Source organism: Pogoniulus pusillus, chromosome 3 (assembly GCF_015220805.1).
Source record: "Pogoniulus pusillus isolate bPogPus1 chromosome 3, bPogPus1.pri, whole genome shotgun sequence".
Classification (NCBI taxonomy): Eukaryota; Metazoa; Chordata; class Aves; order Piciformes; family Lybiidae; genus Pogoniulus; species Pogoniulus pusillus.
In genome coordinates, this window is record NC_087266.1 from 17845076 (window position 1) to 17907074 (window position 61999).

Genomic DNA, 61999 nt, shown 5'->3' on the forward strand with positions numbered 1-61999 from the left:
CAGCAACAGGAGCTTGCGACTCCCCATCGCCCCACCGTGCGCTACCGGCCGCTCCCGTCCGGAGCGGGGGGCCGAGGCGTCCTCCGAGCCTGCGCGGCCCCTTGCCCGCTCCTCGCCGGCAGCCACCGCCTGCTCCCCGCCCCGCGGGGCGGCCCGCCGGGGCCGGGGAGTGCCGGAGGGAGGCACGGGAAAGGCGCTGCTGTCCCTCCCTCCCGCCTCGGCCGGGGACGAGCCGCAGGGCGCGGGCGTGGGCCGTTCCAAGGGGGAGCCCACGGGAGGTCGCGGAGCGAGAAACTTCTGCGAAACTCTTGTCGCAGAGGGTAGCATGCCGCGCGTGAAGACGCCGCGAAGGTGCCCAGAGCCGATGGCACTGCGGCGGCCCGGACCTCCCGCGGCCTTCCGACTGCGCTTCGAAATAACGAGCGGCCCAAATCCAGCCGCCCCCGGGACCGGGAGGAGGCAGTGGGCAGTGGGCTCCAGTCGCTGGGCACCCCGGCACAGCGCTACGTTCCCGATCTCTGCGCTTTCAGAGTCGCGGGAACGACAGTAAACCTGGTGTGCCTGTGAGGAGCGAGCCTCAGACCCACTTGTCTAAGGGCTCTGTGTGTCATAGAGTGGTTCGGGTGGAAGGGACCATAAACACCGCCTAGTTCCAACTGCCTTGCCATGGGCAGCGACGCCTCCCACTAAAAGGGTTACTCAAAGTCCCATCCAGCCTAACTTTGAGCACTTCTGGGTTTGAGTACATGCAACTTCCTTGGGCAGCCTGTCTCACTACCCTCACAGTAAAGACTGTCTTACATTACCTCTCATCCCGCCATTTCATGCCTTTTTAAAAGCCCCTGTCCAGCCTTCTTCCAGGCCACAAGTTCCAGGAGGCTGCTGCAAGGTCCCCCTGGAGCCTTTTCTAAGCTAAACTACCCCAGCTCTGTCCTAAGAGGTTTTCCTTCTGTTGTCTCTGGGTGTCGTGCAGGCCAAACTGAAGAGCAGATGATGCCTGTTTCTCCACTTCTCCCAAACAACTACCTTGTGTGCTAGGATGCAGATCAGCTGAGCAGCTGCTCTGCAATTTAAAGAGAAAAACATGGTCTTTCTGTAAAGGTTATCAGTTGTTACTGCCTGTACAGCTTATGCATAGAGAGTGATTGAGCCAGCAGTGTGCCCAGGTGGCCAAGAGAGCCAGTGGCATCCTGGCCTGCATCAGGAATGGTGTGGTCAGCAGGAGCAGGGAGGTCATTCTGCCCCTGTACTCTGCACTGGTTAGACCACACCTTGAGTACTGTGTTCAGTTCTGGGCCCCCCAGTTTAGGAGGGACATTGAGATGCTTGAGTGTGTCCAGAGAAGGGCAACGAGGCTGGTGAGAGGCCTTGAGCACAGCCCTACGAGGAGAGGCTGAGGGAGCTGGGATTGTTTAGCCTGGAGAAGAGGAGGCTCAGGGGTGACCTTATTGCTGTCTACAACTACCTGAGGGGTGGTTGTGGCCAGGAGGAGGTTGCTCTCTTCTCTCAGGTGGCCAGCACCAGAACAAGAGGACACAGCCTCAAGCTGCACCAGGGGAAATTTAGGCTGGAGGTGAGGAGAAAGTTCTTCACTGAGAGAGTCATTGGACACTGGAATGGGCTGCCCGGGGAGGTGGTGGAGTCGCTGTCCCTGGAGCTGTTCAAGGCAGGACTGGATGTGGCACTTGGTGCCATGGTCTGGCCTTGAGCTCTGTGGTAAAGGGTTGGACTTGATGATCTATGAGGTCTCTTCCAAATTTGGTGATACTGTGATACTGTGATACTGTGATAGCTGTAAAAGAAAAAATAGTGCCTGATTTAAAATGCTTTCTCTTTCAAGGATTTCCCACAGTAGTTGTATGTAGAGTGAAGGAGGACAGAGCACGGGCCTGGCTGGGATGTGCAGGCATGTTGTTCTCCCTCCAGTCCTATGGAGGAGGCTGACCTCATGCCTCTCAGGAGGAGGTGTGTGGCCCAGGCATGCACTCATATTGTAGAGAGCTCTTGGGGCTTGCAGATGAGATACTGCAAATGGCTCTCAGTGCAGTAATGCTTGGTGATGCAGAAAGGGGAATTAGGACATTATTCTCTAGAAAGTGTAACGACAAAGGAATTCCATGGATTCCAAACGTGGAATACAAGTAAGTGCAGAAAGCCTCCAACAACACTCAGTTGTGCACTCACTCTTCTGCATGAGAAAATCCAGGCTCGCAGGAATCGTGATTTAGTTCTCCAACAACAGTTGTTGTATCATTTTTATCAGAGGTGTTTGCTGCTACTAGGAAATATTTCGGGGTGTTGGTAGGTGAGGGCTTACGTGGCTGTAGAATTAAATCAAGATTCCATGCGAGCCTGGATTTTCTCATGCAAAAGAGTGAGTGCACAGATGAGTGTTGTGTCTTTCTTAATAACATGAACTTCAAGTCTCTGTCTATACAGACCATGAAAAACAAGTTCCTTGAAAGTGGAATTGCCAAGTCTGGTTTCCTCCTTGCTTTTGTCTTTCGTCTCCTAAGCTCCCTTACCTCAGATAACCACAGATCTCCACCAACATACCACACAACAGGCAAGAGGAGACACGTATAATGTTAATCTGGAGTTACGTATGTGCCTCTTGGCCAGGTAGTCCTTCCCTGGCTGCTGCTCTCAGCGAGGGCAGCTTTCCTTTCTCTCTGCATCAGCTGGGAGTGCATTTGGAGAAAATGACGACTGGGAACAGTCAGTGTGCATTGACCAGGGGCCTGGCATGATACAGAGCTCCATGTAGCATTTGCAGATGGTGCCAAACAGGGCTGCCATCCTGACTGGACCTGGACAGAGTAGAGGAATGGGCTGTGAAATTCAACCCAAAGCACTGCCACGGGGAGTCAGGAAGTAGCGAGGGCAGGCTGCTCCCTGAGAAGTGGGCTTAAGTAGCACAGCACCGTGACCTTCAGCAGGGCTTCACTAGGGCCCACACTATCCATGGCTAATGGTATCTGGGGCAGCCAGGAGGCCCTTGTTGGATGGGGGCCTGGCTTCTGGGATAGGGCAGTGCTGAGGTCAAGCAGGGACATCAATCTGCAGATGAAGATCAGGCCCCATGAGAGGAACAGGGGTCAGACACATCTCTGGGATGGCTGCAGGGTCCTGGGGACATCAGCCTACAGGTGGGACTGAACTCAGTGGGGCCCATAGCTGGCCAGGCAAAGCCATAGGGAGATGGCAACTAATGTTGTCCATCATTGCTAGGGCAGGAACTGATGGCTCCAGTTAGGGCTGAAGTGGTGTCCTGGGCCATGGACAGGGTGGGAGGAGTCCTGGGGTGGAGTGGTGGGGTGGGTGTCAGGGCATTTTGTTGCTCCTGTGGCCCTGTCCCTGGGAAAGAGCCACCCTTGCACTGGCACAGGCTGAGGGCAGCTGTTGGGAGCAGCTCTAAGGGAATGGCCCTGGGTGTGCTAGTGGGCAGTAAGGAAATGTGGGCCATCAGAAAGTCCTGGCAGTAATAATGGCCAGTGGCAGCCTGGGTTGTATGAACAGTAACAGTGACAGAGGTAGGGAGGAGTCATTCTCCCTCTGCTCACTACTTGTTAGATCACATCTAGATACTACATTCAGCATTATCTCTCCAAGAGAAGGCACATAAATGGGATGAAATCCATTGCAGGTCAAGGAGGTGGTGGGGCTGGAACACTGGCCCGGTGATGAGCAGCTAGGGCAGACAGACTTGTTCAGCCTGAAGCAGAAATGGCTCAGGGCAGGGATGGACCTTACAGAAGCCCTTAGTATCACTGAGGAGATAGTACAGGGCAGAAGGATGAGAGACAATTGGCATAAGCCAAAAGACAGATCAGAGACAATCTGCTGTGAGTAGGAGGTTGGAGAAGAGACCTCCTGAGGTCCCTCCCAGTCTCAGCTACCCTGTGATGAAACCATGAGATTGGACTGCGTCACTGAAACGCACATAGTGGCTGTAGTAATTAAGGCTGAAAGACAGTGGCTGCTGTCACACATTGTCACACTGCATGTGGCAGACAGGCGTTAATTCCAGCGGAAGTGATTTTCACATGGAGCTTGTCACCTCATAGAACTACTCATCAAATACTACCCTTGCCCCCTAACTGGCTCCCCGAGGCAAGTTCTAGGCGTAGTGCTCACTAAGGGGTTAATATGTTTACTGTAAAGACACTCTTGATGGAAAACTCGTCGTGTACTAGAGGCTCATCAGCTGCTGCCAGGAAGCAGCACTATGCACATTGCTAGAGTGGCACCAAGCAGGCCTGAGCCACACCAGGTGCCCCATTTTAAATGTATGGTACCATTTGCCATCAGCACACTGGCAACAACACTAAGATGCTGGATTTTATTATTGTTTTAAATTAAACTGTCTGTGGCATTTGTACTAAGTGAAAAATAAACACAGTAAAAATACTTTTTTTTTCCATTGGAATGCAGAATTTATTTGAAAGAAATTATTTTAAATATTAAAATCCTATAAATTAGGAACATTTCTAGAATATGCTTTTGCCAAAGAAAAAGCTTGGAAGAGAGAAGTGTCTAAATCTGGCTCTGCTGAACTGAAGGGAGCTGACTGTTATTCAAAGGGTATTTCTCCCTAGGTTTCCAGACAATTGACAGTTTTGCACACTACCATTCTTCAGTGCAAATGTTTGTGTGCCATCTGCCACAAGTGGTTTATGACCCAGAGCAGTTTTTACTTGCTTACATTAAACGAAGCCACCTGATTTCCTGTATATACATAACATAGCAAATGGAAAGGAATGATGTCAGCGAGGTGAGAACTTAAACCATCTTCTGCTGAACAGGGAGAGAAGATTTACAAATAAAAATGTTCTAAATCATCCACTTCTAGTTAAGAAAAAAGTCTATGACCAGGTACTTCCCTTGTAAATGTCTTATTCTTCTCTACCCCTCTGTAGGCTGGTATTCCAAGTTTTTGGATTAACGTATTTTGCAGGCATGTAGAGCAGCAGAAATTCCTCGCTGGTACTCAGCTGGGTTTACTGTCTGACTCTACAGCATCTTGTACAAATAAAGTAGAGCTCTTTGCAGAAAAAAAACATTTCTCCTTGAATACCATATTTTACAAGATAGCAATTACATGTTAGTCATTTCCTTCCAGCATCGCATATGTCAGCATACACTTGCATCCTTCCAAAGCAGGCACTTCTGAGTATAAATACATAGTTTATATTAAGTCTTTCTATGTACAACCAAAGACAAATTACCCCTAGTATAAAGTAATAATACTTTATATATATATATATATATATATCTCAATATATATCTCAATATATATATCAGTACAGATTTGAACTACAGACCCACTTCTTTAACGAAGTTTACAGTATAAAAAAATAAGGATGCCAGTTACCCACTGAAATATTTTCACCTTTTAGTCTCTTGTTTACACAAGCATTGCTTGTGTAAAATGCAGTATTTTAATATACTGATACACCATCCTTACAGTTACAAAAATATAATCATGTCTTACAGAAATTTTCTTGGAAAAGTGTATTAAAAAATATGGATCATCGCTTCAGACCACATGGGAAATTAAAGTATTAAAAATTACCATTTTTTCTGGCTCAGTGAGCCACTTCTGATTTTGCATAAGAAGATCAAAGCTTACTTAGAAATCGAATGGCCAGGGACAAGTTTTGGCTACTGAGTAACAATCTTACATCAGTAGCATGGAGCTACTGGAAAATGCTTAGAGATGTTCAGTTTGAAGGATAAAAAGTAATATGGTGACAGTGAGAATAGTTGAAAAATGTCAAAAAGGGATGGTCATTTAGCAAAAGGCATTTCTTACTGGTTTTGTTTACTTTGTACATGAAACCCTGCCAGCCTGTGCGGCACAGAATCGACCCAGCCAAGTGCTCTCTTGGAGAGCCCAGCAGCTACAGGGGCTTCACCCTGAGACTGGCTGAGCACAGAGGCAGCATCAGACATAACAAGTGGTATTGGTCGTGGCTGCCTCCTCACTGTCAGGACAGCTTAGGATTCAACCTATGAGGTTTATATAGAAAATAAATACAGTAGTTTTACATTGTGCATGGTTTAAAGTATCAGATTATTAATCTGAATTAACCTGCTCCCAAGTCAAGGGCAAAACTCTGGCCGTTCATCCCAGCTGTAACCAAAGCTGTGGTTATGAACCTCCCACATCTGAAAAGCACATTTCCATGCTCGGCTCAGTTTCTTAACATCCTCGGGAATTTCAGTGAGGTTTCCAGTGCTATGACCTTTGCTAAGGTGTCTCCTATGCTCCAGCAGCACTTCTGCAACTCACACTGCTCACTGGAATGTTAAGGAGAAAAATCCTGGTGTGGAATCCACCTCAACCTGACAGCAGAATGAACATCACTGGAGATACTGCTGCTACACATGCCAGGAATGCAGAGAAAGAACATTAATATACTATGTGCTGTAGAAATGGAACAGGTTTTGTTTTGTGGGGATGTTTATTGGGTATGTGGGTAGGACTGATTTGCTAAGTCAGGAGAATCAACAATTTATCAGCAAAGTAACCTCTCGGTTTTCTGTTCAGCCTTTTAAGACAAAGTTGTGCTATGAATTATCCTTCTCAGCACTGTGTAGCTGGCAGGAGCCTAAGCCACTGCTTGCTGACTCAGAGGAAAGCCATCTCTGGAGTTACATTGCCCAGAGCTCCACAGCTGTTTACTTTCTATTATTTTGGGAAGAGAATTTTTAACATTGTTTTTCCCTGGGAGAAATAACAATGATGAGGCCACATATTTAATACCAAAGTCAAATGCTTAGCTAACATAACTAATTTCTTTAAAGTGAAGTTCCACGAATTTATAGCAGCACAAGAACTGTCTCAAAGTATTTTTTTAATGGCTTTGGCTGCCCAGAAATGACTGAGTGCTATCTGAGTACCATGTGCTCTTCATAGCTCAGATTCTTTATCTATCTCATCCAGGTAGTACTCATCATCAGTAGTGGTATCACTGTCTGAGTCTGAATAAGCTTCTGGGAATTCCTGATAGGTATCAGTCAGGTCTCTGGGGGACGAAGCAGCTGATGACATTTTGCTCCCAGTGGAACTTGAGCTCAAAAGCTCAGCCCTGTTTATAGATGGGGGCTCTCCATCTCCGAGAGCACCAGGGTTATTAAGAAGATAAGGTCTCCATAAGCGCCCTTCTGTGAGTGACCTCTTGATATTTTCCAGGAAAGCCAACTGCTGCTCTTTGCCAAATATACCAAATTCAACAGAAGGATACAAATTTCTGGTGCTGTAACACTTTTCATCATCTGACGCCCAGTTTTCATTTTCATCACACGACAACAGCTCCGAGTAAGATTTATATCTCTTCCCGTGTGTACCATGTTTGGGTAGAATATTGCTTCCTGAGGCAAAAGTCTCACTGGAATCCAGAGGACACACACCCTCAGAAAGGTGACGCTCACGCTGACTTTTGGCATGACTCCTGCGCAGCTGACAGCTGTGCAGGTTAGCATTTTTTAAGCTAGTAGATTGAGTGGTATTTTGACACCGATCAAGCACTGTCAGGGAAGTCAGGTTTTGCTCTGGACACACATCTGCCTGCAAGCAGTTAGTTATATACATGTTTGAGTTTTTGTCTGTTAAAAGTGGCAAGGGAGGACTGCAGGCGCGACTGCTAGCTCTTCTTTTCTCATCATCCAGTGCATCTGATGTAGTAGCTCTGGAAAAGATGGGCTGGGTTTTGCTTTCTAACCTGACATCAAGTGTTTCAGAATTATTATTTCTTGTTGTTGCTACTTTATCTGGAAATAGAGTTGTAAGACTTGGCCTATTTTCCACTTTCACTGTAGTCTTTTTGGGACCTGTGGCTTCTTTTGGGGTGTATAAGCTTGTAAGAGACCTCCAATTGGTATTATTAACAAGCAAAGAAGGATCATTCTGATTTTGAGTCTTATTCTCAGCTGTTCTTGGTCTTGGCATACACTTATCAGGGTCCAGACTGTGGTTCTGATTTTCCTTGTCCAACTGGAGGAATGGCTGTTGGGAATCTGTTGCAATCAATGAGTCGAGGGACGTGTCAACCTCTAAAGAAGTGGCACTTCCATCATTCTGTGAAAAAATGTTACTTATGTGTGGTTTTGGGGGTAAATTTTTACTGGAAAATTTTCTACTTGTTTTGTAAACAGCTGCCAGTTTATTTTTAATTGAAGCTCTGTTCTTCCTTTTCTCTATGTCCTTCACTTTGTCTCTTGTGCAGTCTGAGATAAGCTTATTCTCATCTTCTGCACTCTGTGTTACTCTCTGATCTGGTGTAATCCTGAGGGTTTTATCTTTATAGTTAATGTTCAAGTTGCCTTCACTGAGCCTCTCTGATTCCTGCAAACCACTATAATCTTTACTCATTTGAGTACTCTGCAAGTTTTGCTCTCTTGTGTTTTTTGAATTCTTTAATTCACCTGTACCTGTGCTAATCACTTTGCCTAGCTGAAGTAATGGATCAGCGCAGGAAGCTGTGCTTACCTCAGATACTTTGTTCTGAGCCTCTGAAAGCATTTTACTACAACAATTTAAGTAATTTGCATTTTTTCTTGAACTGTCAACCCTTAATTGCAGTCTACTACATTTATTATTATACAGAGGGGTGGTTTGGTGTAGGAAATTTACCCCCTCTTCAACTGCAGTACTATCCCTGCATGTGTCTCCCACAGGAGGAGGTGGCATGTCAGCATGCTCTGTGTTCCCGTTCCTTTCAAGGGAACTCTTCTCTCCTGGATGGAGGAGTGAACTGTTCAGGTGTTTATTGGTGTTTACTTTAGGAGGCTGACAACAGTTTTCTGAGTTTCCCTTCCATATAGTATTTTTATTTGTTGAATATGAAGGATTCTCTAAACATCTGCTTGTCTTGGGAGACGTTGGTAAAGTGGACATTAGCAGTGGGGCTGTTTGTAAAATTTCCTTCTTTTCTTTCAAACACATTTCTGTATTTTGGCTTGAAGCTTGGCTGATGCTTGAAGCATCAGAAATGGCCTTGCCTGACTTAGCCACTACCGTAGTGGGTTGTGGACCACCAAAAGGAGTTTCTTTTGTCACCATAGCAGAAAGCACATTTTCTGCTAATGAAAAATCTGCTGAACTATCTTTCTTACTATGTGCCATACTTACTGACTTTGAAGTACCTATCTTCTCAGAGCTAGGAGGTAAGTGAGAATTCTCTTTGTCACTATCAATAGCAATTTCTGAGTTCTGAGGTGTGGCCAGAGCTGAAGGTACTTCGTCGCAAAAATATGAAGGCACCTCTTTTTCCAAAGTACTGGGGAAGAAAACATTTCCTAAACTCACATGGCCTTCATTTTTCTTGTTTTGTATTCTTGGTGATTCAGCAGGTAAATCTGCATCCTCTGGATTATCTCTAAAGAGGTTGCAAAATGTTCTTGAATGCCTCCGTGGTAATGTGTAATAAATTGAAACTAGTTCATGATACTTGACATTATCTTCATCAACACAAACTGTAAATGTGCTTGTAGTTTTGTACTTCTGCAAAAAACTCCCCCTCTCCTTACAGTCTGAAAACACAGAGTATTCTTGTCTGCTTAGATGTTTGCATCTATCTGTCAGTTCAACCGATGTACTACTACTTACTGAATCATTAGGACTCTTGTTAAAAGGACTGGAGTAATCTTTTCCTTTGTTACTTGCAGCAGTATTTAATGATGTTGATGTTAAAATGGAAGGTTTTGAGTCTAAATAAGACACATCTCTTTGATGAGAGCAAAAGGCATCAGCTCTATGTGGCATTTCAGACCTTAAACAATCATGTGTTGCTCTCATTTCTCTAGGTAAGGAGATGGGCGTATCTGACATAATACTGCCAGAAATGCTAGCAGATTTTCTAGGCAATGTGTAGTAAATAACAAGTGAGTCAGGAGAAGTGAGTTTGTTTCTGCTGGGAGAGCCAGTAATGCTGCAGCTACTCATATGTCTCAGTGAGCCGTCTTCCTTGTGAAGCCTTTCAATGCAAGGCGAACTTCGCCTTATTTTTCCACTTTCTTTTTCAAGGCAAAAATAATTTAAACTATGTTCAGAGGACTTGGGGTCTCCATTAAACCTGTGCATAAAAGTATTTCCAGAATTTCCATTTTGAGGAGAGCTAGTAGTGAATTGTCCATTGCAGTCCTTACTAACTAAAGTGCTTGTATTTTGCAGCGTTTCCTGTGAAGTCTCTCTGTTAACACCTATTTTGCTCACTTGAGCTGTTTTTCCATCTTCTGCTGGAGGTTTGGTGGCTCTGTAATTTACTGAAGACGTAGTTAGCGTTCCTAAACCCTTAGAATTGTCTTTATGAGAAAGTGCTTGTGGAGAGCTTTGTGGGGAGCTCAATGAACGTTCAGGACAGGACAACATGCCTTGACAGTTTGCCAAATTTTCAGTGGGTGGAGCTGGAGCAACATTGAACAGTGAGGACTTTCTCTTTGGAGCAGCCTGGTTAATAGCATCTGCACTCTGATCTTCCTGTTTGATGCTGCCTCTTTTTGCTGCATAAGGCAGATTATGTTCCCATCCTTTCTGACTTGGAAGAAAAGGTTCTTTTCTGCTGTCACCAGCTGGCAACATACAGGGAGGCTGACTGAACACACTGTGAGGTGAGAAATTGTTTTCCTTCATTTGTACATTTCTTCTATCACCATTCGGAGTATACATTTTTGCAGTGTCTCCTCTGCTAGTGACTTGGGTTTGTCTCTTTGACCTCACTGTATTAAAGAGACAAGCATCGCTTTGCAACATGGCAGAAGCAGGGCCGTTAGAGGGAAGGCTGTGGGTGTTGTAGTTTGTACCTGCTTGTTGAGAAGCTGACTGTACCAGCATTTCTTCATCTGGCAGTTCCATACCGTCAACCTTTTCTAGCTGTGTAAAGTCTGCCTTTGCACTTCTTTGGGAAGCAATGACTGAATTCCTCTTTAATCCTAAAGGTTTTGTTTGGTCCTTCAAGTTAGAAAAGATTGACTCATCACTTCTGGTACTAGATGGAGAAGCTGGAGAGTTACAGCTCTGCCAAGGCTGACAGCTGTCTGTGAATTCTGAAAAGGTTCTATTTGCACTTCTTGTCATCCTTTTAATATTTGTATTCTCTGGAGAATACACATTAAAATCGTTTCGCAAGCACTGTGAACCAAACTTGGCAGTCTTTGTATGTGCCCACTGTTGGTCATTTAAATTAGCCATAATCACTTCAAAGCTGTCATCGGGGGAAATAAATGCTTCATCACTGTAGTACTGTGGAATATCAGTCCAAGAAGGATAGCTGTCTTTTCTTCCATAAGATTTTTTTTGGTTTGCATGCAACTTGCTGTGAGAAGTATCTCTATAGGAGGATCTAGAGAGATTATTTTCTGATTTGTATATTGGATAATTTTCCCAGTTATCAAAGGGAAGTGGAGAAGTAGCTTTGTCAGGGCAACTAACTCTGCTAATGCAACTGCTGCTTGAAATAGATCTTCTGTAGTGGTGTTTTGAGTGATAACATGCATATTTCTTGGTTTCTTGCAAAGAGCTAGGATATCTACCATGGTCAGCATCATGAAACTCCATCAGTGATTGAGTTCTAAACATTTTTTCTTGAGCTGCTGTTTGTCCAGGAGGGTCTGGTGTGTTGTTCCATACAATAGAAGACAGAGGAATTCTCTTTGGGTTCTGTCGACCAAATCGCGGTACAAAACTGTTGTTGCTCTCCCTTGCCAATGGATATTGCAAACGAGATGCTGACAGCTGGTCAGAAGATCCCAGTGATGGACGTCTCCGAAGGGAAGATACAGAGTAACTTCTGCCAGCTGTATCTCTGTTCATACAGCTCTTGTGCCTAAATCCACTATTCTGTGTTACAGAAGGAGGATATAAGCTACCTTCTGAAGACCGTCCGAAAGAAACAGAAGACAGCCTGTTGCTTAGCAGGTAAGGATTTCCTTTGACTGGATCAGCGTATCCACAATCTTCCAGGAAGGCTGTCTGGTGCCAGTTTATGTATGCACTGCGTAATCTCCTTGGTCTGATGAAAATCTTGTGTTCATCTTTGGCTCTTATTGTTCTCAGTCCATCTGCAAACAATGTGTTAGGCTTGTCGCTCCAGTCATTTCTTGGTTGTATCCTACTAGCAGTCTGCCTTTTGGAAGCAGGGAATGCACTAATACCTTGGCCATTTGATGCACTGCTAGTAGAAACTGTCCTGTCCAATGGGTCTTGGGCTTGCTCCTGGGCTAGCTGGTCATCCAGATCATTTAGAACTGCACACACAAAAAAACCCAAAACACAAGAAAACGTGGGCTTATTTAGTTTAAAAATCTGTTGACTATCATTTATGCTAAAAAGTTTCTTGGACTATATTACCAACCAGGACTGGTTTTGAAAGGAGTCAGCTTCACAGCTTTCAAAACCCTTCCCAAACCACACATGCTTCTTCTTCCACAGGACTTTTCAGCAGTCACTACAAGGACAAAAATGCATTGCTCCATGATTGGCCTTTAAAGTGCTCTTCATGTAAATGCCAGTCCTTATACTATTTAGAAGAAAATGAAACAATTCAAGTCTGAATTCTTACTCATGCACTCTATATGTCTCTATAATTTTCCAATCTAGTTTGGAAGCAAAAAAAAAAATCCCTGAATCACTAAGGAAACCCTTCTACATGTTCACAAAGCACAGTTATGATGTAACTGTGATCAAAACACAGAATCCTGCAAACCATCAAACAAGCATATTCAGTAGTCTGGTATGTCCACTGTTTGTTTCGCTCAGAAAAGAATTCTCCACTAAACTGGAGCTTATTACTTTAAAATGAGCACTGAAAGTGGCATTTTCTGGATAAAGAAAGGGTAGTGAAATAGTTACTTGTGATTCATTGTAGCAACAAGGCTGTATTTATATATACAGACAGCCTCATGAACTGCAGTGAAACACTATACCAGTCAGCTAACCAAGATAATGAGACATAAGACCAAGTGACAGCAGCGTATTTAAAGTATTTTTATTGGCAAAACCAATTATGCCTTTGCCAGTTGTATTTTGAAAATAGCACACCTGAGACATAAACACAAGTGGATATAGCTCTTCTGTTACAGCATTTCCTAACCCATTTAAATAAAAAAACCTGAGAGATCAATCAGTACACATCTGTGCTAATAGTACAGAAACGTTACGAAATAGAAGGTGATACACTGGTACTAAATTTATTCATTACTCTTAAGTTTCTCTTCAGCATAGAGAGAGTCAGTTTGAGCAATAAAAAAGGCAAGTTGTTTTTGAGTCTTCTTTTTGGAGGACATCAGCCAAGCTATAAATAGTTTTTGTCTGTCTGTGGGCAAGTGTGCACACACAGACACACAAATAATGTGACAAGCATGTGAGTTTCAGAAGAACCATTGTCCACCATGCAGAGCTCTCCCAGCACTGTCATTTTGCCCATTGCTTCCCAATCATGCTTTCAATCTTGTGTTCTCTTGTAATTTTGGGTGGTAGAAAGTAATATTCATGGATTTTTTTTTTGCATAGATCTGAGAAAATTTATGGAAGAATACATCTGTATACTTAAAGGCTGGGTCTAGTCATGCCTTTCTTCCCAGCAGTGAGGAAAACAAACAAACGAACAACATGAAAAATACATCAATTTTTGACTGGTGCTATAAGGGCTCCCAGAAAGCTAACTGAATGTAATAATGCCACTTGCTTCTATGGTCTGAGGCTTTACATTCATAAAATCAGGCTCAGTAACTCATTATCAAAAATATGCATGCAAGAAACTGGGACAAAATTCTTCTCATTTAATTGCATGTCTGCATCTAAAGGATTCTTGTCAGAATCAGCAGAGACAAATGTCTGCTTCTGAACCAGATCAGTATGAAATGTACTGTTCAGAGTGACCACTGAATCTTGAGGTCAAAGTCAGAAGAGACATTCTGCTGGCAGATAAAGCCAGCAGATGAAGCCAGCAAAAAGTAGCCATTATACTAATACTAATGATCTGTATTTTCACAGCCTGTGCTGTAAAAATCAGTCACCACAGTTACTTCTGGTAACAATAACATCATAACAAAGTACAGACACACACTTACCACTGAAAAACTCCTTCTCTAGTTGTTCATTCCATTCCTCTGTACTTTTTTCCATCATTTCATTTTGGTTTGCATCAAAAGAATGACCACTTGTTCCAGCTGACATTGGGGAATTACACATTTCAATCTGTTGAAAATTGTAAAGCAATGTGATTTTAGTTCTACATGTGGGTTCAAGTCATGTTTCATGTGTCATGTTTCATGTGTCACATCACAAATGGTGTCACAAGGTGAGTAAACTCTTTGTGGGTCCATTAAGTATCATATTATTAAAATATGCAACTGAGGATTGTAAAGCTGCATGCATTTCAGAGACTTTTACATATGTAATAAGGAGATTTCCTCATCTTCTCCTCATATGGTATCATGTTTTGGATACAAGAGTTATCATACAATCATAGAATTGAATCCAACCACTGACCTAATACCACCATGACCATTAAACCACATCCTGAAATGCCACCTCCACATGTTTCTTGAACACCTCCAGGGACAGGGACTCCACCACCGCCCTGGGCAACATACTCCAATGTTTTTTTCCTAATATTCAAGCTAAACATCCCCTAACACAATTTGAGGCCATTTCCTCTTGTCCTATCACTTGATAATAGAGAGAGGAGACTGACCACCACCTCAATACAGGTGGCCTTCTTGTCCACCTGAGCACATTGCTGGCTGATGTTCAGAGAGCTGTCAACCAACAGGCCCAAGTACTTTTCCACCAGGTGACTTTCCAGCCACTCTGTGCCAAGTGTGCAGCATTACATAGGGTTGTCGTGACCCAAGTGCAGGACCTGACACTTGGCTTTGTTAAAACATACAACTGACCTCAGCCCATTGATCCAGCCTGTCCAAATCTCTTTGCAGACCATTTCTACCCTCAAGCTAATCAACACTCTCACCCAATCTAGTGTCATCTGCAAACTTACTGAGGATGCACTTGATTCCCTCATCCAGATCATTGATAAAGATATTGAAGAGAACTGGCCCAAATACTAAGACCTGGGGAACACCACTAGTGACTGACCACCAACTTCATTTAACTCCATTCACCACCACTCTTTTAAGCCTGACCATTAAGCCAGTTCTTAACCCAGTGAATTGTCCACCCATCCAAGCCATGAGCAGACAGTGTTTCCAGGAGGATGTTGTGGAAAACCTTGTCAAAGGCTTTACTCAAGTCCAGATAAACCACATCCATAGCCTTTTCTCCATTCATTAAGTGGGTCATCCTGTAGTAGAAGGAGATCAGGAGGACCTGCCTTTCATGAACCCATGCTAACTAGGCCTGATCATCTGATTGCCCTGCACATGCCCTAATGGCACTCAAGATAACCTGCTCCATGACCTTTCCTAGCACTGTGGTCAGACTGAGAGGGTCTTGACCATCCAGCCTGAATGATCCTGTGATTCTGTCAGTAGTTTCCTGGGCCCTCCTTCCAGCCCCCCTTTGCCAGCATCACATTTACTAATCTCCAGTCAGCTATGACCATATCACTTAGCCAGTGCTGGTGGTAAGTGATGGAAAGCAGCTTGGTGAGCATTTCCACTATCTCTCTCAGTACTCTCAAATGTATGTCATCCTGCCCCATGGTCTTATGCATAAGTGGTGCAACAGGTCACCAACTAACTCCTCTTGGACTATGGGGGTTTCATTCTGCTCCCCATCATTATCTTCCAGCTCAGGAGGCTGGGTATCTAGCAAACAACTGATCTTAACTCTAAAGACAGATGCAAAGAAGGTCTTAAGTACTTCAGCCTTTTCACCATCCTTGGCCACTATGTTGCCCCCTAAATCCAACAAAGGACAGAAATTCTCCTTAGTCCTCCTTTTGTTGCTAATGTACTTGTAGAAGGATTTCCTGTTCTCTTTAACAGACAAAGCCAAATTAATTTCCAGTTGGGCTTTGGCCAATGTATAGTCGCATTAGAATCTTGTAGCCCTCATGAGTGGCCTGCACTTCTTCCAATTCTCCTCCCTAAGCAGCAGCCAAATGTCTATTTAGCCAGGCCAGCCTTATTCCTTGCCAACTTGCCTTTCAGCACATGGGGATGCCTGTTTCTGTGCCTTTAAGAGTTCTCTCTTGAACAGTGTCTAGCCTTTCTGGACTCCTTGGCCCCTCAGGACAGCCTTCCAAGGGACTCAGTTCTTCTTAATCACTTCTTTCTTGACCAGCACATTCTAAAATCTACACACTGACCTCCCAACAGAGAATGAATCATTTAACACCACAGTCAGTTTTCATGTTGCAGCACTTTAGGGAGCTGTGATAAATTACCTTAGCTGTGGGGAAAATGTCATCCTATTTCCTGAGTTTAGTTTACTTATTAAGCTGTAGAGGTTCCTGTTCTATCCACATTTCTCACAGCTCACAGTCTCAGATGGGAAAACTGCAGATGACTTCTGAACTGCTGATTCACTTTAGCTGAGACTCCTCCTCCTCCTTTTTTTTTAAGTAAAACCTCTTCCTACTTTTTAGTTCTTAGTATTTCTAATATTGTATTTGTCTAGCTATAATAATCTATTTATGTGATAGGCAGGATTCTCTGATAAGATCTTTGTTCAGCAATATATTAATATAGGTTATACCTTTGTTTTTGAAATATGAGAGAAGGGAGGTGGCCAAATTACCTCCTCTACACCTTTGATTATATACTGTATACCTCCTTAGTCCCCTTTGTGGTTATACCACAGAGGTGAAGTGAAGGAAAGACATGTTAATAATACAAGGCAATAAAGTAATTAAAATAGCAAACATAATCATTGGAAATCTGTTTATTTCCACAGCATGCACTTAAGTGACATCAGAAATAAACCTGGTGTTTCATCCTTAAATTGAGCTTGTGCTTAGAAAATAGAATATTCAGCCAAATAATAATTTCCTACTGTCGAAATTCACATTTACACAGTAATTCCATGCATAGAAATGTGGCTTGAGAGTCTCTAGCTTAAGGCCTGCCCAAGTCAACTACTCTTTTTCACCCCTGTACAAATATAACTAAACAAAGTAAATATACTAGATTATTTATGTCAGTTTTGACCTACTTGCAGGTTGCTGCCAGTTACCAAAATATGTCAGTTTTGGCCTTGGAAGTCAACCACACAATTATTCCCTCCTTAAGAAAGAACTAAAATCTGATCAGAGTTGCACTTAGGGATTACCTAGGAAATATTTGGCCTTGTACAGATAACAGGACAAGGTCATTCAATGTGCTCACAACACAGACTTTATATTCAGTGTTTAAAACCAGAATTCTATTTAAACAAGTGCTGTATCAACAGCCTAAACAAAGGAGACTAATCTTTGAAAAATCTTTGGTTTAAACACTGCTGACAATGAAGTTGTACTTACTGTTGCCATTTCTTCTGCTTTCGAAGATGGGCTAGCAGAGCTGTCATATCTGTAGACAGAAGGATTGAAATGTTGGCTTTGAAAGGGAATGTGACGTAATTTTACCAGGTGGCAAATGTGCAGCAGTTTCTCTTTACTGAAAACCAATTGAAAAAAGACTGCTCTATTAAGGATCCATCCTCCCTTCAAAGTACCCTGCTAACAAAGAAATGCTGGGGAAGTGTACCATTCAGTTTGGCCTTGTCAGCTTGCAAATGTAGCTGCGCAGCTAAGAATTAACTCAACTTACTGATATCTCAGTGTCTGCAACAGCCATAAGAGAACTGCTTTGATTCAGCATTAGGATTAGGTGATACTATGTCCTTTTCCAAACTACAATCACTTAGTTGGCACTACGAGTAGCTCCTGTAAGTGGTTTGCAACGACACTGATTTTCTCTTCTACATTAACCTTTTCAGATACAAGAATTGAGCTCTGCCCCTGAGAAAAAGATACATATGGCAGATAGTTTCAGTGTGAACTTTGGAACTTGTTGCCATTCACCTGAAACAGCCTGTATTTATTTACGATTTTTTAACACATGGTAGAAGGCTCATCTGCCTTCCTAAGCCACACAGGACTGCATAGGCTCGGCAGAGAACTGGCTAGAGCATCTGTGAGTAATACAGTGGTTAGAACAAGCTGAGAAACCCTGAACATGAAAGGTATTCTGTTCTACGAGGTGACTTGCAGACACACAAATGCAAAATTAAACAAAAACCAACCCAAACAAACACCCAAAGAACAAGAACAAGGCTTGACTTCACTCAGCCTATTTAAGTCTGCAGATTCTTATTTTACAGCTAAGCAAACCCAGTCCCTTTAAAAGCCCTGAAGCTCAGCTTTTACTTACTGCCAATTCTTCCTTGTCTCAGAAATTGTTTTTTCCCAGGAAGTTAATTCTTGAGAGAAAGTGAAGTAGGGAAAGACAGTTCTGCTCAGTCCTGTTTGTCTCACAGTCTTTTTAAATGACCTTGTTCTTAGGCTTTTAGAACCTACTTGCGCTCAGGTAGACTACTTTATTGTGCTTCAACAGCAAGTATAAACCGGCTTGCTGGCAAGTTCTTTGTGGCCTAGCCTTTCCTCCTGAAGTGCTTTGTCATTTGTTTGCAATGTGCTTGCAGGCAGGGAAGAACATTTGAAAGGTGCAATTTGTTTTTGCTCCTCTAATTGTGAACTATAAAACCAGGATTCCTCTCTGACATGGGGTCCCACTGAAATCAAAGGGAAAAAAGCCTGCTGAGCTCAGTGGGCTTAGGAGCCAGCCAGTCAAACTGAATCTGAAATTCCTGACTTCCTTGTAGCACTTAATAAGAACAGCCATTAACTCAGTGGGATACTGCTCGTGAACCAGGACTCTGATGTACGTAGCTCCTCCTTTAAACTAAAATAATATTGAATGTGTTTTAATGCTTCTTCAACAAATTAAGATTGAAACTCTTGTTTCAGAGTTTTTTACAATTATTTTATTCAAACCAACCCAGTGAAATTCTGTGGCTTAGAGAGTTACCTTAACTATATGCATAACAAAAAAGGTAAAAGCTTTATTAATAGCTCTCTTTTTTCCCCCAGCTTTACTGTGCAAAGCCATTCTACAGTTCTCCCTGCTTGATGCTGCTATGCTTGATGTTGGATTCATTGCTCCTTGCAAAGAAACTACATGAAGTAGACATGTTAGTTGGAAATGTCTTCTGATAGTCTAGGCAAAAATTAAATATTCATTTGCACCTCTGGCACTATTGTAATTCCTCCATGTCTTTGTTGTCACTCTTCTTTCAGAAATAACTGGTCATTGCATCCTGCTTTATTTTCGTCCCTGCCAAGAGACAGTGTTATTTTAATCCTTTCCCTATGCCAATCTCTCCACTTCTCAAACTACCTTGTGATTTTTTCTGAACTCTTCTAAATTTTTCAGCATTTCAGAATCAAAATTTTGCTTACTTTAAGAAAAATATTGCCTAATCCTAGAAAAAAAAAGTTATTTTCTTTTTCTGTTATGGATATTGAGCAATGTTTACATTATTTTGCACACACACACACATATACTTGCAAGCATTATATATTAGTCATAAACAGAAGTTAAATTATTGCTCAAGTTCAGAAATATTTGCCATCAGAAAAATGCTGCTCTCTATGGAAAGCAAGAAGTTATATTTTATACTTTTCAACTTAAGTACATATGTATCTTTTCTGTGACAACCAAATGCAAGATTAGTAGCAAAGGATGACTCATTTACTGCTATCAATACTGGTAACAATAACACAAATCCATGAGCTAAAATCTACTGCAAATTAGTATTTTCATGGAGGCACCTGTCTTCCCTAGGACATCTCTTGAGTTGTCTAGTATCAGAGTGTAGTCTGTTTTCTTCTATATACTATTCTCATCAGTGCCATGTAAGAAGCCAGCTAAGCAACAAAGTCTTAACTCAAACATGCTGAAAACACAGTTAAACAGCATTTCTTTTCCAGTATGAATCACACTAACACATAAGAGAAGAATACAGATGAAAGTGGACACTTCTGAACCAAAAATGATCAAACATTTCAGAGTACACTTACAAACCTTCTATCAGCATCTTCTGTATCTCCATATAAGCACGGTCTTTTCTGCAGCATCCATAATTCGTTCTCACAGCAAAACACCACTGCAGCTAGAAAAGGTCTGTCCGGTACAGGAAGGACCCTCTACACAGCCATTAATACTTAGGCAATTTAAAAGCTTCTGCCAGTTAGGCTTACTTATGGGATTTACAGTGCTGTCTCCTACTGCATTTCCCTAGCTCTCCAAAATAACTCTACCTGATGAGAGGCAGACCATTTCAGTGCTTTGTCTATGCATAAAGCAAACCACATGCCACGGCAACACCTAGAAGAGGGTGGGGGAAATTTTCGACAGAGAGGCGTGTCTAGAAAATGTAGCAATCAGCTCAGTTACACGTCAGGATTGACTTGTTTATTTTTCAAGCTGCACTCGGTAAGAAATCAGTGGTGTCTGAGCCTGAGATAAAACAGATTTTTAGTGGAAAACTCTAATGTGTTCGTATTAGAAAAGATGACACAATGAGTAGGCACTGGTTTGCTGTTGTTTAGGTTTTTTTCTCCCTTCACGTTTTTTTTCCTTAAGAAATTATTTTAATGCTTAGATTAGGTTCTAGAGTAAAATTTAGACCCTTCTTGCCAGCCTTGCACTGGCACCTTACCATCCACCTGGATGAAGCTCCCTTGGAACGTTTCTCAGGTACACAGTGCCCCTTTATTCTGCAGGGCGGGCTGTGGTCTGTTGTCAGTGTGTCCCAGCACAGGGGGCATTACCAGGTCACAGGAGAGAGAAGGGAGTGGGAGGAGGGAGCAGATGACGTGTATGGAGCAGTGTTAAATCTGTGCCTTTTTCTTCCCCTATGCTGCATTGCTCTGTAGAATTGGAACCAGTAAACATCTACAAAGCTAACCTCACTGGCCTGCATTCAAACCTCTTCCTAAATCTGCTTTGATGCAAACACTCCGCAATGGCAAGCTGCTATGCTACAAAACCTAAGCATCAGGCTAACCATAATTTCTTTATAGGTTTTCAATCTCTGTCATTGTTTTTTATAGCTGCTCCTTTTTTAGCGTCTTGCCACCTAAGAGCCCCAGACACGGACCAGAGTAGCAGCCTGATATTCACAGAGTTGAAAGGAGCTCTTCGTGCCAAAGACCTTGCAGCTTCATATTTAGATTTCACAGCTCTGCACAATGCACCTTTATCAACGATTTCCAGTCCCATGAACTACCCTAAGATGCACACAAAAATAATACTATTTTGCTCAGAAGCTCGAAATACAGGACAAAAGTTAGGAGAGACAGCTCAAATAACCCAAGAGTAACGACCCCCGACCCCCCTCCTCCCTGCTTCCCTCCGAACATCAGCTTTAACCCTATGGATGGCAAGGGAGAAGGATTCTCTTCAAACAGTAACTCCAGCACTGCACATGAGACCATGTTTGCTTCATACACAGTTGAAACGAAAGCTTTGAGGAAGCACAGAAGACAAAAGCACTGGAGAGCAGTCCACTCCGCCCGGCTACAGCTAAAGCTACCGGCCAGCCTCTAAGCTGCCTCTGGGCTAGAAATGGTGGGAACTGATGCAGCAGAGCTGCCTGGGGCCGCTACTCTCTGCCGTGGCCTGGAAAGCTACTCTTTCCTGTTGTATCACCGCCATAGGGCACTAGATGCCCGTGTGTTTTGCACCTTGTCCTCTTGCGAGGGAATTTAATAGGACACTGACACTGCTATGTCTAGAGGCCTTCAGACACTAAAAGCCTTTATGCAAAACCTGAACAAAATAGATGTAGCTTAGAGTCTTTACCTATTACTTGCCACTTAGTCCTTTTTCTGACACAAACCAGACAATATTTCATTACATGAGCAAGTAAAATCTCAGTCTCCCCAATGAGATGAAAGACAAGAGACTGGAAAAATAATTTTAGCAAAGTTTTCTAAGCAAAATGTAGAACAATTCATACACTTTTTTTACAAAGCTGGCAATAATGAGTGTTCTGATTATAGCTCACCGTGGTTGCTTCTGGGTCTGGTTTTTCCTTGATTTTCTAAAGGAGAAATGCCAAGCAAAGGGTGATCTGAATCCCAGAAAGGAAGCTGAGCTGTTCTTTTGTGCTTCAGGATTTGTGCGAGATGACATTTTTAGTTCTTTATGCTCTAAAAATATTACAGAAAGTGTTATTTGTTTCAGGTTCTTACTAAATACAGTATGAAAATACACATAAAATGCTGTCTTCACAAACAATTTCTTTCGCTTACCTTGTATGCCAGGAAAATCTGGTTTTTATTTACAGTTTTGGACAGACTATGTAACATGATGCTTTGTAACTAGAGGACTAAGGGAAAGATAAACACATCTAAAGTTGCAAAAAGTATTACTGGCTTTGGGTGATTCACGTGAAATAAATCAGGCTCATTTTGAGAAAGTATCAGAACTCAACCATTTCAAAGACAGAACCATTTCAAAATATAGGCAAATTGAGCATTTGAAAATGGAAGCACCCACAATCATTATTGCCTTCTTTCCACTTTTATAAGAAATAGAAATAGGACAGCCCTGAATATACAGTAATTTAAGGCTGTAAGGTGTCATCTGTATCATACATTTTTTTAATGATGGGATTTCCATGGCCACTGGAGTACATTTTTCCTGCTACAAACTGCATATCAGAATTGTATTTTAAATGCAAGATATCAGGAATGATTTATCTGGGAAGATGATTTGATTCCTTCAAACAAAATATAAACCCGGACTACCTGTAAAAGCAGCTGGCAATTAGTACGAAGGAGTGTATTGCTCACAGATTAGGGAATGAAACTGCATCACGTCCTATTAAAGCATACCACAGGAAACTGGAGGATATAAGGAAACAAGATTTCACTCAGGAATAAGGTAGGGCATCTTTTTTCTCCCATTTGAAACAGCATATGCGTGAAACAGTGTAACAGCCTGAAAATGGCTCATCCAGTGACTGTTGGAGAAAGCACTACCAGAGATGAGAGCAAAGTGTCACTGATAATAATAGCAAGGGGCAAAATTTTGGACCTATTCCAAAATGAAGTGAATGATTCCTGTCCTGTGATGTAAATCCTGTGTGCAACACACCACTTTCACTTCAGTGGAAATCCCTGTGTATTACAAAATGTTGCATCCTTTACCTCTTCCAGAACCTAACCTCTTGGTGGCATTGTTTGACTTGATAATGAAGATGCTGTGGGGAGAGTTCTATGAGCACTCTGCCATAGCCAGGATGGTCTAGGGATGTAGACAGAGCAAGGCTTGTAGGTAGGAAAAGTACCTTTTGTTAAACAAACTTATACAGTTGGAAATATCAGATTAAGCCTTGGAGGCACACAACCCCTTCTTCAGATCTGAAATAGAAACAACAGCTTTCAAATGGAAACACCAGAGAAAAATGACACAGTTTAGTTAGCTAATGCACCAACTGGACCACCTCTGAAAAACAGAAAGGGAGAATAATAGTGGACTAAGGGGGGATGCTGAGGAAGAAAAGTCAGGAAAGATAAAGGTCTGTTCTGTGTTTCAGGAAAAACAATCACTTTTTTTGAATTCATGGCTCTGCTTCCACTTGCTACAAAGCACAAATAAGAAGATCTCAATGAAAAGCACACAGAAATGTGAATGGAATAAAAGCATATACCGAACATGAAAACTACCTGAATGGAAGATGAAAGACAGCATAGAATGCTTTGCTTGGTATAGCAACACCAAGGTCCTTGTGCATGCTCATTTTGTATGGCCAACTGAACTTGTGAAATGAGATCTCCAGAAGTTGCTTCCTGGTCAGCCCAACTTTTCAGGCTTTGTCACCTGCCCTAATAATCAGCACTGTCAGGCCTTTAGTCCAGCGGTACCAGGGAGAGTTTTCTATGAAACAGTCAACCCTCACCCAAATCTAGATTACCTACTTATTGCAAATGTCATTTAGGTGTAAGTTTCTTTAAGAAAACAAGGTAAAACTTAAACAAAGTAAACATTACTGCTTTTATTGGGAAACCACTGCTGTGTTTACCATAATTACACCACCTTCACCTTATCACAGAATCATAGAATTGTTTTGGTTGAAAAAGACCTCTAAGATCATCTTGATTAAGAAAAAATAATTGACAGTGTGGACAATTAATCACTGGAACAACTTCCCCAGGGATGTAGTAGAGTACTAACACTGGAGGTTTTGAAGGTGTGACTGGGCTGTTGTCTAGGCTCCCTTTGCCACAAAAGGGTTGGACCAGATGGTCTCCCATATCCTTCTAACCTGGGCTATCCTATGATTTTAGCTATGTGATAAGAATATCAGGGGCTTTGTGTTGTGACTCCCAGCTGTGCTTTTAAAAGAATCTGCATAAAGAAACACAGTGTTTTGAAAATGCATTTTTTGTAAAACTTTGATATGGGAAGAAACTCTATGTCATTTCAGAAACTCCTTAACTACTGCAGTCTGAAATGCTCCAAGACATTGCTTTGGTGATGATTATAATATAGAAAAGGAAATGGAAAAATACAACTCACTGGTGGTTTTGCTCTTTTTTAGCTGATGCTCTAATGGTGGTTTTAGCATTCTATTGACATCTGTGTAGTTCTGAAATTTCTTTCTTAGTATTTCTTCAAACCATTCTCCAGTCACTCCTGGCAGTCCTGCTTCAGACTTCTTCCTCTTCCGAAGTTTGCTAGAAAGTAGAAACCCAAAATGTTTTTAAAGCCATATCAGGCACACCATCAGTAACTTTCCCTATTGCTCATTTAAGCATTTATGGTATACTTCCAGACATAACAACTTTTTAAAAGATAACAGTGCAACATGACACATTCCCAGCAATCTCATCAAAGTTTTAGTGACAGTAGAATTCTCCATTGTTACAATGAGATTATGCGACCAAGTTAAGTGGACAACTCATATGCTTGCATTATTCTCTGCCCTAAAGAAGCACCTCCTTTCTTCATTCAAAAAATAAGGTAATAATTCATAAGCATTATAAAACTAATTGAAAGTTAGAGTAAGTTCAGCCAACAATTGGAGTGAGTAATACTCTTGATTTATTCACTTATTTAAGCGGAAGCAATAATAAGATTATTCACATATTCAAAATGGAATTCGCTGAGGCCCTGACAGTGAAGTGTCCACCACATATTTTCTTTCTGAAGGAGCATAATAAGTTGTAAATTCAGCTAACATGTACTCCTGCAACACGTTCGACAAGTTTATCGCATTTTTCTCCTTAATGCATAGTTATTCTACCTATTTACTATGTATAGAAGCAACTAATAATGAACATAATTGTTCTGCCACACAGAGATGAAGCCTGAACAAGCTGCACACATGTGGCTGCAACTGAAGAAGCTTCTAGCAGCAAGTCCAGGTTTTAGACCAAGGAGTCACAGGAATTAATTGCTTATTTATCCAGACATAACAAAAAACCCAATGTACAGGTGAAAAGGAGTTGGAATAGTGCAACAGAGATGCAAGTGATTTATTTCCAACTTCAGTTATAAGAATGCCTGAAACACAAATCCATGCCCCAGCTGATTCTGAAGGCTACAGGACAAAGACTTTGTGCACAGCCTGGAAATGTAACACCAATGTTTTAGTAAGGCTTTCAAGTCAACCTTCTGCTTTCACAGGTGGTAAACCCCATGTGTAGATATACAGATGCTCACAGACAACATGGATTTTTACACTTACTGGTTTAAATAAGATCTCATATTCTCTGAGACACTACCTCCCAGAACCAGACTTTAAACTACATATCTAATCTGGACGTTCTTTCACATGGAATTAATACGTGGTATACTGCTCACAGTAGCATGTAATGTTCATCTGGTGGCATCTGAAGAATAGGAGGGTAAGAGCAGGCATTTTGGGTAAGTATTTCCTTACATAAGATTGCACAGGCACATGCACAATACTGGCCCTTTGAAATACACTTACTACAGAGGCAGAAATGTTAATCATCACAGATCTTGCAGCACCCCAAGAGTGACTAAACACCGTAAACGCCATCTGCAGCCCTGAAAACATCCTGGCAGCAATGTGAAACGGGAGGAGGCAAGGAACAAAGTGCTCTCAAGCGCCAACTTCATGATCTCACTCCTGTGGCCTCGGCAAAGGCGATCCGAGACAGCAGGAGTGAGAGCGCACCAAGCCAGGCATGAGCTATTTTGGGAGTGGCTGCAGCCCCAGCGGTTGCCTGGAGAACAAGCCCACGGCAGGGTTCCCGGAAGCCGGCAGGACACAGCACTGCTCACACGCCCCCCGCGTCCCTTCCGCGCCCCCTTCTCTCGCCGGCCGCCGCACCCTGCGGGCCAGCTTGGCCCTCCCGCGCCACCTAGCGGCGGCCGCTGCGCTCGGTCCGGGCGGCTCTGCCGCAGACCCTCCCCGGGGCAGCGCACAGCCCCCGTGCAGGAACTGCCGTTTGCTTGACCTCTGTGGCTTCCAGAGAGAAAGGAAAACACACAAACACACCACGCTTAATCTAAGCGCGACAGAGTCAGGCGTTGCACGGACATGCCTTCCACTGAAAAACGTGTTACATGTCTTACACAAACACCGCCATCAGTGTTTAAACCCTGTGAAGTCCTTATTGGTACACGCCTGGCACGATCTGCAGGCACTATCTGTGAAGGAACTGCTTTTGAACTGTGCTGGCATCCCCAGCTCCTGCCATAAACCCTTTGAATGGCCTGTGCATATTTACATTTACACACACATGTGGGCCCATAGATTGAATCCTATATATAGTTATGTGACTACCAAATAATATTAATGTGATACATGATATGTAATTGCAATATCATATGACTATTAAATATATATTTGTGATGACTCCCAGCCAAACCACATCATTTCCCTCTATACCTGCTCTGTCAGGTCTACATGCCCCTTCATGATACTAATAAATGACAGCTGTGCACTGGAAGGAAAGCCCATCTCAAGAAACAATTACAGCAGAAGATGGTATCTGCAGTCAGTATTGCAATGAATTTGCCTTTAAGGCAGTGCTATTGTTACTTGGATTGCAAATTATATATTGAGACACTGCTGCCTAGGAGTGTTCAGAACACCTAATGCCTTCTAAACTGAATGTACTAATCTTGCTTCCCTATCTGCTCCATCCATCCTTCATTTCTCTGCAGCTGCTTTGGACACTCAAAGAATCATAGAATCAGTCAGGGTTGAAAGGGACCACAAGGACCATCTAGTTCCAACCCCCCTGCCAGGGGCAGGGACACCCTACCCTAGAGCAGGCTGGCCACAGCGCCCTCCAGCCTGGCCTTAAACACCACCAGGGATGGGGCCTCAACCACCTCCCTGGGCAACCCATTCCAGGCTCTCACCACTCTCGTGCTGATCAACTTCCTCCTCACATCCAGTCTGAATTTACCCACTTCCAGCTTTGCTCCATTCACTCTCGTCCTGTCACTACCTGATAGCCTAAAAAGTCCCTCTCCAGCTTTTTTGTAGGCCCCCTTCAGATACTGGAAGGCCACAATAAGGTCACCTTGGAGCCTCCTCTTCTCCAGACTGAACAGCCCCAACTCTTTCAGTCTGTCCTCACAGGAGAGCTGCTCCAGCCCTCTGGTCATCCCAGTGGCCCTTGTCTGGACACACTCCAGCATGTCCGCATGCCTCTTGTAATAGGGGCTGCAGACCTGGATGCAGTACTCCAGGTGGGGTTTCACCAGAGTGGAGTAGAGGAGGAGAATCACCTCCCTTGACCTGTTGGCCTCACTTCTGATGCAGCCCAGGATCTGGTTGGCTCTCCATGCTGCAAGTGCACGCTGCTAGCTTATGTTGAGCTTCTTGTCCATCAGCACCCCCAAGTCCCTCTCCTCAGGGTTGCTCTCCAGCCAGTCACTGCCCAGCCTGTATTTGTGCTTGAGATTGCCTCGACCCAGATGCAGGACCTTGCACTTGGTCTTGTTGAACCTCATGAGGTTGGCTTGTGCCCATTTCTCCATCTCACTCAGATCCACTTCTTTTTGAGATGGCACAATGTTATTGTGACTGAGAGAAGTACCTGCAGACTGTTGCAGGATTAAGGGCATTCCCAGGAGAACTTACAGGAAACTGCTCCACAAACCAGTGAAGGCAGCAATCCTAAATGACCTCAGAGAGTATACACCTCACTACTTTACCCATCTATTATCCTACACAGCATCTAAACTAATGAATCACTTGGGAGCAATTCCTTTGCATTGTTATACAAAACATCTCTTCCTTATTGGCACAAGGGTGTCCCAGTATTTCTTACACAGACATCTCCAGGGAAAAGTTAACCTAAATGTTTGTAGGTACTAGACTTTCATGTGGGTTGTCATAAATACTGTGAAAAGAGCTGTAGCCTCCCCCTGCCACTACCTGTTAGGATAATAAGGAGCTTTAATTGCTACTGTAAGAGGAAAGGTATTTTCTCTACCATCTTCATCCTGAATATAAAGCAGAAGGGAGATGTGCAAGGTAGTAGAAATTAGGTTGCCAAATAGGGCATCTGGGGACATGTCTGCTGTTTGCAGCTGACAGAGAACTCAATTCCACTTTTGCCCTAGTAGAAATTATGATTCCTATCGATTTCTGCAGAAGCAGGATTTGGATCTGAAGGTCTCTTACCACACACCTCACAAGAGAAGAGATAAACAGCAACCACCGAGCATGAGGAATTGCAGAGCAGTGTTTGCATATTGTATCCAAGTTAATGATGTCTGAGAAGACAAGGCTGAAAGAATTGCAGATAAAAACAGTGCCAAAAGCATTAGACAAAAAATAGAGCAGGGCAGATAATTTGCAAAACCAAGCTTATATCTTTGCTTTGTTTATATTCCTTATTTTGTCAGTGAGAAAAGGCTAGAGTTGCAGAAGTAGTGCCCAAAGAACCAATTCTTCCCTAAAAGTTTTCCTTCAACCTCAACCCCTTCCCACAGCTTTACACATTATGCCATACTTGTGTACTGTGCATTCTATCATTTCTGTGGTCAGTTAATTTTCTAAAAGACTCTGGCTGTTACCTCAGCCACAGGCAGCTTTAAAATTAATATGCAATTTTTTTTCTTATAGTTCCTTTTATATTATAATTTTAAGAAATACTTTCAAGTTGTCACCTTAATTGGGGAAAAAAAAAGGAGAAAAGTATTACTGTCAATGACAAAAATTACAACAGCTGAAGTACTTTGAAAAAAAAATATGATTCACCACTTCATATAAACATATAGTAGCAATAGCAACAACATTCTGGTTTCCAAGGTGCCACAGAAGCAGGTTAATCCTGCCAGAAAGAAAAATAACAACACATGGAGCCAAGATAGTTTTTCCTAACACATCGGATATACAATAGGTCTATTTTCTAAGGCGGTCTTTATGCTTAGTAGATGGGTGTACTTTTACTCACATTAAAGTAATCTTTTGTTTGTTTTTCTTTCTTATGGTTTCCTGTTCGGTTAATATCAATAAATCAAGTCAGCTTCATTACTGCACGTATGCAGACCATTCTGCAGAAGCAAGTGAATCAGGGAGGAAAACTGACTTCCCATGTTTTCATTGCACATGCTATAACGCAATGTAAAAAAGATCTAGTTGAAAATGCAAGTGGTGGTTTTTTTTTGCTTTTGCACTAGTAGAATTAAGTTTTTCTTTGAAAAATCAGTGCCTCTTCTCTTCTGATAGACAAAACGTTGTGTTGTAATTCTTGAATCTAACCTGCTAAGGTCATTGCTAATCAGCCACTCAGATTTAGTTCTGTTTTCTCCCAGGACACTTGTCTTCTACCTAAGTCTTCATTCTTCTTAATTATGATTACTGAGAAGGGCAACAAAGCTGGTGAGGGGCCTGGAGCACAAATCCTATGAGGAGAGGTTGAGGGAGCTGGGCCTGTTTAGCCTGGAGAAGAGGAGGCTCAGGGGTGATCTTATTACTGTCTACAACTACCTGAAGGGGCATTGTAGCCAGGTGGGGGGTGGCCTCTTCTCCCAGGCAACCAGCAATAGAACAAGGGGACACAGTCTCAAGTTGTGCCAGGGTAGGTATAGGCTGGATATTAGGAAGAAGTTCTTCACAGAGAGAGTGATTGGCATTGGAATGGGCTGCCCAGGGAGGTGGTGGAGGCACCGTCCCTGGGGGTCTTCAAGAAAAGCCTGGATGAGGCACTTAGTGCCATGGTCTAGTTGATTGGTTAGGGCTGGGTGCTAGGTTGGACTGGATGATCTTGGAGGTCTCTTCCAACCTGGTTGATTCTATGATTCTATGATTCTATGATTTTGAAATGTCTATGAAATTGTCTGAAGACCTATTTGTCTGAGTATATGGCCAATACAACTAAAGATGTGTATGGGCAGAGAAGATGTTCCACAACAAGAAAGGCCAAAGACTCTGTTGGTTCAGTGAGGCATATAATAGGTCCATGCAACGGAAAGACTTTCACTGTTGTGAACAGGCATCAGGTCAGGTTGCTGGAGAGTCACCTAGTGGTGACAGCCCTAGATAGAAAGAAGGATGGAAAGGAAGCACCAAGTTCACTTGAAGGACAGGGTAAACAGCTAACAGTCCTGCACTGAACTGTGTGGGATACGTTTTCAATCATACTTTGATGGGCATATCAAATTGCCATCTTACAATTATCCCTAAATATTTAGACTCCAGAAATGTGCAAAACCAGTTGATGGAAATGGCAAGAAAGCAAAAAGGGAATTAATCTTCTAGACTGTATATACAATAGACAGAACTACTTTAAACACAAAGATACCACTTCTGCACACGATTCTGATACCCACTCTGTAATACTCTTTCAAGCAGTAAGTCAGGCTAATGAAGCAGAGAGTGGCAAACAGTAATTGTCATTTTGTCCCTGTAACACTTTTGTGACAATAGACATCAGATTGTGAGTTGTGATACATGAGTTAAAGACAGAACATCTTTCCTGCCTTTACCCAAGTTCCACCTTGGCTATTCACGGGGAACACTGTTCTATTTCCACCTCTCATCTTTTTAATTAAAAAGCAGAAAAACCCATGAAATCTCAGATTATTGTGCTATCTTTACTGAGCAGATATATTATTTTAAATTAAAGCTGGTCACCTGCTTTGAGATAGTCTAATGCAGTGGTGATGTGCATGTGGATTACACACAATCCACAGAGAGAATATCAGCATACAGGAAGCATCAGTCTCCCACTGTGCACTGAATACTTCTTTCTGCCCTGTAACCCACAACATCTTTTTGTGTCTCTAATAATTTGTTCATCTAATAACTCCATGTACAGTGTCTAAAATCTACCTCTGTTTTCCACCAAAGCATTAATTTCTGATATTAAACTGTATTAAATGAATATACTGCAGACAACTTATTCTAGCTGCTGTTTTCCTTCGCTGAGTCCCAACACTCCATTTCCCCTTGATGCTTTTGTCTGTTCCCCTGGGCAAGAGCAAAGACTGATACTTGCCTTTGAAATAGAAAGCTAGTGTATGTTATAAGAGCAAGAACCAGATTCATTCTCCCACTGACCACATAGCTCCTCTTTCATCTGGCAGTTCAGGAATCAGTAGTTCTCAGTTAAAGCTCAGAAATCAGGAGCTCAATTACTATCTTCATAAAGTTTCTAAAGCAAAGAGCACTGTGCTGAGTGTTATTAATCACTCATCTCAAGCTGTAACAATGCCTCAAAATACATGAAACTATTTCTTTGTCACCTAGCTTGGGTTTACAGTGAAAACATTATTTCATCACCGATGGAACAAATAGAAAAGACTGCAAGTATACATCTTTAAATTGAGTTTATAAATACTTAGAATCTGAAAGCTCTGAGTCCTTTGGGTCACTGATCACCAAGAGTGAATGAGACGAAATACTGATAGTAATGTGACAACTGTTGGTGACTCTCCAGCTTGGAATGACTCAAGGAATCTTAGTGCTGTCTACGACTACCTGAAAGGCGGTTGTGGCCTAGTGGAGGTTGGTCTCTTTTCTCAGGCAACCAGTGATAGAAGGAGGGGATATAGACTGAAGCTGCATCAGGGGAGGTTTAGGCTGGATGTTAGGAAGAAGTTCTTTGCAAAAAGAGCGACTGGCCATTGGAGTGGCCTGCCCAGGGAGGTGGTGAAGTCCCTGTCCATGGAAGTGTTTAAAAAGACTGGATGTGGCACTTGGTGCCATGATTTAGTCTATTGGATAATATTGGGTGATATGTTGGATTTGATGATCTCCAAGGTGTTTTCCAACCTGGTTGATTGTGTGATTCTGCAACTCTGTGACTCTGCCATTTCTTCTACAGTGAGAGCAAAACAGGAGGAAGCTCCACTCTGAAAAAGTTTTTCAGATTATTTACAGCCTCTATGCGTGGGCTGCAAATAGGTCAAAAACCCCCAACATTACTTTTACTGTGTGTTCAGTACTCACAAGCAACCTACCCATATCATATGGTAGTAACAAAACAAATCCATGATGCAATGGCAAGGAAGACTACCTATCATTTTTAAAGTGTGTTACATAGCAATTAATATCTCTAATGAGATGACTTCATTAATAGGAATTTCCATTAGCATTAATACATGCCAATAGATGAAACAATTAAAGTTCTCCATGCAAGGATTCTGATTCTTTTGCAGGGATAGATATAGCCTCAATGTGAAAACATCACATGACAGGAATAAGTTTTGGGCTCTTGAATGTCTGTCCCAGCAATCTTACACAAAAATACAGATGTATGCTGTGTTTGCCATATGATGGGTGGAAGACTGTGGATCAGGTCTTCTTAGGTGTCTCAGTAGCTCGGAAGGTAATGATTAACAGCAGATATATTTACTCTTCCAGGGTAGAGCTGCTAGTTGATTGTGTGACCTTTTATAAATGCTAATAGCACGCAAAGAGACGGTGCAAGTAATTTATGGCATGGCCATGCATTATAAATACATGTATTATAAATTTAACTGCCTTACAAAGATATAAAATGCAAAACCTTTCCAAGGCAACAATATAAAGGGAAAAAACAAGAAAACAGACACAGGCCTGATGAAGAGCCATGACTGAGGGAAAATCATAACAAATGAAGACCAAGTCTGATCTCTGCAAGCAGATTTGTGTATGAAAGCCCATGCATCTGCACAGAGCTGAGAGCTCAGCTGGAGATAGAGGCTTCAAACTAGCTTAGGTGTTTGTAAAAAAGTAAGCTTGAAGCCTAAGTCTCTCAAAATACACCTCTGCAGTCTCAGGTAACTGTGCAGAGTCTCACACAGAGTGGAAGCAAGATTCTGTTTGACAAAAGTGGGATAGAAGGTCAGAATACACTCGCACACTATTTACATGTTACTACAGTGCTACAGAAGCCTCATTTACATGGCTTTAGATTAGGGAAAGCAGTTATCACAGTGAATATATGCTCTAAAAGCTGGATACTTTTAATCTGGAAATATAATGCTGATGCTTGCCAGAAACTCTGTTATTCCTCATGATATTGTACAAGTGTCTTTATGCAAAACCTTTTTAGAGCAACAATCTGAGGAGAAACCCAAGAAAACAGAGGCCTGTAGAAATATAATATTTCTATTTCCAGAGCCACTGGAAATATAAATATTATAGTACTTTTAAAGATAGTATTTATATGTTCATAATATATATATATATATAATACACACACACACACACACACATATAAATATATACTTAAGAACATGCAGGTCTATCTGTAATGCAGGAAGAAATGGACTGCAGAGCACCCCATGCATGCTTGGCTTCACTTCAGCTCTGTGAATTCAAGCCCCTGGATCTAGAAACCCAAGATAGGGCAAACAGAAGTATTGCAGTTCCTTGATTACATTAATCACAAATCAACTTGTGTGTAATCTATGTGCAGTAAGTTGTACATAGACTCTACATTTTGTCATTTACTCTTGGCTTTTATTCTGTGGTTTTGATGTGTTTGGTCACATTAGTACGGTGGCAGCACATATACCTATTTATTTCTGAGATACAACTGATAAAAAGAGTATAGTTCCTCATAGGAGTTTTAAAACAGACACTGAAATACAGCATATTACATTTAACAATGCCAATCAAATAATCTAGCTGCAAAGAAGAATTAGAAATACTTTCGATATGAACATTTAGATGTGCAAATCCTCATGGAAGCTCCCAGTTTTTCTCTACTTGCTTTAATACACTTCTCACTTGAAATCTCAAAGTTGTAAAACTTTGCAGACTGTCAACTCCAAAGAATCAAGTAATTTTTCAATTTAAAACAAGTACATGAAAGGCCAAAATGAAGCCAGTCCTTAGTCTATATAGTCCCATATTAAAGTCATGGAACACAGAAGAAAATGGGATCTCTGTGCCCAATGCTCCAAACTGTATTAGGCCAAACTCCACTTGATTTGAAAATGAGATTCAAAAAGATTTTAAAGGATTATTAAATTCAGCATACATAAACCACAAACCCTAAATCTCAAAGGAGACAAACACATGTAACATTTTTCAAATGCTGTCAGAACAGTATGACATAGAAACCAAAGAACAGCTGAAGTCTTGACATACAGCCCAACAAGCTTTGCTTCCAGCCATTAACCAGGTCTCCAAGAGCCACATCTACAGCAAGTGCTGGGGCTGCATGTTGAGGTGCACCCAAGAATCTGAAGTACCTCAGGGACCAAACCAAACAGAACTCCAGTGCCTTGGGCTTTGCCGTGGAAAGCACATGCTACACTTTGAGAGGATTACCAGGCACATAACCTGAACACACCAACCACTGGATCACAGCTGTGCCAGTATCTGGGGAGATACCAGCCACTCTGAACACGAACCAGACATGCTCTTTTGCCACACCTTTTTGAATTCCTGGCATAGCAATTCTAGTATTTCTGAAATATGTGTGAGGACTTGAAGGTGTTGGTACATAGTGTGTAGAACTCTCAGCACCTGGAAGCACTTCTGGGTCTTTCCAAGGCTGCTCACTGTAGAACGATCATTCTTTCCCTTACAGCAGTGACAGGCATTGTGTGTTACACTTCACTGGCATTATCTTCCAGAGACCCAGTGACTCTACTGCACTTCCTACTAGCATTACAAACTACTTTTAATATATATATGTAAGAAACTTGAGATGAAGTAAAACTGGTCGTACTTTGTTGATATTTTCAGTGTTTCAGGCAGTTCTCCATGTGTCTCCATGACTCTCAGCTTGCTCAGCATGGAATGCTGCAATGTCGTAGCACCAGTTATTGTTTTAACTTCTGCACCTGAGTTGTGGAGGAGACAGAGGCAGCTGAGAACACAGAGGTATTACTATTGGAGCCATCAAACCTGGGAAAGGTACAGACTTCCTACAGGATACATGAGTCCTTAACTGGGTCACAGGTCCATAGGGAAACTAACAAAATCAGACTGTTCTGCATTAGCTGGTCCAGAATAACTCCCTGTATTGTCTGCCCACTCAGTAGTTACTGCACTACTGTGTCTGACCTATTTACTCTTGAAGCCTGATCAATTTATCCATATAGATGAAGATCAGTTCTACTTTCACCAGTAATCTTTGACTTGGAAAATGTCTAGCCATGGGCTTAACAGCAAGCCTTGGCTTAAATATCATTACTTTCAACAAGTATATATATGTATTTTGTTGACAGCCCTACTGGCATTGGAAAGTGGGCTTGATAACAATGATAATGATCACTTTCATTTTTACAGTACTTTGACACTTAAAAAGGAAAACATTTGTTTGAACTGTGTTTGAATAATCCTTGATGAAGATGCCCTGAACACGTCCTGTGCGTTTGGCTACCCAGGCCCATCTTAGAGCAGAGCTGGTACCTTGGAGAAAGCTGCCATGAAGTCAACCGGAGGCCTCACAAGGGCCCTCCCTCTTTCCCCTGGGAGCTGCTTTTAAATAGAGGCTCTACTACTTCTTGGGCCTTGCCTTAGGTAGAGCCCCAGATATATCCCAGCTGTGCCCGTGCATGGCCACTGATCCAGGTCCTGACCCCTAGGCTGATGCCCCAACCTGGCCTCAGCCCAGCCACCCCAGCCCTGGCTTGACTGGCCACTATGGGGCCATGGCTGACCACAGTCACTGTCACCAGGCCTGACCCCGACGTGACTTTATGGCTTGACCTTGACACTGTGTCATCCCCATGGCCTTGCCCTGTGACTGCCAGGCTGTGGTGCACCTCATTATCCTCCCTGGGCCTGATCCTGGCCCTGACTCATCCTCAAGCCTGGCCTGGGCCCTACCGTGCCACAACAGTAACCAAGCTGGAGCTGCCCCTGTCTGTCTCACTGAGTGGTGAGATACTGGGGCAGGCCCTGGTGGTGAAGCCCTGCCAGCCCTGTGGGAAGTCCCTGCAGCCTCAACGACACCAAGAAAGAAGAAGCACATTCAGTGCACTCTCAGATAGGCTCTTCCAAACAAAACACACCTCAAAAGGCACTTCTGGGCCTCATGCTATCACCACACACACTGCTCTCGGACACACAGAAGTGCAAGGCTTTAGTGGGAAAGACTGACATTTCATCAACAGAGAAATTAGCTTACTCTGAACAGGGAAGACCAACAAGATGGCAGCAATACTGGTTCAGACCCTGCCTGTAGATGTAAAACTGGAGTTCTACTGTAAATTTCAGCTTAGTTAGTCCAAACGCACAGGGATTAAAACTGAAGCAGAAAATGGCACATGCTGTGCCTTTGGCTGTTAACATCCTTGCTCTAAGCCCTACCACAAGATAGGATTATTAAAAAACAGGGACAAGGAAAAAACATGGTATGCAACTCTGATGGTTTGGGTGTTCCCTGCCCCCCCACACTTTAGAAATCACCCAGACTAGGCTCAGCTGGCTCTGGGAATATGAATGAAGCTATTTATTTACAGCTGGCACAATATACAAGCAGATATTTACAGTATCTACAGTTATATACAGAAATATACAAGGTAAAAGGTAATACAGAAACACAACTCCCCTCCCAGAAACCTGAGTCCCCAGGAGGGGCTCTCAACCACCCCTGCACCTTCCCCCTGCCCCTTTCAACCTTACTCCAGTCCCAAGGAAGAATGGAGGTTCAGCCAAGAGGTTAAGAAGCAAAGGTGAGTGGAAGGTGTGTTAGAGAGATGTAGCTCAGTCAGCAGCCCAAGGCAGAGTGTGTGAGAAAATGGCCAGAGTGTTATCTAATGTTTTTGTTTCTTCTTCAGCAAGACTCTGAGGGGAGTAGACATCACCATTGTTTTCCTTTCACAGCCTATGATATAGTTCTTCTCACCAAAACATTCTAGCTAGCGTCAAACTAGCACAACAACTTAACTAATTGCCTTTGGTTACAGTACCCCTACTCAATCAAGAGGAGAACAAAAGTGGGATTACATAGGACAGTAATTGTTTACCAAACCAATTACAGGTTTTAAAAGCATAGTCTTTTCCTGCTGTTTTTGCTTCTATTTACAATTCTTTAGCATATTAGTGCTTCCAGGCTTCAAGAACCTGTTTTTGTAAGTGTTTACAAATCTCTAAACATGCCAGTGGTACAGTATCAATAGCAAGTAATGATAGTACCTCCTCCACAAACAAGACACAACAGCACACTTGTGCCCTGAAATATCCCGGGCGGAGTATCTCTTATGAAAGAATGTCTTTATTAATGCCTTGTCCAGGGAGGGAGCTCCACCAGATGATGATACACCCAAGTGGTGTTGTTCTCACTCATTTAGCTTATGGATACTTTTGGGGTGGATTCTCGAAACTCTTTGTAATTATAAAGAGTTGGACCCCTAATCTAGATCTCTAATACCCAAGAAGTTAGTTACTGAGGTGCTGTGAGAGGATCAATGGGACTACTTCTGAGAATAAGCCAAAATAAAGGCTGCAATGTTAGACCCCTCAAACTGTAAGGCAAATAACTGAGTATGTCTGCATCTCTGCAACAAATGCCTTCCAAGGTTACGAATGTGGGAAAAGGGAAAGAAGTGCATTCACAGAATCATAGAACCAGGTTGGAAGAGACCTCAAGACCATCCAGTCCAACCTATCACCCAGCCCTGTCCAATAAACTAGACCATGGCACTAAGTGCCTCATCCAGTCTTTTTTTTTAACACCTCCAGAGATGGCAGCTCCAGCACCTCCCTGGGCTGCCCATTCCAATGGCAAATCACTCTCTCTGTGAAGATCTTCCTCCTAACATTCAGCCTACTTATTCCTACCTTCTATTGCAAGATCTGTGAGAGCAAATGTCAGTCAAGAGAATACAATAAGGAATTGCTTGCAACAAATGAACTCAGAAGCTGATCTGCTGTAAGGAAGAGCAGTTGTGTTCCTGAAACAAGTAACTAGTTTCAAATTATTTGTTGTAGAGACTGCCTAGAACAAAGTGAAGAGGGGATTAATTTTTATGTAGTTAATGGGTCATCAAGAGAGAAGCAATGGATGCTGCTGATTGTACTTCCTGATTAATTTCTTTTGCTTTTCTTTTTAAAATTGAGGATAAATGAAAACAAATCTCTTGCTTTGTTGCCATCTATTCTCATTGTCATAGATCTATACCAATAAATACACAAAATAAAAATACAATCTGGCAATAAGCAAAACAAATTACAATGAATGACTGCTATTTTCATCCAAAAGCTCCATTTCCCTTTCCACTTTCATTTAATTCCTAGCTAGACAGTGGGTGATGCCTAACATACATTCTAAAAATGATCATTATATTTTTTTTCCATTCTTCCTAATGAAAAAAAGGAAAATTTCCTTGCACATCAAAGGCATAGTTACTTCTCAAAAGAGGATCTAGGAGGTAAACTGCTGTTCTGGGAGACGGGTTAATTTCCCTGCTCAGTTGCTCTCTCTCTCAGTTATTTTCAGTGTCTAGTTTGAAAGCAAAGCTAACAATATTTCTTTTTTTCTCAAGGATTAAAATGGCACAAGACTACTGTATGTAGTCATAGTAGGAGCATTATATAAAGCAGAGAAAACTCCTAAAGTTAATAATTAAAGAATTTAGAGCTCTTCTGCCCTTTTAAATAGAGTCTCTTATTTATCCATTACTTTTTGGCTGTATCTCCCAACTATTGATTGTTTGGACAGCCTGCAAATGCATCAGCTACCTGTTCCCATGCCACAACCCCCTATCTGATACCTCTTTTAAGTAGCTGGCTCCATGTCTCCTCCTGGCTCCTCTCGTCTCAGCTGCTTTCTCTTGGATCACTTTCATCAGTGGATGTGCATCTCTGCACCCAGGGCTCAGTGGAAGATACCAGATTCCCAGAGCTGACTGGAAAGACACCTGCTTGGGCAGTGTCCGCCTCTACACACTCTGCAGAGGGAGGAGCTACCTCAGAAATAAAAGGCAGCAGCTCCACCTCTGTATCCTGTAGCTTCATGACCTATCACTGCTGAGCCTTCCTACAGAGACCGCTAGCTCCACTGCTACCGGACAGGCTCCAATGTGATGTCCAAAAAGAGATGGGAAGCAGTCAGCCTCCCTTCTCACCCTGCCCATCAGCTTCTGGGAGAAGGGACAGAAAACAGAGGTATGTATGGGTTTGTTAAGCCTTTGGGACTTGGGGCTTTGCATGCAAGTATCAGCTGTCAATTCTACTTTTCATTACTGTCCCCAGCAGCTGCAGAACAAAGATTGAGATGAGATGGGTGTACCCCAAAGCCTTGAAATCAAGAAGTTGAATATGACCTGGAATGTTTTTAAGTTGTAATTTTCAGGCCTGTTTCATTATGTACGGCAAATTGACCTGTGGTATTAATAACTGTGCCTAAAGCACACATTCATTGTGTCCTCATGGGAACCGAATTGCTACAAAGCCATCTGAACATGGTAATGCCTTCTGAACATGTTGGATTTCTCCTATCTCTGCCTGCACGTGTAACTGTAATTGAAACATTTGGGAGATGCTTCTTCCACTAGCATCTTGCTAGAAGGTCTTTTGAGGTCCCTTTCAGCCCCTAATTTTCTGTGATCCTGTGATCTTGCAAACTCATCAGTTTCAGTAATTAGGCTTACACTGTGTGGGGTGACAAAGCAGAAGAAGTGTTTCAGAAGGGAGAAAAAATAATTCAGATTCTTATGAAGGCTGGATTTACCATAAAGAAAAGCAAGGTTAAAGGGCCTGCACAGGAAATTCAGTTCCTGGGAATAAAGTGGCAGGATGCATGCCATCATGTACCTGTGGATGTGGTCAACAAGATAACAACCATGTCTCCACCATCTAGCAAGAAAAGACACAGTCTTTCCTAGGCCTCATGGGTCTCTGGAGAATGCATGCTCCAGGTTATAGTCAGCTGGACAGTCCTCTCTATTGAGTAACCCAAAAGAAGAATCATTATGAGTGGCACAGTGAACAACAACAAGCCTTTGAACAGATCAAGCAAGAAGTAGCTCATGCAATAGCATTTGCATGTACCCAAAGAGGACCATCGGTGCAAAATATTCTCTACAGTGCAGCTGGGCAGCATGGTCTCACTTGGAGTCTCTGGCAGAAGACATCCACTGAAACCTGAGGTCAGCCATTGGGATTTTGGTGTAGAGGAGGAGATCTTAGCAGCCTATGAAGGAGTTCAAGCTGCTTCAGAAGTAGTGGGTACAGAAGCACCTCTCCTCTTAGCCTGTGCCACACTGGATGTTCAGAGGGAACATCCTCTCTACACATCGTGCGACCAGCACTACATGGAGTAAGTGGGTAGTGCTGATTACACAGCGAGCTTGACTGGGGAAACCCAAACACCCAGGGGTTCTGGAAGAGGTTATGGACTTGCCAGAAGGCGGAGATTTCAGAGCATTGCATGAGGAAATGGTTCATGCCTAGGAGGCACCACTATACAACAAGTTACCTGAAGATAAAAGGCAATATATTTTGTTTACTGATGGATCCTGTCATGTGGTAGGAAATCATTGGAGGTGGAAAGCTGCTGGATGGAGTCCTACATGACAAGCTACTGAAGGAGAAAGGTGAATTGAGTCAATATATGGAAGTGAAAGCCATCCAGCTGGTTCTAAAGACTGCTGAAAGAGAAAAGTGACCACTACTTTATACAGATTCCTGTTAAAGTAATGCCTTGTGGAGGTGGCGACAGCAGTGGAAGATCAATTGACAACACAGGGATTAAGCCCATTTGGGCTGCTTCACTGAGGTAGGACATTGCTGCTTGAGAACACAACTCTGATGCTCATGTATCTAAAAGCCATGCTAATGAAGAACACAGAAACAATGAACAAGTAGACAAGGCTGCAGGAACTTATGCAGTTTAAGTGGATCTGGACTGGAGGCATAAAGGTGAGCTGTTTGTATCTCAGTGGGCCCATGAAACATCAGGATATCTAGGGAGAGACACCATGTACAGATGGGTTCGTGACCAAGGGGTGAACTTGACCATGGAAGCCATCGCACAGGTCACACATGCCTGTGAAATGTGTGCTGCAATCCAGTGACCCACCAGAGTTAAGTCTCCCTGGAACAGAAGGTGGAGGCTGGGTTTTTGCTATGGGGAGACCAGGCAGATTGACTATATTGGACCACTGCCATGAACACACCAGGGCAAACGCTGCATCTTCACCACGGTAGAGGCAACTAAAGGTTGGTTGGAGACATACCCTGTAAACCATACCACTGCCTGGAATAACATCTTAGGTCTTGAAAGGCAAATCCTGTGGCAACTTCAAGTTGGACTTAAGTCTTAACATTGCAATTATTATTACAGAACAATGTATATGTATTGATGTACAGACCCTACATCCCACTCTTTCTCCCCTGCTAATGTTTATGATACTTGAGGTTTTCTCCTAGTTGGTGTTATGAATGAGACTCAATTTGATGAACAAAGAATACTGAACCTGGCTGTTATCTAAGTTGAAAACTAATATGTAGTTTTTCCCTTTAAATTGTTAAATATGTGATCACTAAATTTCTAAACTATTTTAATTATACAGTGAAACAGTGAACAGTCCTGTGAATTATACGAAAACTGACTGTTGCTGCTTCTCTGAACCTGTTTTGTGGGAGGAGCAGTCAGGTACATCTGGTTTGCTGATGTCCACAGGTACTGCTGAGAGGAGCCACGAGAGGGCACTAGAAAGGAGAAAAGAGGCAAAAAAAAAAGCAGTCCTGGGAATCAGCAGCCCAAGGCAGAGTCTCCACTCCCTGCAAGAACAAATAAAGGTCCAACAGGTCACATCGTTAAATTTCTGCATAAAAGAGAAAGCAATACTGAGAAGTTTTTCAAGCCAGGCTCAGAGATCTGAAGCTTGCCAATGGAACCAAGAAAGGAATGATGGTACCCCCAGAGGATGTGCTACGGCATCATAAAGAGCAGGGAGGGACAGCAGAAAGTGGGGCCCACGATTACACAAATGTGCACAATTGACCACACAAGTCACACACTGCCACTCCACACAAAGGCTACAGACAGAAAGAGAAATGGAGATGGAAAAGGGTTGTATAAATCAAGTATCATTTTCCCAGAGAATGCCCCCAATATGCATTTATTTTCAGCAAGGCATAGGCTGTCTGGGTGAAAAGGATCCAAGGGTTCCGAATTTCCAGTGCATTAAGCAATAAAAATAAAGAAATATCTATATCTATCTATATATATATACATCTGGAAACAATTATAGTTACATATCTGAGAGCTCTCAATGCATCTGAGCAGAAATTCGAGGTCAGTATGTCATATTGCACTGCAATACATTTGTGTTTAAGTGAAAATCAACTCCCATGAACCATGCTTAGCATTTGTTGGACACAATAAGCCATGTAGGATGTCAAGATTCATCTTTTGATCTTATTTCTGATTTTGTCTTTCAAAATTAACTAATGTAAACCTTTTATTTTTAATGTAACAAATTCAGTTCATAAAAAGAAAAAAGCTTGTTCCTGCCTTTAAAAAAAAAAAAATCCAGTGCTGTATCTGGGAATGGATTTAGAATTTTCACTGTTTTATTCCAGTCTTGTATCTGGGGATGGATTTAGAATTTTCACAATTTTATTCCAGTCTTGTATCTGGGGATGGATTTAGAATTTTCACTATTTTATTCCAGTCTTGTATCTGGGGATAGATTTAGAATTTTCACTGTTAGGTTTGTTTTTTTTTAAGAGCTCTGCAGACAGCTATGTGCTGGCTCATGACACCAAAGTGCATACTAAAGATCAGTACAGTCATTAGAACCTGTCCTGTACTTTGCCAGCAAACTTTTCATTCCTTCTGTCAATACAGCCCAGATTGTCTATCCAGGAACATCTATATTGTAAATAAAGTTTGTCACTTTACAAACTTGTCCAGTGAGCCCACTGGTTATTGTTGATTTACTCTCTGGCCCTGCCCAATTCTAACAAGTTCTTTCCAAAACCATGCTCAAGAGCAGTTTGAAGGACAACTCAGTTCAGTGACTTCACGCAAAAAACCAGTACTGATTAAACTTCTCCTTCTATTCCACAATGTGTTTTATATGCCTCATTTGGTTCATGGCATAAATCAAATAGTTTTAAAATCACACTTTGCAAGCATCCTAGGAGTAGGCTGCCACAGTGCTCAGGCATTACTTGAAAGCTTTTGAACTGAAAAAATATGTGTACAAAGTTAATTATCAAAATAATAGTAATAAGAAAGATGGAGCATCAAGGGAGCAGGAGTATAGGACTAAAAAAAGCAAATGCAGTTTTCTTTAGAGCCTCTGAAGCTCTCTGGGGTCATATAGGAATTGTAGGTTTTGGCCCTCGAGGGTGACCACTGTTATTACTTAGATTATAGTAGCACACAGTAGCACTACACCTCTTGGAACCCGTCTGCTCCTAATGGAGTCCCCTGGCCTGATGTCTAAATAAGACTAGGTAGACAAGTGGAGTGAGAAAGAAAGTACTTTTATTAGGCCCAGGATAGATTAAGAAGCTTGCCCAAGGACACATACAAAGCCTTTGACAGATCCAATGTTTAACCTAAATGTCAGTATGGTGCCTTGATCATAAACACTTTACCTATCTTCTACTCAGCTGCTGAATGCCTTTTCAGCTAAGATTTAAAATAGACTCCATCTCGGTAAAACATCTCTAGAAATGTCCTCTTACACTATGTTAATTTCAACAGCTTCTGCATAGAGAGAAATCACTTTCCATTGACAACAGTCCTAAGTACACAGACAGAGAAACAAATACAAATTTGGGGTCAGGTAAAAGGCTGGAGATAAAGAGCAGGCTATTTTTTTTCCAAAAGCTTCTCCTACACATTGGAAGCCTCACTGCATTCACTTCAGCTTTAGTCTCATCCAGGGTTTTAAACTTAGAACCATTGAGCCATATCCAGAAAAAATATTTCTCCTTTTTTTTTCAGATTATAGTGGGACACATGAAATAGAAATTAATCAAAGAAAGAAAGGTAACACCAAAGTGTCCGAGAAAGAAATCGCAAAACTTAACTCAGTCCAGCCTCACATGCTGCAGAAAAGCTAAGAAAAGTTTTGGATGGAAGTCAGTGTTGACACATAATGTTTAACCATGCCCCTCATAAAATCCACTTGATTGAAACTAAAAATACACAGTACAAAAATCCACTTGACAGAAATGTTACTCATTAACATTTCTTCTATGCCTTACAGGAAAGCATTACTTGTGAAGAGCGCTCACATATGAATCTGAGAGAACAGTACCTTCCGCTTACAGACTGCCCACAAGGTACCTCAAGTCTTATCTGAAATAAGAAATTATAACCTTGATAATAAATAGCTCATTTTTCCAGCATAATTTTTATTAATTCCTTGACTTTTGCCTTCACCATAGAATCATAGAATCAACCAGGTTGGAAGAGACCTCCAAGATCATCCAGTCCAACCTATCACCCAGCCCTATCCAGTCAACTAGACCATGGCATTAAGTGCCTCATCCAGTCTTTCCTTGAAGACCTGCAGGGATGGTGCCTCCACCACCTCCCTCGGCAGCCCATTCCAATGGGAATCATCAATACATATGGCTTTGGTGATTGCACAGAAGCGAAACCGGTGCTAGAAACAAGGTCAGGGTATTTCTCTTTCTTCATTGTGGCTCATTTAAGATGTAGTTACTCGTGAACCTGAATGCGGAGGGGAATCGGTTAAACCACTTGAAAGAGTCTTGTGAGCAACCTTTCACTTCAGCCTGGCTTCGTTTCCAAAAGATGCCAGGATTGACTCCGGGAGCTGCCCAAGAGCCAGCCGCCGACCCGCTACGTTTTCCTGCAAAGTCCCGCAAAACTTCCCCATCCTCACTTGTCTCCCCGGGTATCACTTTTCAGCCCGGAGTCCCTGCCAGCGACACGGTGAAAGGCAGAAGCAGCTTCCTCCTCGAAGAAGGGCGAGAGCCACGGGGAGCAGCAGCCGTGACTCAGAGCCCTCCCTGCCACAATGCGCCGTTCTCCAAAGGTCCCGAAGCCGCAGATGCCCGAGACGGGCGGCTTCGTGGACCCCGCCGTGCCCCCACAGGACGCAACTCTCCCGCCCGCCACCTCTTCTCCCGCTCATCACCGTAAGCTTTGCGCTGACTCGGCGCAAGTCCCGCTGCCCGGTCCCGCGCCTTCCACCCACACCTTAACCGTCCAGTACCTGATTCTGTCCTTCTCAGCCCGCCGGAGCTCCGAGTCCCTTTGCAGCACCTGAAAAATCGCCCTGGCTTCCTCCTCGTTTAAAAAACTGAGATCTGGCCCCGGGGGCGCTGCGGTCATGGCTTTGCTTATTTTCGGACAGACGGGCGGAGGCAGGCGGTCAGCGCTGACCTCCTCGGAGCTTGGAGCGACACCAGCATGGCCAAGCTCCGGGAAGACCGCGCACGCCGGCACCCACGGGACGCGCTTCGCCTAGCTGCCGCCGTTCTCTACGGCCCCGGTACGCGCCGGCCGACACCCTGCGGAGGGAGTGGGGCGGGGCGAGGGAGGTGTCGGGGGTGGCCGCCCCGCTGCCGTGGCCGTTGCCAAAGCAGTAACTCACGCTGTGCCTGCGCCTCGTAAGGGGCGGGCCAGTGCCTGAGTCAGGCGTTCGCGCCGAGCGTTTGTCGTGGCGTTTACCTTGGGGTTTCCAGGCGGAGCTCAGGGCTCTGCAGAACGGTGCGGACCCCCCAGTGGAAGGTACGGGTTTCCTGGCGGGACGGTGCGAGCCCCTCCGAGGCGGTCATGGCACAGATCCAACCGAACAGCCCTGCCGTGCATCTGCCCGGCTGGCGCCGCCTCGGGCGTCTCGGCGGCTTACTCGCGTCCGTGCGGCGGGGGCCCTGCCGGAGCGCTCCCCGCGGCACCAGCGCTCCACCTGAGCGCCGCTCGGCCCTTCAGCCTCCGCTGTCCGCGGGGCCAGCAGCGTCCGGCCGCTGCAGGACACACCTGTGTAGTTTTGCGGAGTGGATGCGAAGTGGTAACTTCTGAAACGGGAAGAACGATTCCGTGTTTCAGATTTACTGTCCTTTTATGTTTTCTCGAAGAAATAATAGAGAACCTTGACCTGAGCGTTATAATCACCTTTCAGAAGTAATTCCATCCTGTTTTCATTCGGATCGTTCTAAGGCAACTTGAGGTGCCAGCGGGAGCAGCACAAACAGGTGTGTCTCTCTAGCATTTGTCTGTCTAGTATGTTGGCATGGTTGAGTACATGGTAAAATGCCCTCTGAAAGTTTTCTGTTGAAGAAGGACTTCACTCTGCACCAAACTGCAGATGTGAGCACAGCTGTACCAGAGAAAGAAAGTGAGATGCAATTTTAATATGGGAAAGTGAGTGCGGTAACACCATTATGGCCATGTGCAGCAGGAACCAGGATGAGCTGACCCAGCCTCCTTCCCACCCTGCAGCAGGCTGATGTGGGGCCACATAAGAGTGATTCTCCACTAGGAAGCACCATAGATTCATGGGTTGGAAGGGACCCTCAGAGGTCATCTTGTCCAACAGCCCTGCAGTCAGCAGGGACACCTCCAACTAGAGCAGGCTGCCCAGGGTCACAGTGCTAAAACTAGTGCTGGCTCGGCAAGGATCCCTCCCTCTCACTCACAAAATGCTCCAATTTCCCCAGAGGAAATGGGAGAAGAGGCCAGGCAGCACCACGTTCCCCACTGATGGTGCTGGATGCTGCTGGAGACCAATAGGCTCTCACCAAGCACCATGGTCCAGTCCCACCTCCAGGCCCCAGCTCTCACTGTAATGTGGTGCAAGGGGAAATCACAGCGTGAGTAGGTTGCAGAAGCCCCTGCGTTTCTGTGTAGCTTTTGACATTGCTAATCTGGCCTAAAGAGAAGGAATGTACCTGATTCTTGGTGCCCAAATAACAACAATAAGGCAATGAGACAAGTGGTATATCATACCAGCATTACAAAATTTGTGCTGCTTCATGACTAGAAACAACTGCTCTCTGTGGAGGCTTTTACCAGAAGTTTATTCTGTGAAAAATAACTGTTTCTCCATATGTCTCTTCATTACTCCATTTTAAAGTTTTTTGATGTCTTTTTCATATATGGATCATGATGGCAAGGGAACAGCTTGTATTTAAAGTTGCTAGCACCTTATGTGCTTCACTTTTGTTGTGTAAACCTAAGACAGGATGTGCACTCTGATTTTTTTTCCATGTTTCTTAGCTAACAGCTGTTCCAGGAAGATACAAGGGTTTTTTTTTGGTAAGTAAGTAGCATTTCTTCTGTTTAGCAACCTGAAACACAGTGCCAAAATAGCATATGTGAGGCTGTAGACATGAGATGTCTATTAGTAATGTTAATTGCGAGTGCCACTAAAGAGGATGCTGACACAGAGACCTTAATTACAGGGCAAATTCTTCAAAAACTTTATTTCACAAATACTGTTGCATTAATGGGTGGTGTTAATTCCATTTACTCTCAGTGGAGGATTTCAAACTGTAGGACTCCAGAAAGCCAGAAGGGCTGTTTCTAAAAGTTGATTTGTAGCTAGAGAGTCAAGGGGAATGTGCAGGAGGGGTGGTTGAATCCTTTAGTAATTGGCCTCGAGGCTCCTATCATCCTTGAGGCCTAGAAGAACTGTAAAGTCTTGTCTGTTCCTGTTCAACTAATTACTGTGTAAATTGTCACACAGATCAGTGAAGGCTAGTTTAATTAACTCCCTGTGTTAAGTGAAAGAGGCTTCATGGCAAGGGAAAGAATAAATATGAAGTGCCTTTCATTTCAAATGTATTATATCTGCTTATTGTGTTTGAAATAAATATTTTTAACACTAACCCAGGTCAAAAATAGTTTGATCATACTACTCACAAAAACAAAAGCAGTGGCTCTCCCTCTTACAAGCTTATCATCTATATCTCAATTTACTCTAATAGTTGTTAGTGATTTATGTGTTTTAAGTTAACAGCTAGAACTCCAGATGAGTCTTAGGGGGATGTGATGGATTGCAGTGCATGGTTCCCACTGCCACAGGTAGACATTTCCACTGAGCAGCGAGTATCCTCCAGGGTCTGTCACCCAGCTGCATCTGCCACTTCAAAAGAGCTCTGGACTTTCATTTAGGCATTTTAACTGTGAAGTAGGGCACTTTGAAGATTGACTGGATGTTCATCATCCGAATGTTGCTTGTGTTATTAGACCCGTTTGTGTGCTACACATCTGTGCATCTTGTGAGGCAAGGAGGGAGCCAAGACAGACCAGGCTGAGCAAGTTGCAGAGTGTAGGCCATTTTTGTCCACCCTGAAACTGCCACAGGCACTAGGCCTGCTCCCAAAAGGAAAGCCAATATTCAAGGTTTACCACATTCACAAGTCACATCTTGCAGCCTGTGTGGCTGCATACTGCTCCTTTTCACATTTACTCAAGCACTTCCTCCCTCTGAGTCTCTTATTCATCTGCTTTTCTTTTCCTCCCAACCCCTTGAGCATGGGCTGCTCCCTTTCCCTACTTTTAGACTCTGCCCTACAAATATGGGAGATTTCCTCACCTTACAAGTACTGTTTAGTGCTTCTGCCTCTCATCCTAATGCCTTCCTACCCTACACGATGTTTATATGAGCTCTTTTATTTTCTTTTTCTAGTACAGTGTTATTTCTGCTGAAACGGACTTGTGGATCCCTTAGAATGGCAAAAGGACATTGTGACAAAGTATGACCTGGGTTTTGTCCACGGGAAGAAAGGTAAGGGTGATATTGCAAAAGCATATTAGCACTGCATGGCAGCAAGAAGTCATCATGAGAGAGATCTCTGAAATAGGGGCTTGCACTTTGTGCTGCTGCTTTTGATGTATTTGGACTCTGTGCCACCCCTTTGTTTAGTTTTGTTGGTTTGTTGTTTTTTTTTGTTTGTTTATGGCTGTCTGTCCTTCTTACTCTCTTGCTTTTAGGAGTCAATCATAGAATTATTTTTGGTTGGAAAAGACTTTTGAGATACATTGAGTCCAATTATTATCTAACTACCAAATCTAGGGCCAAGTGATGTCCTTTAGCACCACATCTGGAGACTTTCAAGGCCTGTCTGGATGTGTTCCTCTGTCATCCGTGTTAGATAGTATTGTCCTGCTCTGGCAGGGGAGTTAGACTCGATGATCTCCTTGGGTGTCTTCCAACCCCTAACATCCTGCGATCCTGTGATTTCCACCTACCCAGAGACCCTTCACCTCCAGCATTCAATAATCCTTTTGTTGAAGAAGTTTCTTCTAATACCCAATCTAAACATCCCCTGGTGCAACTTGAGGCAATTTCCTCTTGTCCTGTCATGTGGAACTAGGAAGAAGTGACAGCCAGCCACCCCACTACAACCTCCTTTCAGGTAATTGCAGAGAGCAACAAGGTCACCCCTCAGCCTCCTTTTCCCAGACTAAATGTCCGTTCCCTCGGCCACTACTCATAAAACTTCTTTTCCAGACTCTTCACCAGCTTTTTTACCCTTCTTTGGACCCACTCCAGTAACGTAATGTCTTTCTTGTAATGAGGGGTCCCAAATGGAACACAGTACTCAATGTGTGGCCTCACCAGTGCTGAGTAGAGGACAATCACTTCCCAAGTCCTGCTTGCCAAACTATTTCTGATACAGGCCAGGATGCTGATGTCCTTCTTGCCCACCTGATCACACTGCTGGATCATAATTCAGATGGCTGTCGCTCCTGATTTCATTTTGAATGCTCATTGAGACTGCACTTTCTCTGGGCTGGAGAGAAGATTTCAAGCAGGATCCCTCACAGGGAGAAAGAGGTTGGGTTTTTAAGAGGTTGCTGCAAAGAGGTGTTTTCTGGAGAGGTATGTGAAGAACATCTCTGGAGCATAAGAGCACTGCTTGGAATGAGAGGAGGAACATGTTTTGTTGAAATGATGCAGGGTTTCTGCTTTATTGTAGGTCTGATGTCTTGACTGTCAGAGCCATAGGCTGGCTAATAGTGCGTACAACATCTGGTCTCTTGGCAGAAACTATGTAACCTTCTCTTCCTCCTTAACTAATATGCACATAAACATAATCACCAGAGGCCAATGCCTGCGACATGGCAGAATTATGCATTCAATATATTAAGGTTATATGTGAGTGTGTGCAGCTTATTAAAAGAGGCTTGAATAAAGGTAAAAAGGACTAAGCATGACTAACAGTAGGAAAGAGATGTTATTAGAAGCAAGAAGGCAACCTTTAAAACACTGAAGTCATATCCAAATGAGGAAATGAAAAAAATGAAAGCATAAATCCTATAATAAAATTAAGCAGACTAGAAAAAAAAAAAAAAAGAAAAAGAGCTAGAGGACTCTAAGCCAGCACTAAACACATACGTGTCAAGAAGGTAAAAAAAGCACTGCAGAGGGCAGATGACCTTTGCAGAGAAGAAAATTGTGATCCCTGTGGAGGAAACTAGGAAAACTCATATGCCAGAGTACTTCACCAAAAAAAGATCTGACTGAAACTGAAATGACTGCAAAAAAGTTTATCTGACAAATTTGCAACATGAACACTAACAAATCATCAGTAACAGATGTTAATTCATCCAGTGGTTCTAAGAAGACTTGCCACAGTCTATAACAGCTCACTATAGTCCTAGATACCTGAGGATTGGAATGTGGCAAATAGAAACCAGCTATAAAGTTGTTTTCAGAGAGAATCAAGGCAACTATAGGATTATGCATCAGACTTCTGGGCAAATTTGTGGAAAATGCAAATAAGGGCAGGATGAGTGAATTGATACAAGTTACCCTGATACCAGAATTGATCCAAGTTACCCTGGAAGAGTCAGTGTGGCTTCTAAAAAGGGAAGTCCTACTTTACAACCCTCTTTTTGAAGGGTATCAGCTATTATTTGGACAAAGACAGCCAAGTTGACCAAACCTGCTTGGAGTTTTGAAGACTTCTGACAGTACCATCATCAACAGTTTCCAAGGAAACTTAGTAATCATCAATTTAAGTAAAAGGTTCTTTTATTGGTAAACAACAGGTTACAAGTTAGGAGGATAAAAAGGTTAGGAGGGCTCATTACTTACAGCAGAGGAAGGTCACTGCTGGAGTTTTCTAGAGCTCTGTGTGGTAATTTGTGGTGTTCATTAGACTCTTTAGTGATCTGGAAAAGAAGTAGGCAGTGAAGTGAGAAAGTTTGCTGGTGTGGTATGAAAGTTTGTGATGTGAAGAATAATAAGGGCAAACCTGGCTGAGGCACCGTGAGGCTGTGCTGCCATTCAGTGAAACCTGGACAGACAGGACAGCTGGGCAGAAAGGAATCTAATGAAGTTCAACAATGACAAGTGCAGGATCCTGCACCTAGGGAGAAATATGCCCCCAAACCAGTATAGGTTAGGGACTGGCCTGCTGGAACACAGCTCCACAGAGAAGGACCTGGAGAGTTAACAAGTCAACCAGGACCCAGCAATATGCCTCTGTGGCCAAGAAGATATCCTGGGATGCATTAAGAAGAGTCTGGCCTGCAGGTCAAGGGAGACTCTCTTCCCCCTCTGTGCTGCCCCAGTGAGGCTACATTTGGAGTATTGTGTCAAACTGTGGGCTCCCCAGTTCAGGAGAGCCAAGGAACTGTGGGAGAGAGTCCAGCAGACAGCTGTGAAGATGACTAGGGGACTGGAGCATCTCTTTATGACAGAACACTGGAACAGGCTACTCAGAAAGGTTGTGGAGTCTCTTTCTTTGGAGATATTAAAAACTCACATGGACATGATCTATGCAACCCTCTCTACAGGAACTTAGTTTAGCAGGGAGGTTGAACTTTATGATCTCCAAAAGTCTCTTCCAACTCTTGTCATTCTGTGACTCTGTGACAAAGGCAGACTGTGAGGGACCACAAAAGGCCTTTGTAAGACAGAGTGGCTGAGAAATGTGTGTTTGAAAAAAGTTATAGCTTCACATATAAGTTATCTTTTGCATAAAAGAAATGAATTCTGAGCTGACTATTACCATTTGGATATAGTATGTACAACTTGTGAAAACATCAGAAAACTAACCCAAATATTAGAATTTATTAGGAAAGAAAAGTAAATCCATAGTTTGATTACAGCTTTTATATGAATATATGAAGAGTCTAGAGAAAATGACCTGTGAGGAATGGCTGAAGGAATTGATCTTCTTTAGTCTGGAGAAGAGAAGGCTGATGGAAGACCTCATTGCTCTCTACAACAGCCTGAAAGGAGGTTGTAGTGAGGGGGGAGCTTGTCTCTTCTCCCAAGTAGCAATAGAACAAGAGGAAACAGCTTCAAGTAATGCCAGGGGCATTTTAGATCGAATGTTCAAAAGAATTTCTTCATTGAAAGTGATCAAGCATTGGAACAGACTGTCCAGGAAACTGGTGGAGTTGTTGTCACTGGAGGTGTTCAAAAAACATATAGACATGGCACTTCAGGACATGGTTTAGTGGGCATGCTGGTGTTGGGCTGATAGTTGGACTTGATGACCTTCAATTTTCAACCTTGATGATTCTATGATTCTGCAATAGAAATTCTGTATGGAATATGGATTATATTACTTATTCATACACAATAGGAAAACATCAATGTATTTATATATTCTGAATATATATTTTCTAGGCAGATTATGTAATTCTTTATGTTCTATATTTCTCTTTGGTGTAGAAACAGTGGAAAAGAACTGACTTTGCAGTTTCTTCCAATAGAAGTGCCATCAAACAGAATCATAGAGCTTGAGAGGTTGGAAAGGACCTCCAGATGTCATCGAGTCCAACCTCCCTGCCAAGGCAGGATCACCTAGGGACCTAATAGAAGCTGATTTCAATACAAAGGAGATGACCTTGTGCAACTCCTTGCAGAAGGATTGTATGGATGCAAAAGGTTTCAAGGGGCGACTATGTAAGTAGATAAAAGAGAAATTAATTCAAGATTATTTAATAAAGAAACCATTTTGGAAAAAGCCTGAGCTGAGATTAGATACATTTTGAGAGAGCTTCAAATACACCTAGTTTGTTCTGTTTTAACTTAGGCATTTTCTTATGACCATGTGTGGCAAGAGGATGCTGAACTAGATGGACATGTGGTCTGAATGAGTATGAGCATTTGCATGTCCTGGCAAACATGCTTGGAGAGCATGTGTATGAAACCTGGGGCAATGGGCTCATAGGAGGATGCCATCATTTCTGGATATGAGTTGGACTTGCTGTGGAGCCTTAGCTGGGCATTCTTTGAAAAAAAGAGATCTGTCTCTGGGGTCTCAGCTGCCATACAGCTAGATCCATAACTGCAGTCATGAACATGTTTTTTATGTGGCTGCAGAGGGCTTCTTATCTTAGAGAAGACATTCCTTCTTTTATGCCTTCTGTTCAGCTGTTCTGATAATGTGATCATGACAAGCTGCCATTAGGTCTTGTTAGAATGGCCATCCTCAAACGATTTCCAGGTATTTACAGGTAGTACTGATACCAGATGTTCTTCAGTGTCACAGTCTTGAAAATATCATAGCTCATCAACTACAGCTAACAGAAGTGTGTGAGAGTTGAAGGAGAGTGGTGTCAAGATACGAGTGCATACAGAGCGATATGTGAGGCTGCTCTGTGGGCAAGGCATGCAACTTCAGGTCCAAACTAACAAGGCAGTACAGACACAACTTTGTGTATTTCCCTCTACATATGTGTACTTCCCTTTTCACAAAAACTAGCCCAAATCTGACTTGTGCATAACAAAGCCACATGGTGCTTCTGTAGCAGTGTAGGGTGATGTATTCGTTCTTTCTTTAAAGAAAAAATCCTAAAACAATTTAAGAGGAGCCATCATGACTTTAGTACAGACACCTGGATGCTTTCAGTGATGAGATAATTGCTTTGAGGTGATAGGCAAACAATGGACATTGGTTATTTTGACTTCAGCAAGGCCATCTTTGTATTCTTGTTATTAAACTGAAGAGAGACAGGACAAATGAACTACAAGGTTGATGAGAAAGTTATTGTATCATCAGGCTCAAAGTGTTTTGGTGAGTATCTGAAGGTCTAACTGGCAGGAACTTCTTGAAGTTCAAAAAGGCAAGTGAAGGGAAACAAAAGGCCAAATGAAAAGAAATGGCAAATAAAGATCATCTAAAGCTCTATCTGAGCATGAAAAATACTATGCCACCATACAAGTGGAGGGCAGGCAGGCTAGAAGGTTGTCTTTCAGGAAAACATCTGGGGTCACAGTGAACAAGTGGGAAGTGAGCCAGTAATGTCCCCCTGCAGCAACAAAAGCAAAGTGCATATTGGGCTGCATGGGTAAGAGTGTGGTGAGCAGGCCAGGGAAAGTGGGTATTCCTTGTGAACTGAAGAGGCTGCATGTGGAATATTATGCCTATTATCATACTGGAGCAAGCCCAATGGAGAGCCACAAGCCTGACTAGGAGGCTGTGCATGAGTAGAGACTGAGACAAAAGTTTTTTTTCAATCTGAGAAAAAGCTTAAGGGGATCTCATTCTTTTATACACTTTTGTAGTGGGTGATTACAGAGAGATCTTCCTGGAGGTCCAGCATGAAATGACAAGGAACAATGGATATAAATTGCATCAAAACATTCCTATTTAACATTATAAAAAAAAAAGATCATAAAGTCATGGAGTGTTGGAAGGTGCCCTTAAAGATCAGCTAGATCAACCCTACTCCTCTGGGCAAGGACATCTGTCACTAGATCATATTGCTTAGGCTCAAAGCCTGACTGGGCATTTGAAAGTTGATTCAATACTGTAACAGGTTGTTTAGGGAGGTTGCAGGCACAAAAAACTTGACTAGGGAAGGCACTGGACATCTAACATTGAAGTTAGCCCTGCTTGGAGCAAGGGATTCAATCTACTGATCTCCTAAAGTCAACAGAGTATGCTTCTGTAATTCCAAGTGGTTTATAGCATGTATGTCACATCAAAGTCTTCAAAACAGAGACTTGCAGAGATACACAATGCTTTGTATACTGATTGCAAGATGTAAATGTAACTCATTGTAAGGAAGTTTGTTCCATGACATACACCAGCTCACCTTCTACTACAGAATAATAACCAGTGATAGAAACTATTATCAACAGGGATTGGTGTCCTTAGAATCTCCTAATTTCCAATGCTAGATGAAGAAGAAAGGTACTAAGTCTAAAAAACCCTCAATTTTAATTTGACAAAATCAAAAGAAATAAAACAATAAAGTCTTACAATCTAAAATAAAGGTGCATACCAGAAAAATGTAATTATATATTTAGTTGAATTGTTAGAGCTAAAAGCATATCATGCTTTGTTTAAATCCCAAAGCAAGTGCAGTTATTAATACCCCAGAGAAAACTCTGGGTTTATTTTATTTTTTCCTCTGTTTTGGAGGAAAAGGCTCACCAATTGTGAATATAGTGAGTAAATTAATATAAATTGCTGAGTGAAAATGCCATTGCAGCAAAGAAGCAGGTTGTCTAGAACTTAGTTATATATCTACGTATCTGTATCTTTTCTAGCGCTTAATTCTAAGAGTGCTTTTATTGCAGGAGGAGCACTGGGATAAGGCAAGAGCCTTACTGTACTTTTTTTGCATAAATACTCCTAACAGTGGAAGTTGGAGGAGTATCCCATCCACATCCTTCTTTTAAATATCAGTGGCTATTGTGGATCAGCTATGAATATGGCATGTCAGAAGAACAAACGTGAAGAGTAATATAGACTAAAATAGACTAAAAGAGTAATATTGACTAAAATAGACTAAAAGAGTAATATAGACTAAAATAGACTAAAAACTATTTTATCCTTTTGTTTAGAGCAGGCAATGTCAGGAATGGAATACCAGGTAAAAGACACATTTGTGCTTCAGTTCATCACAGTAGCTAGTCCTCTTCTACATAACATTGACAAAGAGTCTAAAGAGCTTCAGCTGCCAGAGAAAGTATTCATTTTACTAATTGTAAACACTGGCCAGGTAGACAGCTCTAATTACCTTTATTTTCAATGAAGAATACCAAATGCTTACAGTACACAATTTATCTCATTCTAATGTAGACATCTAAAAGAGGTCAGATGAATCATGCCTTAAAAGAGGCTCTTTCTCTCCATGCAATATAAAGGGAGTCTGGCATGACTAGCTCCAAATTGTACACTCTGTACGTCTAAAGTTAGGTGAGAGGAATCCCATCCCACCTGTTTGTACACTTAATAAAAGAACAATGCCAATACAGTGTAAAAATGAACAAACTGTCCCCAGGCCTTAAAAGGTGTTGTTTTGTTGTTTTTTTAATCTTGAGTAATTCATCTTTTAATCTAGAGTTTGATTCAACTCCCATTGAAGTCAACAGCTGTATGTTTTAAGAGGAATTTAACGAGGCTTGTCAATTATATTTGTTTTCTCTCTCATCAAGGATACTTTAACTAAATTCAGTGATGCATAGATAGCCAATGCTTCATGAGAAAGGATATTCTATAAATACAGGTTATAATTTAAAAGGGAATTTTCATAAATTAGATTTTTCCCTTCCATCTTTTAAATTAAACATATAAGCAGTGTAGATAAATCCTTAGTGATAAATGTCTTTAATAATTATAGTTCAAATAACACCACAAGGTGCAGGTGTTTTTTTTTTCTTTCCACAAGATGATTAGCCTTTTAATTAATATATGTAATATATTAAACAAGGTCCAGCAGGATGTTATTGCTCTGTTTAAGCGACGACTCTGACATTTGCTCTGCACTTCTCAGTTTTCACAGAGCTAGACCCCAGGTAAGAACAGGCATGTAGTGTTATTTATAACACAGACTGCAATGGAGTTGTCCTTGGAAAGTTTGGTCAAAATTTTAAAGGTCTAGTGCAGGTGGTGAAAAAGAATGGCTAAGTGAAGGTTTACTCTGTAGCCTGGGTGTAAGCCAGTCCCCATTTCAGTGTGGGGAATTGAGAGAACAGTGAGAAAGCACTTCAATGGGTGTGACTGTGATATGTAACCAGGAGCCTGTGCTGGCACTAATGGAGAAAATGATTTCTGTTTTCTTTCCTCCTTGCTGAATTTGTGCTAAATATCTAACTGGCTTCATAGTTCATTGATTTGCATGTACACTTGGTATAGATGTCTTGGAGGAGGAGAAAGAAGGAATTCTGTAGAAATTAATGTCTAGGTGAGATTAACAAACTTCAGAGTTAGGGAAAACACTAACCTTCTCTTCTCTCATTCAGTTTATATTTCTACCTGAAAATCTGCTTGAGCATAATGGAAGTTTTGGATTCCCAAGCCAGGAGCTGTGTGAGCAGTGTGATAGAGAAAGCTGTCGTTCCTGTGCACACTGCTGAGAACTCTGCGTTACAGATTTTCCAGCCAACCCTTGTTTGACAGCCCTGGAGCAAAGGCAAAAGAGGTCAGCTCTTTTAAACATATTAAAAACTGAAGTAGCAATTCTGCATATTAATAACAGGTTAAATTAAAAGAACTAGCACAGTATGGGAGTGGTTGATGGCAAAGGACTCTCTCCAGTGTGCTTGGTAGTAAAAGAAGAGGATTTAACTAGGTGGGGAAATAAAAGCAGCTTTGGGAGGTAGAAACCAACAATGATGTAAAATCAATTGCTTTTATTCTCCCTACTCCATTCTTGTGGAATGAGATTTTCACTAAAGGAGCAGTTCTGTAGATGAGCCTTGCTGTGCCATTCTTGGCTTTCATCCACTCAACTTCCTAGCTACCTTTGATTGCAGCACCAAATCCAGCCACTTGTGAATAGTTGGTTTGTGTAAGCATGTAAGGGAGAACTGTGTGCTCTTTAGTTGGAAGTACTGCAGATGACAGCAGGTAATACTAGTAGGGTAACATTAGTACCTCTCCTCCTGGGTAAGTCTGTGCTGGAGTTGTTCTAATTGTGCCAACCTGTGTTTAAGAAAATTTGGTGCAGTCTAACTGAAACTCTGAGTCCCGAAGGGATGCAGAATTAAGAAGTCTTTCCTGTCCCAATCGAATTAATTACATGATTAGTTTTCCTGCAAATTATCACTTTGTTAATGAACCTTGCAGACTTTGTATTTCATACTGAAAGAAACATGGAGTTTGCATGGATTAAAAGCATGCTATGTGACCCACTGATTTATTACTTTTTTACAAAAGAGGAACAATGAAAACCAGGAATTATCAATAATCCACAGGGAAGGCATTAGAAATGGCATATATACATCGATATAACTACAGCATTTTTTCTGCCAACTTTTGGTAGAGTGGCATGTTCATTTTCCTGTAATGCCTTCTATACATTTTGTCTCATGCATATCTATTTCATCAGACAAAACAATTGCACACAGATTTTATAGCACTATAAAGATAGGATGGGTTTCACTGTATTAAGTACTTCCACCAAAAAAATGCTAGTAAAAGCATTTTGATGGTACAAGAGCTGTCAGAATAACTTACTCAGTTTTAGCTTCTTGTTTTATTTACCAGCTCACATGAATTACATAAAAGCCTTTCTCAAGAGCAAATGAAAATTGCAGAACCAAGATGGCAAAGCCTTAGTAATGCCTGGGTTTTAAAGGCAAGGGGGGGTTTATATGAGATCTATGTTCAGTAAACAATCATGTTCATCTGCTCTGATTGATTTGATGGTGGAGGTGTTGCCACCTGATCAACATGGCAACAGTCATTACCAAATTAGTAGTATTGCACAATAATGATTTTGTGCCACATATAGCATGGAAATTCTATCTAGTATCACAGGTGAATTTGCAAGGACTTGTCTACCATGCAGGTCCTTTGGTACAAGTCTTATTGCATTATAAGAGATCCTTATATAGTGAAGCTGGTATACCAGACAGCCTATTTTTGAGATCAGTTGCAGCCCCAGGAAATGGAAAATGGCACTGGCAGGATTGACTCTTAATCTGGCAGGATTGACGACCTAAGCATTTTAGCAAGTTGAAAAACAACATGTTGCATTACCCAGGTGACACACTATTACTCAGCAACAGCAGCAGCTGCCAGAAGCAGTGGAAATAGTAGTATGGCTCCCAGCTGGACGAATTTTTAATTCATCTGGAGTGAGTTAGGAGCTGCCTGTTACCCTCAATTTATCTCTCCTGTATGGGCAGCCTCTGGTAACAGGAACAGTTTTTCTTATGATCTTAAAAACCATAATGGGAAGAACAGTAATAAAAATACAGTTGGTTTCTAAGAGGGAGCTGAATCCTGATACCCAGAACAGCAACTTTTTTCCCTCTTGCCTTAATTTCCTTGACACTGTGATCTCAACAAAAGTTCCTTGAAAAGGGGGCAAAAATAATTCCATGCCTTTGCAATTAATCTTTGTCATGCATGATTAGGTCGAAGTAGCAAAACACTTTTTCATTCAAACACCTTATTCAAGATGAGGAACAAAACCAGTTCTTCCTCCATGCCCTGATGGTAACATGTGTACTTGTTTTCCATCAGCCTTGATGAAAGACAGCAGGACAATTAACCAACTGTCAGCCTGGGCCATTATAGTTGGAGTGCTGTCAGAGGTTGACCCTGGCCAGCAGCTGTGTCCCCACCCAGTCTCTTGTTTGCTCCCCTCAACAGGGGTGGGGAGGAGACTTGGAATAACAAAAGCTGAAAACTCATGAGCTGAAATAAAGATAGTTTAATAGATGAAGAAAAGCTGCATCTGCAAGCAAAATTAATTCACTGCTTCCTGGTTAGGCAGGTGTCCACCCATTTCCTGGGAAGCAGGATGGTGACTTGGGAAGACAAATGCTTTAATGACAAGCAACCCCCTTTCCTCTTCCTTTCCTGAAATTGTATTGATGAGCACAATGTCCTATGGCATGCAATATCCCTTTGGTCAGTTTGGGTTGGCTATCACAGTTGCTGCCTACTTGCTGGTAGGGCAGAGTATGGAAAATAAAACACAATGCTCGATGCCATGCAAACACTGCTCAGCAACATTCAAATCACAGATGTGTTAAGAACACTGCTCTAGTCACAAATGCAAAGCACAATAGGCTTCTATGAAGAAAGTTAACTTGATCTCATCCAGACCCAGTACAAGTGTTCAAAAACCACATAGGTATTTAAAAAACATGTAGACATGGCACTTTGTGACATGGTTTAACAGCCATGGTGGTGTTAGGTTGATGGTTTGACTCAGTGATCTTAGGGGTCTTTTACAACCAAAACAATTATGATTCTAAGTGCTGATAACATTCTACTTCTACAGCAAAACTCATCACAAGCAAAAATGAGCACTTGTGCTACAGACATACCTATATAGAGGAGCCTGATGTGTTGGGGGGGGGGGGGGGGGGGGTGTCTGGGGATGGCTTATTGCTGTCAACCTACAAATCAGTTATTAAGTCCATAACATGTTAGCTGTCTGGTTGAGAAACACGTTGTTACAGACAATGTTTCCCAAGCTTGATAAATTATAATTGTACCTATGTATATGCTTTGCTTGCATTCAAAATTCAAGCAATCAAGCACTACAGCTTGATGGGCACAGGCTGGGTTTCACTGCTAGTTAAATGCTTGGAGGAAGCAGAAAGGAAGCACAAGGCTAAGGGTGTAGGAGGAGTCAAGCCCGGGGCATGGCTCCACAGGTGGAGCAAATGCAGAGGTGTCTGAGGCAGGACCAGGAGTGGCTCCACTGCAGGGGTGTAGTGAGGGGTGCAGCCCCAAGCACAGCTCCAGAGGTGACGTAGGCACAGAGACATGAGGTCTAGGGTGCGGTGGAAGAGCAGTATGCGTGCTGGCAAAATACACAGATCCTGGCTCTGTGCCAGAAAATTATAAAAGAAGAAACCAGGAAAGGACCTATCAACTGACCTTCTTACCTGGGAAACCTAATTTTGGTTCCAGTGTGGGCTGTGGAAGTAACTTGCTCTTGTATGTGATGGTGGAACAAAACAGGTTCTGAGGAAGGCAAATATGTGGCAGATTGAGTAAAATGTTAGGGAAATGCAGAGTGAATTTAAAGTCTGGAGATAATGCAAGTCACCAGCATTGATGATGGTAGGAGAAACTGATGAAAGGGATGCTGAAAGAGCTGTGGAGAGTCTCAAAGATCACTTGTACAGGGAGGTAATGCCTAACCATTAGTGTGCCATTAACCTAGCAACATATTTGGAGTAATTCTGAACTGGGAAAATGCTTTTGACTAGGTCATTGATTTGTGTAATGAAGGTTAAATGTTATTGACCTAGTTGTAGGAGACTTCATCTCTACTTTAGTGGATGATCAAGCAGAGTGACTCCTAGAATGGGAAAGATGTTGATTTGCTTGCATGAGAGTCAGACTGTGTGAGTGTATTAAAGCAACCAGGAGGTAAGAAAGAGCACTGCAAAGCACTAGTACTGTGGCCTGAAGGGAAACTCAAAAGAAGTCTTAGTCACTGACTTACAGCCTTCTTCAAATCCTGTTGTGGATTTTTAATTCACATTACTTAATGACATGTTATTCTCTGTTATCGCTGTCAGAGCATTACATAATTTTAATTTCACAGAAAATAGTAAGCATCAGATTCATGTTCATGCTTGTATTTCACTTCAGGACAAAACAGTGAAATCAGAGCCAGGCTTCTGAACATGGAAGCTACCCTCCTGGTGTTGTGTATTGTTACTGTAGTTAGGAAACATTTCTTTGAATAAATGATTTACACAACCAAGGTATGCACAGAGAGAGCAGATTTTTTTTTCCAGTGAAAACAACCCAACAAAA

At 42.4% G+C, this 61999-nt stretch overlaps 2 protein-coding genes and 1 long non-coding RNA gene across 3 annotated transcripts in view; 1 reads left to right on the forward strand and 2 right to left on the reverse strand.

Annotated features, from left to right (window-relative positions):
• The window catches only part of POGLUT3 (protein O-glucosyltransferase 3), a 14907-nt gene extending 14789 nt beyond the window's left edge, over window positions 1-118 (reverse strand). Inside the window, exon 1 of the mRNA XM_064171173.1 lies at window positions 1-118. This exon is cut by the window's left edge and continues 175 nt beyond it. Within this exon, the coding sequence (XP_064027243.1) occupies window positions 1-27 (27 nt within the window). The 5' untranslated portion in view covers window positions 28-118.
• A 6268-nt stretch (window positions 119-6386) lies between these two features.
• EXPH5 (exophilin 5) lies at window positions 6387-45674 on the reverse strand. The gene is made up of 6 exons (XM_064140779.1): window positions 45556-45674; window positions 24538-24695; window positions 22019-22163; window positions 17427-17475; window positions 14074-14200; window positions 6387-12249 (listed from the first exon to the last, which is right to left on the reverse strand). Exons 1-6 carry the CDS (start codon window positions 45672-45674, stop codon window positions 6917-6919), a joined length of 5931 nt encoding a protein of 1976 aa, XP_063996849.1. The 3' UTR covers window positions 6387-6916.
• On the forward strand, window positions 10594-19072 carry LOC135173693 (uncharacterized). Its single transcript, XR_010301400.1, has 3 exons — window positions 10594-10614; window positions 11854-11920; window positions 19038-19072. It is a non-coding gene; the product is annotated as an uncharacterized LOC135173693 (long non-coding RNA).
• Window positions 45675-61999: the final 16325 nt, after the last annotated feature.

Bases quoted from the DNA above. Each gene is read 5' to 3' on its own strand.
- EXPH5 (XM_064140779.1), bottom strand. From the start codon at position 45,674: ATGACCGCAGCGCCCCCGGGGCCAGATCTCAGTTTTTTAAACGAGGAG. The intron at 24,696-45,555 runs GTACTGGACGGT...TCTACTTTCTAG, and splicing joins GCTGAGAAGGACAGAATCAG to CAAACTTCGGAAGAGGAAGA. The intron at 22,164-24,537 runs GTGAGTTGTATT...TAATATTTTTAG, and splicing joins AAAAAAGAGCAAAACCACCA to AGCATAAAGAACTAAAAATG.